Here is a 72089-nt window from a genome sequence, read left to right as displayed (position 1 = left end):
CATCTCTGTTTAGAGAGAGCAATAAAGCACATGGTTGAATTTAAGTGTGAATTGAAGTCAACTGGATTTAAACACCTGCCTATAATTAAGCATATCATTAAGTGCTTTCCTGAATTAGTACCAAAGCGATCAAATGGGGGAAGAAAACAATTTAACAAGACAAAGAAAGGTTGCTAGAATTAAATCATTGAACAGTCACGACATTCATAACATCCCTAACTATAAAAGACTCTGCTTGCTGTATCCAGACAGTATGTTTAGAAATCAAACATTGAAATCAGTACAGAATGTGGTGATTCTTATTCAAACCAAGATCCAGAATCTAGTTATTAGAGTGGGTTAACAAATTCAAAATAACACAATGAAAGAGTGTACTGGATTTTAAACCGTCAATTATTAAAATAAATAATACAGCTTGTCTACACTTGAAACACTTCACGGGCTCAGTTGCAGCACTTTGGGTGACCAGCACTATAAGGTGACCAGATATCAAGTGTGAAAAATTGGGACAGGGAATAGGGCAGTGGTGGGCAACAGAGTAATCTGATTGCAGATCGCGAAACATTTTGCTGATGTTGACCATCCACAGGCACAGCCCCCTGCAGCTCCCAGTGGCCATGGTTTGCTGTTCCCGGCCAATGGGAGCTGCGGGAAGCAGCAGCCAGCACGTCCCTGCGTCCTGCAATCAGATTACCCTGATGGGCTGCAGGTTGCCCACCACTGGGATAGGGGGCAATAGGAGCCTATATAAGAAAAAGCCCCAAATATCAGAACTGTCCCTATAAAATCAGGACATCTGGTCACCCTAAAACACTACCTATGCCAATGGGAGGGGTTCTCCTATCAGCATAGGTAATCTACCTCCCCAAGAAGTGGTAGCTATGTCAACAGAAGAATTCTACATGGGAGGTTAGGTCATTTTAACTAGTTTCACATAGCTGGGTTGACCTAATTTTTATTGTAGTGTAGTGTACTGTAGACCAGGTCTAAGTATACATGTTTAAAAATATATATGTTTAGAAAAATATTGAAACACTGATCCCAGGATTTCTATTTCTCTGTGTTTGGCCAGCAACTCAGTCCATGCAACCTGGATTAGAAGCCACTGAGTTGTACTACTAAAAGCAAACTCGTAGGTATTTGATGTGTTGCTATATACATAGAATTACAGGCAAAATTGTTTAAACACAGGTTCCTAAAATCAGGCTCCTCAGCCCATATTTAGTTATATTTAAGTTGCCTTTATTTAAATACTTGAGCATGGATTTTGGATCCTAACTTTCAGTCCTTACATTTGAAGATTTTGGTCATAGTGTAGTCTGAATCACATACTGTATGGATTATGTGGACAGGGATGCAGAGGGTCCTCCACAAGGATGCCAAGAGGCATTCTGATTGATTGAGCTCAAATTCCTCCAGGGGTCTTTTGAAGAGTGCAGGCTGAAGCAGCAGCTCTTCCATTCCTTTGCAGGCTGTACTTGCTCTTACACTAGGCCAGCTTTGCTGGGCAGTGCAAAGGGCCACGGGGCTTACCCCCAACATCACATCTTGTCCATTACCATCAGACTCAGATTCTTTGTCTTCTCAACTGGGAGTGTGACTAGCACTTGTACACTGGGTCAAAGGAAAATGAGTGAGGCTTCTTGTGTTCTGTCCCTACCGTAGACAGTGCACGGCCAGCAAAAATCCAGCTTTCAAAATCTTCATCCAGATAATGAACTATGGTGAGGTTTTAACATAGGTCATATAAATCAAACTAGATTTTTTTTTGGTTAGGATTTGAAAAATCCATCCTCCCTGCTCAGTCCTCTATACATGTAGAGATATGAGTGATTATAACAGGACCAATCATTTTCCCTTGGCTGCCCTCCCTCTCTCTAGATTAAAATAAATAAAATATTGTAGTGGGAAAATGGGTGGGTTACAATTACACAGCGTCTTTTCTATTCTACCTTTGCTTTTCTATTCTTCTACAGGGGCATGAAGAACATGTAATTCATCTGTTTAGACACTCCAGGTATGAACTTAAAGGTTTTTAGTTTGCACTGATGTTCATGCCTGCAGTGTCCACATTGGGGAGTTACAGCTTGGCACTTTAATGCACCCTGCTATTCACGCTCCCATAGTCCGAAGTGTGGGGCAATGTTGACAGGCCCTGAGTTATTTTAGGTCTAGTTTAGAGCTAAGTAATGGGCATAGAATTTCATTTCAGATCAAATTTCACACACAATCCCTCTTTTCATCAGTCTGAATTTTGGAAATAACCAAATTTCAAATATACTTGATCTCCCTTTACTGGACACAAATGAAGGTTACTGTAAGACTAGTTAAGATTTTGTGTCCCTTCTTCAAAATCTGAAATTACCAAGTTTCATCCAAATGTGACTTGTCATCCACAATTCTGCTCACATTTAGCCAGTTTCAGGTGTAGCTCTGTAACACAGTGCACACTCAATGCCACAGCACCTCCTACTGGTTACCTCTGGGAATTAGCTCTTCCAGCTCCAGAGCACTTCCTGATGGCTGGTGTCTCCCTACCGGTGCCTGCTTCCCGGTCAATCTCCACCACTGTACTTCAGGCCCTGTGTCCCTCCCAGCCCACTTCTCTGGGGGTATTGCCCTGTAGCAGTGCCCCCACACTAAGGGATCCTCCCCTCTCTGGGGAACCCCAACCCCTAAGCCCACCTCACCTCAGTGACCCACTGCAAGTTTTCATCTAGCCCCTTTACTCAAGGGCTAACTGCAGTCTCCAATGATCAAGAGAGAGAGATAGCTCGGTGTTTTGAGCATTGGCCTGCTAAACCCAGGGTTGTGAGTTCAATCCTTGAAGGGGCCACTTAGGGATCTGGGGCAAAATCAGTACTTGGTCCTGCTAGTGAAGGTAAGGGGCTGGACTCAATGATCTTTCCCTTCCTGTTCCATGAGATAGGCATATCTTCACTCATCATTGGCCAGGGGGTTAGACCTGCTGCCTCCCCACGGTCCTAATACCTCTTCTGGCCCTGACAGCAAGGCCTCTGCCTGGGGGTTTGCCAGGTTGGAATTGCCCCAGCTCCTCATGCCCTTCCCCAGCACAGTGCTGTCCAAGGTAGTCTTTACTCTTTCAGGTAGCCAGGTCCATCCCTCTCCAAGACTGGAGAAAGACTGACTGCCTTCTAGCCCTGCAACCCTTTTATAGGGACCAGCCTGGCCCTGATTGGCTGCCTCCCAGCCTTTTCTGATTGGCTCTCAGCCCCAGCCCTTTTCAAGGGCTGGCTTTTAACCCTTTCAGGCAGGAGCAGGGTGACCGCCATGCTACAAGCTTCTTGCCTGCTAAACATATCTAAACATAATTTTTAAAAATACTGATACACAATATATCATCTGATTAGGGGGCGGAGCTTGGCTGATTAGGGGGCCTATGAAAGCGGCCACCCAGCCAGGCAGCGGCACAGGAGCCGATGAACAGAGCTGCTAACAGGGGAGTTTGAATGGGAGTTTACAGGGGGAGGTGGAAGGGGAGGCAGGAGGGTGCGGTGTCTCGTGTGCTGTGTTTCCCCAGGTGCAGTGGGCAGAGACTACAGCGGCCGTGAGCCAGGCAGCGGGGGACACAATGCAGATGATTGCATGTGCCAGCTGTGGTATGTAAATGGTCCCAGCGGGGGTGCCTGAACAGAGGTATGTCTGTATGAAGTGCCGCCTAATAGAGCTGCTGGAAGAAAAGATCCGAGGGTTGGAGATGCAGGTAGATACCCTGGTAGAGTTTAGAAGGGGGTTCAAGTAGCTAATGGAGCAAAGGCAAGGAGGGGCTGAAGGGGAATGCTCAGGGGTATAGGTGGAAGCAGGGGCTAAGGTCTGTGAGGGGGGAATGTTGGGGGGAGAACAAGAGCAGTGGAAGCATGTGACCGTGAGAAGCAGGCCAAGGAAAAGGAGGACCAGTGAAGGGGAAATAGAACTCTGGAACAGGTTCAACTGTTTGGATAATGAGGAGGGGGGAGGCAGCAGGAGGTAACTGAAGGTGAGAGGGTGAGGAAGAAGAGAAGAGCAGCTAGTCCAATAGAGAGAAGGGAGGAGTTGATGGAGACAGCACCAATTCTGGGCCCCGGGAGGATACAGGATGGCACAAGGGGGACTATAAGGGAAAATAGGAATGGACAGGGGTTGCGACTACAGGGAACAGGGGATAGATTAGTAGATCACAGTGTCACCAGGCAAAGGCAGGTTTATGTGATTGGGGACTCCTTACTGAGGAGGTTAGACAGGCCTGTGACCAGGGCAGACCCAGAAAACAGAAGGGTGTGCTGTCTACCAGGCGCTAAGATACAGGATGTGGACCTGCGGTTGAAAAGGATCCTAAAAGGAGCAGGTAAGAACCCCTTGATCATCCTTCACGTAGGAACGAATGACACGGCTAGGTTCTCACTAGAGAGAATCAAGGGAGATTATGCCAGGCTGGGGAAGACGCTTAAGGAAATCGAGGCTCAGATTATCTTCAGTGGGATTCTGCCTGTTCCTAGAGAAGGGCAGCAAAGGGCTGACAGAATTGTGATGATAAATAGTTGGCTAAGGGAGTGGTGCTATAAGGAGGGCTTTGGAATGTATGGCCACTGGGAGGCTTTCAGGGACAGACAACTGTTCTCACGGGATGGACTTCACCTGAGTAGGGAAGGAAATAGACTTCTGGGAGGAGGCTGGCTCATCTCATCAAAAGAGCTTTAAACTAGGAATTTGGGGGAGATGGTTGGGAGATGTCCAGTTAATCTCCACGCCAGATTCCAACATTGAAAAGGAGGGTGATGAGATAAGAACAGATATAGCTAGGGGGAAGGGATTGGGCATAAGAAGGAGGGGGGAGATGGACAGTACGGGGTCCATACCAAATTGCATAACTAATGGGAGAGAGGCTAAACAGCATACATTAAGATGTTTATACACCAATGCGAGAAGCCTAGGTAACAAAATGGAGGAATTGGAGCTCCTGGTCCAAGAAATGAAACCCGATATCGTAGGAATAACCGAAACATGGTGGAATGGTAGTCATGACTGGAGTACAGGTATGGAAGGGTATGTGCTGTTTAGGAACGACGAGAACAAAGGTAAAGGTGGGGGAGTAGCATTGTATGTCAATAATGAGGTAAACTGTAAAGAAATAATAACTGATGGAATGGATAAGACGGAGTCTGTCTGGGCAATACTCTGGGTAAAAGAACTACTAGAGCCTTCCCTGGGATAGTGCTTGGGGTGTGCTATAGACCGCCGGGATCTAGCCTGGATACGGACAGAGAACTATTTAATGTTTTTAGGGAAGTAAATACTAATAGGAACTGTGTAATCATGGGAGACTTTAACTTCCCGGATATAGATTGGGGAACAAATGCTAGTAGCAATAATAGGGCTCATGATAGCTGATGAATTCCTTCATCAAGTAGTAGCTGAACCAACGAGGGGAGATGCCATTTTAGATTTGGTTTTGGTGAGTAGTGAGGACCTCGTTGAGGAAATGGTTGTAGGGGACAACCTTGGCTCGAGTGATCATGAGCTAATTCGGTTTAAACTATATGGAAGGATTAACAGAATTAAATCGGAGACTAGGGTTTACAATTTCAAAAAAGCTAACTTTAATAAATTAAGGCAACTAGTTAGGGAAGTGGATTGGGCTAACATATTTATGGATCTAAAGGCGGATGGCGCCTGGGATTATTTCAAGTTGAAGTTGCAGGAGCTGTCGGAGGCCTGTATCCCGAGAAAGGGAAAACGGTTAGTAGGCAGGAGATTTAGACCGAGCTGGATGAGCGAGCGTCTCAAAGGGGTGATTAAGAAAAAACAGAAAGCATACAAAGAGGGAGGGATCAGCAAGGAAACCTACCTTATTGAGGTCAGAGCATGTAGAGATGGAGTGAGAAAGGCCAAAAGCCGTGTAGAGTTGGACCTTGCAAGGGGAATTAAAACCAATAGTAAGAGGTTTTATAGCCATATAAATAGGAAGAAAACAAAGAAAGAAGTGGGACCGCTGAAGACTGTAGATGGAGTGGAGATTAAGGATAATCTAGGCATGGCACAATATCTAAACGAATATTTTGCATCGGTCTTTAATGAGGCTAATGAAGGGCTTAGGAATAGAGGCAGCGTGACAGAGGGGAATAAAGGAGGGGGCACTGACATTACCGTATCCGAGGTAGAAACCAAACTTGAACAGCTTAACGGGACTAAGTCGGGCGGACCGGATGATCTTCATCTGAGAATATTGAAGGAACTGGCATGAGAAATTGCAAGCCCATTAGCGATAATTTTTAATGAATCCGTAAACTCGAGAGTGGTACCGTTGGACTGGAGAATAGCTAATGTGGTTCCTATTTTCAAGAAGGTGAAAAAAAGTGACCCGGGTAACTACAGGCCTGTTAGTTTAACATCTGTAGTATGCAAGGTCTTGGAAAAATTTTTGAAGGAGAAAGTAGTTAAGGACCTTGAGGTCAATGGCAATTGGGACAAATTACAACACGGTTTTACGAAAGGCAGATCATGCCAAACCAACCTGATCTCCTTCTTTGAGAAAGTAACAGACTTTTTAGATAAAGGAAATGCGGTGGATCTAATATACCTTGATTTCAGTAAAGCGTTTGATACGGTACCACACGAGGAATTATTGGTTAAATTGGAAAAGATGGGGATCAATATGAAAATCCAGAGGTGGATAAAGAACTGGTTAACGGGGAGACTGCAGCGGGTCATACTGAAAGGTGAACTGTCAGGTTGGAGGGAGGTCACCAGTGGAGTTCCTCAAGGTTCGGTTTTGGGTCCCATTTTATTTAATCTATTTATTACTGACCTCGGAACCAAATGTAGGAGTGGGCTGATAAAGTTTGCAGATGACACAAAGTTGGGAGGTATTGCTAATTCGGAGAAGGATAGGGATATCCTTCAGGGAGACTTGGATGACCTTGTAAATTGGAGTAATAGTAATAGGATGAAATTTAATAGTGAAAAGTGTAAGGTGATGCATTTAGGGATAACTAACAAGAATTTTAGTTATAAGCTGGGGACGCATCGGTTGGAAGTAACAGAGGAGGAGAAGGACCTCGGAGTCCTGGTTGACCGCAGGATGACTATGAGTCGGCAATGTGACGTGGCCGTGAAAAAAGCTAATGCGGTCTTGGGATGCATTAGGCGAGGTATATCTAGTAGGGATAAGGAGGTGCTGCTTCCGTTATACAAGGCACTGGTGAGACCTCATTTGGAGTACTGTGTGCAGGTCTGGTCTCCCATGTTTAAAAAGGATGAAGTCAAACTGGAACGGGTACAGAGAAGGGCCACTAGGTTGATCCGAGGAATGGAAAACCTGTCGTGTGAAAGGAGACTCGAGGAGCTCGGTTTGTTTACCCTAACCAAAAGAAAGCTGAGGGGGGATACGATTGCTCTCTTTACATATATCAGAGGGATAAATACCAGGGAGGGAGAGGAATTATTTCAGCTCAGTACTAATGTGGACACGAGAACGAATGGATATAAATTGGCCGTGGGGAAGTTTAGGCTTGAAATTAGACGAAGGTTTCTAACCATCAGAGGGGTGAAATTTTGGAACAGCCTGCCGAGGGAAACAGTGGGGGCGAAAGACCTCTCTGGATTTAAGATTAAGCTAGATAAGTTTATGGAGAGAATGGTTTGATGGGATAACGTGATTTTAGTCAATTAGTCAATAACGTGCCATCGCTGGTAAATAGTATCAATGGTCAATGAGGGTCTGGCTGGAGAATCTTGCCTGCAGGCTCGGGGTTCTACTGATTGCCATATTTGGGGTCAGGAAGGAATTTTCCTCCAGGGTAGATTGGCAGAGGCCCTGGAGGTTTTTCGCCTTCCTCCGCAGCATGGGGCAGGGGTCGCTAGCTGGAGGATTCTCTGCGACTTGAAGTCTTTAAATCACGATCTGGGGACTTCAACAGCTGAGTCAAGGGAAAGTGGGTGGGTCAGTTTTTGTGGCCTACATCATGCGGGAGGTCAGACTAGATGATCATAATGGTCCCTTCTGACCTTAAAGTCTATGAGTCTATGAGTCTAAAATCCTATTAAATTCTTGCATCTGCTTTTTTATTATTTGTGGAATGGGATATTCTGAGGTTTAAATCTATCAATTGTCTCTCATTTAGTAAATTTCTGTCTTCCAAATGCCAGTGAATATTAAGAGTTATCACAGCTGTAGCAGAGCAAGTCTAATGACGTGGTGAACTATGAGTCATTATGCAGGAAAGTTCCTTTGGGAGAAATAAGAGTGCCTAGACCCTGACAGTTTCCAACCATTGAAGGGCCATCACTTGACACAAGAAGCATCAAATGAGTCACAGAATAAATGCTAAGGTATCCAGTGCAGGCTGGTGTGGAAGATGGATCAAGGTCCTATTTTTCATGAAGAATAGAAGGACTACGTAAAGCACACAGCAAACTAGTTAGTTTCCTTTGTAGTGGAAAAGGTGGACAGGCCATGTTCTGATTCTTAGGGTATGTCTACACTACAAGATTAGGTCAAATTTATAAAAGTCGTTTTTTTAGAAATCTTTTTTATACAATCGATTGTGTGTCTCCCCGCATAAAATGCTCTAAGTGCATTAAGTCGGCAGACCGCATCCACAGTACCGAGGCTAGCGTCGACTTCTAGAGTGTTTCTCTGTGGGTAGCTATCCCACAGTTCCCGCAGTCTCTGCCGCTCATTGGAATTCTGGGTTGAGATCCCAATGCCTGATCAGGCAAAAACGGTGTCGTGGGGGATTCTGGGTACATGTCGTCAGGCCCCCCCCCCCCCCCCGTGAGAGCAACGTCAGACAATCGTTTTGCGCCTTTTTTCCTGGGTTACCTGTGCAGATGACATACCGCGGCAAGCATGGAGCCCGCTCAGCTCAGCTCACCATCGCCATATGTCATTTGGGTGCCGGCAAACGTGGTACTGCATTGCTACACAGCAGCAGCTCCTTGCCTTTTGGCAGTAGATGGTGTATTACAATTGGTAGCCATCGTATCCTACTTCTCAGTGAGTTCGGTCAGAGGCGCCTGGGCAGACATGTTTTGTCTCCTGGAGACTCAGTCCTGCCGGCAGTCCTATTGCACCATCTTAACGATGATGGCTAGCAATCGTAATGCAGCATCTTCTGCCAAGCACCCAGAAGGTGCCAATGGCTATCAGTCATGCTGCACCGTCTGCTGCCTGATACCAGACACCTCTGTGTTCTTGGGGAACCAGGGTGCAGTATCCAGCCTGACTCATAAAAGACACCCCCCCACACACACACACAGCCTCTGCTTAAACCAAAACCCATCAGAGGAAGAAACCTTGCAGAGAGCAGTGAAGAGTGTTGGGAGACACACCTAGACCCCTCCTGACAAGGGTGACAAGATGAAGACATCTCCATTAGCATACAGAATGGAGAGCACAGACAACTCCCCTAGCCTCATCTGCATGAAAGATGGGACAGGAAGACATCTCAATTTACATAAAGAATGGAGAACAGAGAACCACACTGAATTCTGGGACCAGAAAAAGCAGGGAAGCAGTGCACCATGGGAATCTCTGCTCCAGATGCTAATGAACCTATGTCTGCACACACCCAGCTCAGCAATTATCAGACCAATTCTAGTAATGAATCCTTAATTGATATCCAAATACTGAAGCAGCCTAGTTGCATTGTGAGCTCCCTGGAAGAAAACACCACCCATAGCCAAGAGTGATCAGCTCCTATTGTCTAGTCTAAAGAAAACCCTTGAGTCATCAGTTTACCTATAAACAAATTTAGTGTTCTCCCTTGAACCATTGTATTTTCTCTACAAAAATCCCTACTCACCCCCTAGTCAGGGTTCTGATGCTTAGATCCAAACTAGGCATCAGTTCCACTGGAACTCCATCATCTCCTCACTGATCGTGTGGGGGACTCTGCCTGCCTCTTGCCCTCAGGACCCTCAGCTACCACCATCATCTGGGAACCCCGGCCAGTTCATGCTTCAGGTAGCGGTGAGACCCCCTTCTCTCTCTCTCTCTGTTTTCCTGTCTACCTTAGGTATTAGCCTTTAATCATGTATGTTATGTTGGTTTAGTCCTTCTTGTGTAGTTATCACTATTATTCAATAAATAACTTCTATGGTTACGTTGGTTGTTTCTCTCTCTCTCTCTTGCTGAACTTTACTCGGTTGTGTTTTTAGCTTCCCCCATTCACTCTACAGCAACGCTTCTTTTACCTAAGCTAAAGATCCCTGCAGCGCCCAAAATACTGTGGGGTTTGCTCATCAAGTAGGTTACTGCCAGTGCAATTATGTTGGGGGAGTGGGGATAGGGACGTGCTGAATCTGGGACACATAAGGGTAACAGCTTGAAAGTGTTGCTTGACCCAGTCCATGGAGCTCAGGGGCATATAAGGAGAGACAGCTTGAAAGTGCTGCTTCATCCAGCCCAGTGAGTCCAGAGACATATGAGGGGTCAGCTTGACAGTGCTGATTGACCCAGTCCGCTCAGACTTGCTCTGTTAATGTATGCGTGGGTGTGTGGGTGTTTATCTGGTTCTGGGGTGGGAGTAACCCAGCCTTAGGGACCTTAGGTCCTACAGGATAGCTCCATTGGGAGGGGACTTGCAGAAGGGAGAAGTAGAGCTCCATATGTAAACACAAGTGACACAAGCAGTACATTGACAGGATTACAGAACCCCCTTCCCCAGAGGAGTAACCCGAATAAATGAGCATACCCCAAAATAATGGGCACATCTGGTAACATTCCAGCCTAAGATGTAAAAGATTGATGGACAAGATTTGTTCTGTATTCATTTGCTTCCCCCTCCCTCCGTGAAATAAACGGCCTGCTAAACCCAGGGTTTTGAGTTCAATCTTTGGGGGGGCCATTCTGTGTGACAGTTGTTTGTGTTTCTTCCTGATGCACAGCCACCTTTGTTGATTTGAATTCCCTGTAAACCATGTCGTCACTCGCCCCTCCCTTCCTCCGTCAGACAATAGTTTCGCGCCTTTTTTCAGCCCAGACGCCATAGCACTGGGATCATGGAGCCCGCTCAGATCACCGCGGCAATTATGAGCACTATGAACACCACGCACATTGTCCTGGAGTATATGCAGAGCCAGAACATGCCAAAGCAAAACCAGGCGAGGAGGCGATTGCAGTGCAGCGACGAGACTGATGAAGAAATTGACATGGACATAGACCTCTCACAAAGAACAGGCCCCAGCAATGTGCAAATCATGGTGTTAATGGGGCAGGTTCATGCCGTGGAACACCGATTCTGGGCCCGGGAAACAAGCACAGACTGGTGGCTGCGAAACTTTCGCATGCGTAAGGGCACTTTCATGGAACCTTGTGAGTTGCTTTCCCCTGCCCTGAAGTGCCAGAATACCAGGATGAGAGCAGCCCTCACAGTTGAGAAGTGAGTGGCGATAGCCCTGTGGAAGCTTGCAATGCCAGACAGCTACCGGTCAGTCGGGAATCAATTTGGAGTGGGCAAATCGACTGTGGGGGCTGCTGTGATCCAAGTAGCCAACGCAATCAAAGCCCTGCTAGTATCAAGGGTAGTGACTCTGGGAAACATGCAGGTCATAGTGGATGGCTTTGCTGCCATGGGATTCCCTAATTGTGGTAGGGCGATAGACGGAACCCATATCCCTACCTTGCCACCAGAGCACCAAGCCAGTGAGTACATGAACCGAAAAGGGTATTTTTCAATGCTGCTGCAAGCCCTGGTGGATCACAAGGGACATTTCACTAACATCAACGTGCGATGTCCGGGAAAGGTACATGATGCTCGCATCTTCAGGAACTCTGGTCTGTTTCAAAAGCTGAAGGAAGGGACTTTCTTCCCGGAACAGAAAATAACTGTTGGGGATGTTGAAATTCCTATAGTTATCCTTGGGGACCCAGCCTATACCTTAATGCCATGGCTCATGAAGCCATAAACAGGCAACCTGGACAATAATCAGGACCTGTTCAACTATAGGCTGAGCAAGTGCAGAATGGTGGTAGAATGTGCATTTGGATGTTTAAAAGCGCGCTGGTGCAGTTTACTGACTCGGATAGACCTCAGTGAAACCAATATCCCCATTATTATTGCTGCTTGCTGTGCGCTCCACAATATCTGTGAGAATAAGGGGGAGACATTTATGGTGGGGTGGGAGGTTGAGGCAAATCACCTGGCCGCTGATTATGCGCAGCCAGACACCAGGGCGGTTAGAAGAGTACAGCAGGGCGCGGTGCGCATCAGAGAAGCTTTGAAAACCAGTTTTGTGACTGGCCAGGCTACGATGTGAAACTTCTGTTTGTTTCTCCTTGATGAAACCCCCCGCCCTGGGTTCACTCTACTTCCCTGTAAGCTAACCATCCTCCCCTCCCCCCTTCGAGCACCGCTTGCAGAGGCAATAAAGTCATTGTTACTTCACATTCATGGATTCTTTATTATTTCATCACACAAATAGGATAACTGCCAAGGTAGCCCAGGAGGGGTGGGGGAGAAGGTAAGTGCTGGGTGGGGTGGGGGAGGAGGGAAGGACAAGGACACACTGCACTTTAACACTTATTGAAGGCCAGCCTTCTGATGCTTGGGCAATCATCTGGGGTGGAGTAGCTGGGTGGCCGGAGGCCCCCCCACCGTGTCCTTGGGTGTCTGGGTGAAGAGGCTGTGGAACTTGGGGAGGAGGGCTGTTGGTTACACAGGGGCTGTAGCGGTGGTCTCTGCTCCTGCTGCCTTTCCTGCGGCTCAACCATACGCTGGAGCATATCAGTTTGATGCTCCAGCAGCTGGAGCATCGACTCTTGCCTTCTGTCAGCAAGCTCATGCCACCTATCCTCTTCAGCCCGCCACTTGCTCTCTTCAGCCCACAATTCAGCCCGCCACCTCTCCTCTCATTCATATTGTGCTTTTCAGCACTCTGACATTGTCTGCTTCCACGCATTTTGCTGTGCTCTGTAAGCGTGGGAGGACATCCGGAGCTCCGAGAACATATCATCCCGAGACTGCCATTTTCTCCTTCTAATCTTCACTAGCCTCTGCGAAGGAGAAACATTTGCAGCTGGTGGAGGAAAAAGGAGAGGTGGTTAAAAAGACACGTTTTAGAGAACAATGGGTACACTCTTTCACATTAAATTTTGCTGTTCACATTACACAGCACATGTGCTTTCATTACAAGGTCGCATTTTTCCTCTTATATTGAGGGCCTGGTGTTTTGGAGTGAGAGATCACTCACGCAGTGCCAGGCAACAGAATTCGGCTTGCAGGCAGCCATGGTAAGCCACAGTCTTTTGGCTTTTTTAACCTTCATAACATGTGGGAATGGTTTCAAAGAGCAGCGCCCTCATTTCCCATACAAAACACCCATGGTATTGCCATTTAAAATGGGTTTGCAGTGTAAAAGGAGGGGCTGCACAAACCCAACTAACCCCTCTCCCCTCCCACACCCAATTCTCTGGGATGATCACCTCCCCCCCCCCCCCCCAACGCGTGGCTAACAGCGGGGAATATTTCTGTTCAGCCGAGCAGGAACGGGCACCTCTGAATGTCCCCTTAATAAATGAATGTCACCCCATTTCAACCAGGTGATCGTGAATGCTATCACTCTCCTGAGGATAACAAAGACAGATAAGGAATGGATGTTGTCTGCATGCCAGCAAACACCAGGACCATACGCTGCCATGCTTTGTTATGCAATGATTCCAGACTACATGCTACTGGTCTGGCGTGGTAAAGTGTCCTACCATGGGGGACGGGATAAGGCAGCCCTCCCCAGAAACCTTTTGCAAAGGCTTTGGGAGTACATGAAGGAGAGCTTTCTGGAGATGTCCCTAGAGGATTTCCACTCCATCCCCATAGACATTAACAGACTTTTCCAGTAGCTGTACTGGATGTGATTGCCAGGGCAAATTAATCATTGATCATTAAATACGCTTGCTTTTAAACCATGTGTAATATTTACAAAGGTAAACTCGCCAGAGGTCCCTTGTGTGCCCTCAGGGTCTGGGAGCATGCCTTGGGTCAGTTCGGGGCTTACTGATTACAAGTCCAGGGTGATAAACATATCCTGGTTGTTGGGGAAACCGGTTTCTCCGCTTCTTTGCTGTGAGCTATCTTCATTGTCTTTATCATCATCATCTTCCTTGTCCACGAAACACGCTTCCATGTTGCGTGATTCTCCATTGATGGAGTCGAAGCACAGGGTTGGGGTAGTGGTGGCTGCACTCCCTAGCATGGCATGCAGCTCTGTGTAGAAGCAGCATGTCAGCGGCTCTGCCCGGACCTTCCGTTTGCCTCTCTGGCTTTGTGATAGGCTTGTCTTAGCTCCTTAATTTTCACGAGGCACTGCTGTGCGTCCCTGTTATGGTCTCTGTCCTTCATGCCCTTTGAGACTTTTTCTAATGTTCTGGCATTTTGTTTACTGTTACGGAGTTCACTAGCACTGATTTGTCTCCCCATATGGTGAGCATATCCTGTACCTCCCGTTCGGTCCATGCTGGAGCTCTTTTGCGATCCTGGGACTCCATCATGGTTACCTGTGCTGATGAGCTCCGCATGGTAACCTGTGCTCTCCACGCTGGGCAAACAGGAAATGAAATTCAAAAGTTCACGGGGCTTTTCCTGTCTACCTGGTCAGTGCATCTGAGTGCTGTCCAGAACAGTCACAATGAAGCACTCTGGGATAGCTCACGGAGGCCAATACCATCGAATTCCATCCACACTATCCCAAATCCAACCCGGAAAGGCCGATTTCAGCGCTAATCCCCTTGTCGGAGGTGGAGTAAAGAAATCGGTTTAAAGGGCCCTTTAAGTTGAAAAAAAGGGCTTCGTCGTGTGGACATGTCCAGGCTTAATTCAATTTAACGCTGCTAAATTCGACCTAAACTCGTAGTGTAGACCAGGCCTTAGTCTGTTACTTTAACCACGATATCAGACCATGAGATCAACTTTTTCCCACTGGGGATCTAAATGCTGGAAACCCCATACCACACAATCCTTGCAGCTAGATGGACAATTAGAAATTACTGGATGCAAACTGTTGAAAAGAAGATGATTAATACCCAAAAAGGGAAGTGTCAAACCACACTTAAATCATGAGGAAATTTCTACAAGTGCTTTGTAACTTTTCAAAACTAAAATGATACTATTTCTACAAACAAGTAAACTATGAATAGTATCTAACAATCAAATCAACCATCATATTACCTGTTTTTAGGCCTCTCACTCAAACTCAAACACTTAAGTACACTTTTTGAGGCACATTAACAAAAGAGACCTTCTTCCTTGTAGGTTGTCGCTTTTAACTGTTAAACATGGGTGTTGATTTAGGTAACAGCAACAGCGTCTTCAGCAAATGTGTTCTTTTATTCCTATGCTGTGAAATCAAGTAAACAGTTGCAAAGTTACCTTATATCTATTTGTGATTCTTTAAATGAATGATTCCCATTTAAGTCCCAGTGACATATCTTATTGTAGTGTTACAAATTGCATTAAAATCATGGAGAAACAGATAAATGAAGTCAGTCTTAGCACAACAGACTAATTTTCCATACTAATTTAGCTTCCCACTTGGGGAAGCAAGCAGTGATTTCTGACATATTTCAGTATATTGTTGACTGTATTGTACTCAAAGTATTGTAATTTTTATTTGTTATGCATTCATTTAGGTACCGTAATGTGTCAAACATATTTTTCCATTAGCATATGTTTACTATATTTGTCTTCTTTTGAAATTCAAAACTCACAACTATAGTGGAAAGGAGAAAAAAAGCCTAAATAAGCACTGCTAATTATATGAAAGGGATTTTTAATTTAACCACACAGACAGATCTTTCAGTAAAGAGGGAAATGACTCATTCTAGATTGCAGAGGTGTCCAGACTGGGATACTGCCAGAGTTGAATTTGGGGTTGAGATATTAATCTGAACCTGGCAGCCATCTGAATGTTAATTTGCACATGGCATCCTAGCCAAAATAGAACAATTATTTCAAGGACTTTTCCAGCTAAGGCTCTGCTATTTCTGTCCCCCACCTGACCTGGCCACACTCATGACGCTTCAGCTGGCTTCTCTGCTTCTTCATGGAGATTGACAAATCAAAGTCATCAGCCTCCTAATTCAGAATGGGACTACCAAGGGATTGTAATCATCTAAACACACAGCATCAGGGAGTAGCACAATCCTTTCCACTGCTAGTACTACTACTTAGAAGGACAAATCCTATAATGGCTTCATGGTAAGTCCCAAGGAAAAGAGAGAGTAAAGGTCTATAAGACTCCCTCCCAGAGAAGAACAGCAGTGAGTGGGAGTCCTCCACAGGACGAGTTCTGCATTCTGGATCCAAACACTGCCCATATTGTATTCAACCACTTAAAGTTGACCCCTAATTTTATAATCTTCTTGGGCACCTGCAGCATCCTATAAGTAAAATCTCAGTTCTCAGCAATGCAATATTTCTTGACAGTTACCATTAGTTTGTTCTTAATTGACAATTTTAAGGATTTTTTTTAATTTAACAGATGGCAGGGATGGTATATAATTCTTTTGTTCTCGTTCCTGATCTCCTATCATATGTGTCATTGGAATCTCAATGCTTTTAGTGATACCTCAGGCAGAAACATCAGAATGAATTACATAATCAATACCACTCTAGATATGCATTCACCCGTAGACAAGAATATAAGGGATTTACTTTGTGTGCAGGCTTAAGTTGTTTATTGACTTGATAGTTTTAAGGCTTAGTAGGAGGTCAATGGCTTAGGGGCTAATTCATTAAAAATACTTACATCAGAGGGAGAACACATTTTCTTCTAAGGATCCTAAAGTTTGCGGGAGTTGAAAGCAAAAAAAAAAAAAAATGGTGAATGTGTACCGGCTTTGGTTTGCTTATATAAGTATATTCTGGTATACTATGTGAACAGGAGCTAGGCAAAAAACATGTATATTTCTCAAGTGCATATGGTGTAAAATTCAGCAATACATTTAGAAATTATTAAAAGTTATGAAACAATGTAACTAAAGCAAAGGGGTGAAAGTTAAAGCTGAACTGAGTCAGTCTGAGTCCACAATAATTATTTCTGATCTAAAATAGTCACAGTAAAAGTGAGATCAGAAACAGGGCTGAAGTGTTCTTAAGTCATGTTAGCATGTTGGAGGTCTGAAATAAATTCATAATGTTATATACTGTGTAACAATCTGCCTCATTACTTGAGCAAAAGAGGTAGGCTCAGGGCTGAGTGGAAAGCCTAGTTGGGATGGAGTTGTTGTTTGTCTTTTTTCCACTGTTTTCACAGTGTTAAATACAGTGTTACAGAACTTGGGGAGAAATATATATGGCTTATTTCTTTTTTGAAGAAAAGCAAAAATTATAAGAAAAGAGTGCCAGAGAGTGCACTGCAGATGAAAACTAAGTCGTGTCAGACTAATATTCTTAGAATTACTATAAATAGATATTTATACTATTTATTATGTTAAACCTGGGAGCAGCATTGGGTCAGATCATGAGACCCAGCCTGACCCCTCCCCATTGGATTTGGAGAAAAACACTACCCCTTTCTTTGATACTCAGTTATGCCACTCCCAGCTGGACTGCATCTATGTTTCCCCATTTAACATCTTGCAGGTCCACTTCTCCAGCATCAGGACAACTGTATTTTCAGTCCACCTTCTAGTGGCTGAGGTGGCTTTATAAATGACTGATCAGACAGGGTTGACCCACTGGTATTTTAACAACAGTCTGCTGGAGGACATGGGCTTTATGGCATCTTTCTGAGAATCTTGGCTGGCCTAATGGGGGGCAGAGGCATGCCTTTCCCTTGGCACAGAGGTAGTGGGATGTGGGGAAAGTATGTACATCTAGTTCTTCTGCCATGCTTATCTCCCAGGGGGGCAGTTGACAGCGGGACATGGTGATGGAGCAGTGGAGTGGGAGAGGTGCCTGGCTGATTGCCCCAGGAATCCATCTCTCTGCAATGTAAGGAGAAGTGGGATGAGCTCAATGCTGTTGATGACCATTGGGCCAGGGATGTTTTTGTTAGATCCCACATTCAGTTCTTTCTGGAGATGAATCACAGTTCCCACTTCTATGCCCTGGTGAAAAAGAGGGGTGCCAAAAAGCACAAAACCTGGCTCCTGGTGGAGGACAGCATATCCCTTCTAGTTCCAGTGTAGATGTAGGAAAGGATGAGGGCTTTTATGGTAGCCTCTTCTCCCCAGACCTAGCCATCCCACAAGACCTTGCAAGCACCAGCATTGTACTCCCAAGGGATAGCATGGGTGACTGAGACCAGTTAGAGAACCCTCTCACTCTGGCCAAGTTTTGAGAAGCTCTCCATCTGATGCCCACAAACAAATCTCCAGGCATCGATGTACTGACCAGTTCTACCACACATTCTGGGAAATCCCTGGCCTGGACCTTGCTGCCTGCTGGGCAGAATGCTTGGAAAGTGGGGGCTCCCATTGTTCTGAAGGTAGGCACTGCTGACCCTGCTGCCCAAAAAGGGGGATCCCCATGACTTATGGAATTGGTGCCCAGTTTAGCACCTCAGCATGGACTACAGAATCATAGCAAAAGCCATCTTGCAGCAGCTGAGGTCCATTCTGTCGGACATGATCCACCCGAACCATACATACACCATCCTGTGCTGGATGATCTTTGGCAATCTCTATCTGATCTGGGACCTACTCCTTCAATCATGTAGGGATAGTCTATCACTTGTCCGCCTTTCCCTGGACCAGGAGAAGATGTTTGACAGGATGGATTACAGGTCTATCTTGGACATTCCATGGGCATTCAGCTTCACATCCCATTTTGTCAGGTTTCTCCATGTGTTGTATGCCTCTGCATAGTGTCTGGACAAGTTTAACTGGGCTTGACTGAACTTGTGATCTTCAGCCAACCGGATTTAGAAACACCAAGGAAGTGCCTTACATAGTGGAGACTTTTCCCACTGTGAGTAACACTTCTTGCTGCTGTAGGGAGGATAGCCCCTTGAACAAGTCAGCATCCTCATCACCTCACCACACTCAAGTACCACATTATGGAGCCCACTAGTGTGGGATGAATTGGCAGGGGTCGGCAACATGTCTGTACACAGACACAAGTGTCCACAGTAAAATTTTTCAGGTCCGTGGGGGTGCTCAAAAGTGGCTCCCCACAAGTGGCTCCCTGTCCCTGTTGTTTCTGGCAGAGGCACAGCCAGGCAGCTCTGCATGCTGTCTCCATTCCTCCTCCCTGAGCACGGACTCCACGGCTCCCAGGCAATTGGCAGGGAACCATGGTCAATGGGAGCTGCTGGGCTGGAGCCTGCAGACAGGGCAGTGCGCAGAGCCTCCTGGTCACGCCTCCGCGTAGGAGCTGGAGGGGGGACATGCCGCTGCTTCTGGGAGCTGCTTGAGGTAAATGCTGCATGGAGCTTGCACACACTTCCCCTGCTCTGCCCCACCCATCCCTAACCCCCCTTCCACCCTCCGAACCCCTTGGTCCCAGCCTGGAGCCCCCTCCTGCATCCCAAATCCCTTTAAACCCCCTTACACACACCCCAGCTGTGGCTCCACAAAGTAATGAGACTTCCTTATCAACCTAGTCCTGGCATAGGCCAATACAGACATCCATCACACTAGGAGGAGGAAGTTGGATTGGGGTTGTTCTGCAATTTGGGGGACTATTTCAAGTTCCTTGTTAAGTCAAGACTCCAAACAGAATTCTTCTGGGTAGGCTCCACTGAGTCCTTAGATGCCTTTGAGAAGCAGTGGGCATTGTTGGGGGTTCTCTGATCATTGTTCCCTTCTGGTTCCCTGATATTTAACAATTGAGCCTTACTCCCTGTCCTGTTTTGTTTTTATTGCCCCACAACTTCAGTTGTGGTTTGGGTTCAGTGGTTCCTCCCCATCAATTGAGGGGGCAAACCTTTAGTTCTGGGCAGGTCTAGTCCCTGCCCTCTCAGTATCTGCCATAGTACGCCTTTGTATTATTAGTATTTTAGGCCCCCTTTAGGCTCCACTGAGACACGGGCGTTTGCATACATAGAGTCTTCGCATGATAATGGGGATTAGGCCTGGGTCCTGCAATGCTTCACATGAAGACCGACTTTTGCACAAGTCAGTGGGGCTCCCTGTGAAAAGCTGCATCCACTTCTTCTTCTTCAACGCTTAGCCAGACAGTCGGCCATAGTGATCATTTGCCATTTGGTCCGTTCCTGCGCAACCACAAAGGCTTGACAGCTTGAGAGTCCAACATTGGAACAGACTTGATGAACCCATGTAATGGGGGTCTGCCTCTGGGTCACCTCCACTCTTGGTTGGTGGAGTTTTACCATGTATGTTACAAGCCGCAGAGTAAAGCGGAAGAATGACTTCTCGTGTCTTGCTCACAACACACCTGTTAATGCATCCCAGAATCATGTTTGCTTTTTTTGCAACAGCTTCACACTGTTGACTCATATTTAGCTTGTGGTCCACTATAACCCCTAGATCCCTTTCTGCCGTACTCCTTCCTAGACAGTCTTTTCCCATTCTGTATGTGTGAAATTGATTTTTCCTTCCTAAGTGGAGCACTTTGCATTTGTCTTTGTTAAACTTCATCCTGTTTAACTCAGACCATTTCTCCAATTTGTCCAGATCATTTTGAATTATGACCCTGTCCTCCAAAGTAGTTGCAATCCCTCCCAGTTTGGTATCATCCGCAAACTTAATAAGCGTACTTTCTATGCCAATATCTAAGTCGTTGATGAAGATATTGAACAGAGCCGGTCCCAAAACAGACCCCTGCGGAACCCCACTCGTTACGCCTTTCCAGCAGGATTGGGAACCATTAATAACAACTCTCTGAGTACGGTTATCCAGCCAGTTATGCACCCACCTTATAGTAGCCCCATCTAAGTTGTATTTGCCTAGTTTATCGATAAGAATATCATGCGAGACCGTATCAAATGCCTTACTAAAGTCTAGGTATACCACATCCACCGCTTCACCCTTATCCACAAGGCTCGTTATTCTATCAAAGAAAGCTATCAGATTGGTTTGACATGATTTGTTCTTCACAAATCCACGCTGGCTGTTCCCTATCACCTTACCACCTTCCAAGTGTTTGCAGATGATTTCCTTAATTACTTGCTCCATTATCTTCCCTGGCACAGAAGTTAAACTAACTGGTCTGTAGTTTCCTGGGTTGTTTTTATTTCCCTTTTTATAGATGGACACTATATTTGCCCTTTTCCAGTCTTCTGGAATCTCTCCCGTCTCCCATGACTTTCCAAAGATAATAGCTAGAGGCTCAGATATCTCCTCTATTAGCTCCTTGAGTATTCTAGGATGTATTTCATCAGGCCCGGGTGACTTGCAGGAATCTAACTTTTCTAAGTGATTTTTAACTTGTTCTTTTTTTATTTTATCCGCTAAACCTACCCCCTTCCCATTAGCATTCACTATGTTAGGCATTCCTTCAGACTTCTCGGTGAAGACCGAAACAAAGAAGTCATTAAGCATCTCTGCCATTTCCAAGTTTCCTGTTACTGTTTCTCCCTCTTCACTAAGCAGTGGGCCTACCCTGTCTTTGGTCTTCCTCTTGCTTCTAATGTATTGATAAAAAGTCTTCTTGTTTCCTTTTATTCCCGTAGCTAGTTTGAGCTCATTTTGTGCCTTTGCCTTTCTAATCTTGCCCCTGCATTCCTGTGTTGTTTGCCTATATTCTTCCTTTGTAATCTGTCCTAGTTTCCATTTTTTATATGACTCCTTTTTATTTTTTAGATCGTGCAAGATCTCGTGGTTAAGCCAAGGTGGTCTTTTGCCACATTTTCTATCTTTCCTAACCAGCGGAATAGCTTGCTTTTGGGCCCTTAATAGTGTCCCTTTGAAAAACTGCCAACTCTCCTCAGTTGTTTTTCCCCTCAGTCTTGATTCCCATGGGACCTTACCTATCAGCTCTCTGAGCTTCCCAAAATCTGCCTTCCTGAAATCCATTGTCTCTATTTTGCTGTTCTCCCTTCTACCCTTCCTTAGAATTGCAAACTCTATGATTTCATGATCACTTTCACCCAGGCTGCCTTCTACTTTCACATTCTCAACGAGTTCCTCCCTATTTGTTAAAATCAAGTCTAGAACAGCTTCCCCCCTAGTAGCTTTTTCAACCTTCTGAAATAAAAAGTTGTCTCCAATGCAGTCCAAGAATTTGTTGGATAGTCTGTGCCCCGCTGTGTTATTTTCCCAACATATATCCAGATAGTTGAAGTCCCCCATCACCACCAAATCTTGGGCTTTGGATGATTTTGTTAGTTGCTTGAAAAAAGCCTCATCCACCTCTTCCACCTGGTTAGGTGGCCTGTAGTAGACTCCTAGCATGACATCTCCCTTGTTTTTTGCCCCTTTAAGCCTAACCCAGAGACTCTCAACACTTCTGTCTCCTATGTCCATCTCTACCTCAGTCCAAGTGTGTACATTTTTAATATATAAGGCAACACCTCCTCCCTTTTTCCCCTGTCTATCCTTCCTGAGCAAGCTGTACCCATCCACACCAACATTCCAATCATATGTATTATCCCACCAAGTTTCAGTGATGCCAACAATGTCATAGTTGTATTTATTTATTAGCACTTCCAGTTCTTCCTGCTTATTCCCCATACTTCTCGCATTTGTATATAGGCATCTAAGATACTGGTTTGATCTTTCCTCCCAGTTTTGTCCTGACTCTCCTTTCTCTCTGCCAATATAGCCCACACTCCCTCTTGTTTCCGACCCATCTCCCCGGTCTCCATGTTCCCCACTTACCTGTGGGCTTTGCTCACCTGTCCCCGTCGAACCTAGTTTAAAGCCCTCCTCACTAGGTTAGTCAGTCTGTGTCCGAATAGGGTCTTTCCTCTCCTCGAAAGGTGAACGCCATCTCTGCCTAGCAGTCCTTCCTCAAATAGCATCCCGTGGTCTAGGAAGCCAAAGCCCTCCTGGCGACACCATCTTCGCAGCCAGGCATTCACCTCCATGATGCATCTGTCTCTGCCTGGGCCCCTACCTTTGACAGGAAGAATTGAAGAGAATACCACCTGCGCTCCAAACTCCTTCACCCGTACTCCCAGAGCCCTGTAGTCACTCTTGATCCGCTCAGTGTCACACCGCGCAGTATCATTTGTGCCCACATGGATGAGTAGCATGGGGTAGTAGTCAGAGGGCTGGATAATCCTCGACAATGCCTCCGTAACGTCTCGGATACGGGCCCCCGGCAGGCAGCATACCTCCCGAGATGAAATGTCAGGGCGACAGATGGGCGCCTCCGTCCCCCTCAGCAGAGAGTCTCTGACCACCACTACCCTACGTTTCCTATTCGCAGTGGTGGCAGCAGACTTTCCAGCCTTAGGGGTACGAGGCTTCTCCTCCTTTACTGTAGGGAGTGATTCCTTCTTTCCTGTATCAAGAAGAGCATAACGGTTACCTATAACCACGGCAGGAGGGTTCGGAGCAAGGGTGGAGCACTGCCTGCTGCCAGAAGTAACCAGCTGCCAGTGTCCACCCTGAGCCATCTCCTCCTCCACCAGTGGTGTATCAGCAGTCCTGTGTACTGGGACAGCTACCTCAGCTGTCTCCACATGGACACTGTCAAGGAATTGCTCGTGGATACGGATGCTCCTCAACCTAGCCACCTCCTCCTGTAGCTCTCCCACCTGCTGCCTGAGAGATTCCACCAGCAGGCACCTCTCACATTGGATGGTCCCCCCAGCCTGGATATCAGTAAGTGGAAATTGCAAGTTACAGTCTTTGCAAAACCACACCAGGATCTGGGTAGAGGCATCCATGCTTAGGCACTCTGTCTGGCTACAGGCACAGGTGGAGGAGACAGTAGCAGTGCTGGCACAGGTGTTGCGGGTCTTCCTAACCATCGTAAGCCTCCCTCTGTCAAACTCCCGTCTGCAGCCCCCTGTCAGCCCAAAAGGGTGCTGTATTGCTCCTCCTTCACCTGGAGAACTCCCTTGTGAAACTCCCTGTTAGCAGCCCCTGTTCGCAAAGCTCCCTGGTCGCTTGTGCGCTGCTTTATAAAGCCCTGGCCTGTATGAATGCCCCGCCCAGTTCTGGGCGCCGCATTTTAAAAAAGATGTGGAGAAATTGGAAAGGGTCCAAAGAAGAGCAACAAGAATGATTAAAGGTCTTGAGAACATGACCTATGAAGGAAGGCTGAAAGAACTGGGCTTGTTTAGTTTGGAGAAGAGAAGACTGAGAGGGGACATGATAGCAGTTTTCAGGTATCTAAAAGGGTGTCATAAGGAGGAGGGAGAGAACTTGTTCACCTTAGCCTCTAAGGATAGAACCAGAAACAATGGGTTTAAACTGCAGCAAGGGAGGTCTAGGTTGGACATTAGGAAAAAGTTCCTAACTGTCAGGGTGGTTAAACACTGGAACAAATTGCCTAGGGAGGTTGTGGAATCTCCGTCTCTGGAGATATTTAAGAGTAGGTTAGATAAATGTCTATCAGGGATGGTCTAGACAGTATTAGGTCCTGCCATGCGGGCAGGGGACTGGACTCGATGACCTCTCGAGGTCCCTTCCAGTCCTATAATCTATGAATCTATGAATAAGCCACCCGGAGAATGGCATTCACTGGAACATCTCCTGGCATCCTTGCAACATGTCCGAAAAGCATAAGGCGCCACCTGCGGACAATGGCCCCAGTAGTCTGTAGACCCAAATGACCATAAACATCTGCATTACAGATGAAGTCATTCCATTTTATGTCTAATATATGACATTGATATTTTGTATGGAAAGAGTCTGTGTGGCTTAATGTCTGTGTTTTGCTGCAATATGAGAAGGATACAGCTTGAATAAATCATAGAATCATAGAAGATTAGGGTTGGAAGAGACCTCAGGAGGTCATCTACTCCAACCCCCTGCTCAAACCAGGATCAACCACAACTAAATCATCCCAGCCAGGACTTTGTCAAGCTTGGCCTTAAAAATCATAAACTTGGTTGTCATACTAAGATGATGTTGATTCCATATGCATTGTAAATGGCCCATGGCACATGCTGTGATGCCAAACTGATGGAGAACCTCTGTGTGAGAACTGGAGTAGCTGGTAAGTATAGAACCCAGATAGCAAAAGCTGGAAATTGATTTGATGGTTTCGTTGTTCAAAGAGATTGGAGACGCAGGTGGACTTGGTCCCAGATTTTGCAGTTTTGTCTTCATGAAACATGGAGACCAATCTTAGCTGACTCCTCCTCCATGCTTAGCTGACTCCTCCACTTCATGCTGGAGTGCCTCATGAAACCTACCAGGGCTCTGTACTAAAAGAACAACATCATCAGCATAGTCAAGTCCCCTCCCACACAAATACCTCATTGTGGTGGAGGGGGTGTAACATCTGAAGTAGGGGATTGCTCATTGGAGATATGCCATCAGCGATGAAGGCTTGTCGGAAATATCGCCTTGGGCATTATACGAGGTGGACAGATTCAACGAGAACCCTGAAAATGATGGCTAACACAGGCAGCAAAGATGCAAGGCAGCAGCTGCACGTAGCTACCAGAGGCGAAGGAAGTAACTGAGAAAGACTCAATGGCTCGGGTCGCACAGCGTGAAGCCAGTACTGGTAGACCAGGAAAAGGGTCGCATCACTGCACCTCCATCTCATCCCAGTGGGACAAGGTATTTCACAGGATAATTGTTTGCTCTTGTTTTTTTGACCATGAATAACCTAGCATCCACTCAACCACAACAAATTGCATGACTGAAACGTAAGTTGTCACCTATTCAGGACTGCTTCTTCCTATGGGTTTGGATAGCAGGTAGCATACTGTGGGCACTACCAGAATATAAGTAAGTAATCATTGTTACACTAGCAGCTGTGGTGAAGAGGTACTTTAGGGGGAAAAAAAACTCAACACTACCACTTTCACAGAACAGAGTATGAACTCATGAATTTCGGTACCCTCAGAAACAGAATCACCAGACTCTTGTTTAGGTTAGGAAGGTTTAAGAAAGACACCACATTGTTTATTGAGGATGGAGTATACCCTTCAGGCACAAGCCAGCCTACTGTCTCTTTCTCAGCATTTCACCCACTGAGGTTGTCATATTCAAATGACACCTCCTTCCTTTTTTCCTCAGGCTAGGTTTTTATGATCAGAAGCCTGAAGCTATCCAATAAAGTGACAGAACTAAAGTCACTCATTAAGGGAAACTATTCCCTGGTGGTGCCTTCCATCTCAGCCCATGTGCAGTGGTCATCAATCTTTCCTCCAAAACTTAAACTCCTACCTAAATAGAAATTTATTTCCCTCCAAGGCCTAGTAGCAATTCCACTTCCATGGAACTTTCATGATGGTGTGGAAACTTTGTTATAAAGGGGAAAAAAGCAAAATTTTCATAATGAGAATTTTTTCTGTCCAGGAATTAGAGCAGGAGGAGGTAAAAAAGGAAAGGTTGGAGAGGCTAAATTGATAATTGGCCAGGGCAGTGTCCCTCCTTTAGGCAGGTACTTAAACTGTAAAGTACATGGATAATAACTCAACATCTCAGAGTAAAAATATGTAGTCAGGAGAACAGGGAAGAAGAAAGCCATCTCTTTTTTTTTAAAACTAAAATAAGACACAACACAGTAACTTTGATTTGTAACTTGGCCACAATCAATTTCACACAATATCCTATAAGTACTGCTGTGTTATTAATTAATTTCAATAACCTTTCCAGAGCAATGGGACAGTAAAGACTGTGTGCATTGAGTTCAGATTCTTAAATCCCTTGTGGCATTCTGTTCTAAAAATAAACTTCCCAAATGTCAGTTGCAGATACCAAAGCTGGTTTTTGAGTTAGAAAAGTACAAAAATCTGAAACCAGAAAACTTCATCCTTTTACAAAATAAGTCATTCAACTGATGTATGAATTTATTTGTTTTAAGGCTTCTTCCCCAGAGTAAGAACTTATGGCTGATAGGATTTTTGTGATTGAGATAAAGCAAACCTAGAAAATAGGGGTTAAGAATGGTCATGTTGATGCTGCCACCAGGTGTTCAGCAAACAAAGATGCCAAACTATTTTTTTGTTTAGGTCATGGTTGTGACTTATCATTGATTTCAATGAGACTCTTCACTTTGGTAAAGTAACAGAATTTGGACCGTGTCACTGTAACAGGACCTTTCTTGTCTGTTCATTTTTTTTTATCTCTAGAAGATTTTACATGCACAAATATAAAATAAAATTGAAAAAAAAAAACCACCTAATTTATTTAATTAATTATATCTGTTTGTATGCCACAGCTTAAATGTGAAGTTTTAAAGTCAAAAACATCCTATTACCTTTTAAGGCTGCAATCCTGCCACATACATATGCTTAACACTATTCATGTGAGTAGTCTCACTGAGTCAAGAAAGAAAAAGGTGGGGGGAAAAATCGCTCATCATTGCCTAAGAGATACCCAAAACCTCACGTCATTACTTTTTATTAATGTATTATATAAAATATCGAGTACGTGTAATGTGTTAGAGTTACACATAGTGGGAAAATCTGAGGGGAGGGCAGTGGGAAAATCGGAGGGGAGGGCAGTACATAGAAAATTCAACTTCTCATTTTTATTTTATTTTTCTCTAAAAGTTTTAGCTGAAAATTTTGAATTTCTGTTTGTAATTGCCACTAAGTGTCTCTTGGAGTTGTAATTCAGGGCTTCATGCTTTATTTCATCTCTATGGGCCAGACTTCCTGTCAGACTCTCTCTCTCTCATCTTGCTGAGTCGTCATAGGACTTCCTGGCTGCAGATCATTGTGAGAGACATAGTCTAGCTGTGGAACCTAGACCAGAGAGGAAAGTGGTGGCATGAGACACCCAAATGACAGCTCCCATGAGGCACTATGATAGCATTTCCTAATACAAATATTCAGTTTGGGGGTGTTTGTTTTTTCATCAAGTTGAAATGTTCCAGGAAAGTGGACACTTTTAATAAAAAAATCATTTTAGTCAAGCAAGTTTTCTGTTGAAAAACAGTTTCAATAGGAAATTTTTGGGCAGCCCTCATCAGAGTTAACATTCCCAGAGCAATCATAACATTTAAATTTTCCTGACTTGTGAGTGCTCAATCTCAGAACATTAATGTTGCATTAATGCTAGCTTTTGCATTTCACTATAGATTATATGCACTGTATGGCATGATCTGCATGCATTAACAAACTGCTGTGATTTGAGATTGTAGGGCTAAGTACTGCTATTCGACTAAAATAATGAATAGATATGCAAAATCATAGGATTGCCCTCAGAAGGCTACCACAACTGTTCTTCAAAATAATCTTTCAAGGGTTTTTTAATTAACTTTTTGAATTAATAGATTTGTGTTTGAGTTTATGCATCATTTCCCATTTTGCTTATTTTGAGCTCCTGTCTCCAACTGATTAGCAGGAAATCCAAGTGAGGTGTTCAATATTACATGAGTTTACTAAAAACACACAGTTAGTGATTTACATGTTCATTTCCAAACCAATGATGTTCAAGACTAAACAAACAATAATGCACAGTACAAGTATTTATGTACCGTAAATAGCTCTACTGAGGAATGTTAAAAATAGAACTGGTTGGAAAATGGAATTCCAACAGTTCAAAGTTTGTTTTTGTTCCAAAGAGGAGTAAAACACCAAATTTTGACATTTTCTTTGAAATAAAATTTCCAAAAAAGTTTGGTTTGGAATCATGGAAACATTTTGATAGTGTCAAACACAATCAAGATTTTACTATAATATAAAAGTCTAAATGGAACATTTTTACCTTACAAATGAAACATTTTGACATTATCAAAACCAAATGAGAAAGTTAAAGGCATAGAATCATAGCAATGTGGGACTGGAAGGGATCTCAATAAGTCATCTACTCTAGTCCCCAGCAGTGAGGCAGGACCAAGTATTATCTAGACCAGTGGTTCTCAAGCCCAGTGGGCTGCCTGTGGCCCAATTAGCATACAGCTGGGATGCAGCTGTGTGCTAAAGGGCGTCGGGGTCCAGGGCCATGGCTGCTGCCTAGCTCCGCACATCAGAGTCTTGGGTCAGGCCACCCGGACCCCACAACACGGTCTGGAGTCGAGGTCGGGGCTACTGCCCGGCCCCGCACAGCAGAGCCCTGGGGCAGGGTCTAGCAGCAGGGTTGGGGCTGCCGCCCAGCCTCACACACCTGAGTCCGGGTCATGGTTGGGGCTGCCACCCGGCCCCACACAGTAGGGTCTAGGGTCAGGGTCGGGGCTGTGACCTGGCTCCACACAGCAGTGTCCAGGGTGGGGGCTTCCACCCAGCCCCCTACGACAAGGTCCAGGGTCAGGGCTGTTGCTTGGCACAGCAAAACAAGGCCCAGCTTAGGGTTCAGGGCTCCCGCTCAGCCCCACACAAAAGGGTCCAGGGTCAGGGTTGGGGCTGTCACCTGTCCCCACGCAGCGTGGGTCATGATTGGGGTTGGTGGCAGGGTCAGGTTGGGGGTGCTACCTGGCCCTGTACAACAGGGGCCACCCAGCCCCGCCACTGGGGCACCGCTACAGGATCCACTGTGTCTCTGGGCTGAGGGTGCTGGGCATAGCAGTGCATGGGGGATGGGTATGGTGCTGTGGTTCTCAACCTGCAGCCCAGGTAACACATTGTGCACCGCATATGCAGCCCACAATGATTAATAGGTTGAGAATTACTGATCTAGACCAGTGGTTCTCAAAGCCGGTCCGCCGCTTGTCCAGGGAAAGCCCCTGGCAGGCCGGGCTGGTTTGTTTACCTGCCGCGTCCACAGGTTCGGCCAATCGTGGCTCCCACTGGCCATGGTTTGCCGCTCCAGGCAAATGAAGGGTGGCCAGCACATCCCTCGGCCTGCGCCACTTCCTGCAGCTCCCATTGGCCTGGAGCGGCAAACCACGGCCAGTGGAAGCCACGATCGGCCGAACCTGCAGATACGGCAGGTAAACAAACTGGCCCAGCCCGCCAGGGGCTTTCTCTTAACAAGCGGCGGACCGGCTTTGAGAACCACTGATCTAGACCATCTCTTACAGGTGTTTGTCTAACCTGTTCTAAAAATTCTCCACAAAATCTGACAAAGATTCCACAGCCTCCTTACGTAATTTGTTCCAGTGCTTCATTACTCTTACAGTGGAAGACTGGAAGACCTATTTCTTATGTCTTGCTTAAAACACTCCTCCTAATATATCCAAGAATGATCTTTGCTTTTTTTGCGACAGTGTTACACTGTTGACTCATATTTAGCTTGTGATCCACTATAACCCCCAGATCATTTTTCTGCAGTATTCCTTCCTATATAATAATTGCCACTTTGCATTTGTGCAGTTGATTATTCCTTTTTAAGTGTAGTACTTAGCATTTGTCCTTACTGAATTTTAACCTTTTTTAATTTCAGACCATTTCTCCATTCTCCAGTCAAGATCATTTTGAATTTTAAGCCTGTCCTCCAAAGCACTTGCCACCCCTCTCAGCTGGTTGTCATCTGCAAACCTTAAGTGTACACTCAATGCCATAATCCAAATAATTTAAGATATTGAACAGAATCAGACCTAGGACAGATCCCTGCAGGAACCCTCAATATTCCCTTCCAACTTGACTGTGAACCATTGATAACTTCTTTGAGTATATTTTCCCAACCAATTGTGTACCCACCTTTTGGTATAGGGGTGGCTACACCATGTCTCACGAGCCACATGCGACTCTTTTACAATTAAAGTGTGGCTCACGGAGCCCTCCACACGCTCTGCCCATTCTCCACCTACCAGATTGTGCAGGGGGAGCGTAGGGCTTCTACTCCATGGCGGGGAGGTGAGGCTAGGTGCTTCTGCCTTGTGGGGAGGGGAATCTTGGGGCTTCAGTTGAAGTCCCAAGCACCATCATGCTCCCACAGGGCTGAAGCCCTGAGCCCTGGCAAGCGTGTCTGTCTCTCAAACTTCTAAAGATTATTATATGCGGCTCAGAGAGTCAGTAAGTTTGGCCACCCTTGTTATAGTAGGTTTGTCTATGCTATAAATCTCTAGTTTGTTTACGAAAGGGTCATGTGAGACAGTGTCAAAAGCCTTACTAAAGTCGAGGCATATCACATCTACTGCTTCCAACCTATCCTGTGTTACCCTGTCAAAGAAGGATATTAGGTAGGTTTGACGTGATTTATTCTTGATAGCTTCATGTTGATTGTTATTTATCGCATTATTTTTAGGTGCTTACAAATTGATTGATTGATTATTTGCTCCATTATCTTCCTGATTAAGCTGACTGCTCTATAATTCCCTGGGTTTTCCTTATTTCCCTTTTTATAGATTGGCAAATATAGTACCTTTTTCCAGTCCTCTGGGATCTGTCCTGTCCTTCAGATGTTCTCAAAGATAATTGCTGAATCTCTTCAGCCAGTCCCTTCAGTATTCTAGTATGTATTTCACCAGGCCCCGCTGACTTGAAGACATTTAATTTGTCTAAATAATTCTTAACTTGTTCTTTTCCTATTTTAGAATCAGACCCTACCCCATTTGCACTGATGATCACTATGTTAGTCACCAATCACTGCTAATAATTTTAGTGCAAACTGAAACAACAACAAAATTAGGCATTTAACACTTTGGCCATTGCTGTGTTATTTTTTTTTTCCATACTCACTGAGTAATGGGCCTACCCTGTCTTCCTTTTGCTTCTAGTATATTTGTAAAATTTTTCTTGTCACCCTTTCTGTCCATAGCTAGTTTAATTGTAATTTGTGCCTTGGCCTTTGTAATTTTATCCCTACATGCTTGTATTGGTTTTTATATTCATCCTTCATACTGTGACCTAATTTCCACTTTTTGTATGACTCTCCTGTTAGTTTCAGATTGTTGAAGATCTTGTGGTTAATCCAAGGGTGGTCTCTTACATTATTTACTATCTTTCATATACATTGGGAAAGTCTTTGCTTGTGCCCTTAGTAATGTTTCTTTAAAAAAACCTGCCAACTCTCCTGAACTCTTTGTCCCTTAGACTTGTTTCCCACAGGATCTTAACTACCAATTCTCTTAGTCTTTACCAATTCTTCTTGAAGTCTTTATTCTGCTATTTTCTCTTCAACCATGCATTAGAATCATGAACTCTTATCATTTCATGATCACTTTCACCCAAGCTGCCTTCCACTTTCAAATTCTCAATCAGTTCCTTCCTGGTTGTCAGAATCAACTCTAGAACAGCCTCTCCCCTAGTCACTTTTTCAACTTTCTGTAGTAGAGAGTTGTCGCCAATACCTTCCAAAAACTCAGATAATATGTGTCCTGCTGTATTATTTTCCCAACAAATTTCTGTGTAGTTGAAGTCCCCCATCACCACCACGTCCTGTGTTTTGGATGATTTTGTTAGTAGTTTAAAAAAAAATCTCATCCACATCTTCTTCCTGGTTAAGTGGTCTATAGTAGACACCTACTATGACAGTATCCTTGTTTTTACCACTTTTATTCTTAAACAGAGACTTTCAACAGGTCTGCCTCCCACTTCTATGTCAACCTCAGTGCAAATATACACAGCTGTGATACACAAGGCAACAGATCCCCGCTTTTTTTCTCTGCCTGTCCTTCCTGAACAAGCAGTGCACTTCTATACAAATGTTGTGTGTCTGAGTTAATTACGACTCAAGATTGTTGAACAACATGCTCAGTTGGCATTATCTAATAAAAGATTATCAATCAGATTAATACAGAACTACACAGAATACAGAAAGAATAGACACATTACCATCTGTGATGTGATGATAAAGAGGTGGCTCTCTCCTTCAGTGTATCTGAAGGAACGTAGAAGATTCATTCACCAGCTAAGTTCTCAGACCAGTGTCATCATATAGAGTTCACAAGAAAGAAAACCTCTTTGTCAAAAGAAACATATGTTCTTATGTTATTTCTATACATTCACAGTTTACCTGATTTATGTGTGAAGGCATCATTATTTACAGCTGAGAGTACTAATAGTTCAAGATAATATATTTCAGTGGGTCTTTCTTGCCCATAATTATTCTTTCCTGTTGATTCCCCAACAGAAGGAATCTGCTGTAACAATCATCTCTTATCAGTTTCCCAGATTTATATATGTGTGTGTGTGTGTATGTGCGTGTGTGTTAAGGGGATGGTTTTTCAGACTATCTGGAGTTCTATGGACATAGAGGTGCACACAATTGTTGTATACTGTCTAACTCAAATAACTCCTTAATAGGGTTACTTATTGGTGAAGGACCAATCTTCTTGGCCTTAAAATTCAACATACTGTTTGTTAATACCCTAAAGTTTCTAAATAATAGTTAATATATAAATGAATAAAATATACAGAAAGTAAAAGACTAAAAGGGTTAATAATTACTAACAGGTACTAACACCAATATTCCAGTCATGTGAATTATCCCACCAAGTTTCTGTTATGCCAATAAGTTCTTCCTGTTTATTCCCCATACTTCTTACATTAATATACAGCCATATAAGATATGAGATTCCCCCTCTATATTCCCTCTTGTCTCTCCTTTGCCCCTGCGTGATTACTAATGTTGCCCCCAGATTTTGACCCTTCACCTAGGTTTCAATGTTTTGGACTTACCTGTGGCTTTTGTCACCTGCCCATGTCAAACATAGTTTAAAAACCCACCTCACTAGGTTAGCCTGTCTGTATCTGAAGGTATTCTTTCCCTTCCTTGATAGGTGGACCCCATCTGTGACCAGCAAAGCTTTTTCTCAAAAGAGCAACCCATGATCAAGGAAGTCGAAGCCCTCCCGGTGATACCATCCATGAAGCCATGCATTCAGCTTCAGGATGTGTCTGTCTCTGTGTGGGCCCCTGCCCTTGACCAAAAGGATTTATGGGAGCTCCACCTGTCCCCCCAACTCTTTCAACCTCACTCCCAGATCCCTGCTCAGGGTTATACCTTGCAATATCATTACAGCTCACATGTGTAAGCAGCATAGAGTAGTAGTCAGAGGGTCGGATTATGCTCTTCAATCCTTATGTAATATCTCAGATATGAACATCTGGTGGGCATCACACCTCCCAGGATGTCAAGTCAGACTGGCAGATGGATGCCTCCATCCCCTTAGAAGTGACTCACTGACTATCACCACCCTTTGTTTCCTCTTGGCAGTGATGGCTGCGATCCTCCTAGCCCTGGGGATACATGGCATCTCCTCCTCCACCTTTGGGAGAGATTCCTCATCCTTCATTGCCATGGTTCATTTTGACTCCCTATAACTATTCTTAACATTAACTTTCTCATAAAACAGAAATAAAAATGGTCTGCAGTTCTCTCAAGAATATGAGTTTGTGAGGAGTGAGGCACCACTTCTTTTGGAGGTAGAATTGAAGTCCACAGAAAGTTTGCATACAATGCTTCAAATGCATTTATAATCATGAACTTTATGCTTTTGTGGGGGTTTTCCCCCTCACCAGTCTATCAGACATAAAATGTCCAGCATTAGTTAAAAAATTAATCTTCATCTAGTCAAGTCCTCATGTATTTCTGATATAAAATGCAGCACTTCTGACTGTAAAATTAGCATCTTGTTGTACAACAGAACTATTCTGTATTCTGAATCATAATTGTTTCCTTGTGTGCTCTTTTCCTTCCCCACCTCATTTCTTTTCCTTCCTATTTCTCTTCCTCTCTGCCTTCTGTTTTATGATAGTCTGTCTCAGCAGGCCAAGACTGCATATTTTGCAACACTGCTGAGAGCCTGTGACTAGAAAGGCAACTAAAAGCAGTGCTCTAAACATCCTAATGCTAGTACAAGTTTGCCAAGTCTTGGAGTGCTGATAAGACCCTCTGTGGGATCTTTGTTATTCCAGCAATGAGGTTGCAAGTGAAAGTCAACACCAGAGAAGCTGTAGTTTCTATCTTTGCTATTTTCTCTCTCTTTTTGTGTATTTGTCTTTGTTGGAAATGGGATCAGACTTGAACAGCAATAATAACAGCTCCAGCCCATCTCAACTAACTTATCTTTTCTTCACAAAGGGCAGTTTGTATCATCTAAAAACTGTCATTCAAGGGGTTTAGCCTTCTAAAACCTCTCTCTAGTAAGAGGAAAGGGAATAAGGGAGGCTGTTTATAAAAGCTTTATTTAATACTTTATTTCAAATGCTGTTACTGTTTTTCCTTCTTCTCTATATATTTAATAAAAATGTTGTAAAGGATTTTAATGGTGTGTTTGCCATGGTACTAAGCAGGCTAAGGTTGCTGTATAACAAATCCAAAACCTTGGTTAAAACTGTTTAATGTTGAACAGCGACTGGGTTATTTTAGCATCTTTGAGACCATATATTCCATCTAAATTGGTACAACTGATCATCAGAGCATATGCCATGGTATCCAAGGAATGAATGTAGATTGGATGCAGTAACAAAACAAGAATCTTTGTTCAGATACATCTTGTCTCCAACAGATCAAGGGAAATGTATGATTCATTCTTTACATTTATGAACCCAAAACCTCTTTGGCAGAGGGCTAACCCTATAACATGGAGTTTTAATTTCCCTGTGTAGGAATACCCTGCCTATGGGAGCAAGGGCCCTAGAATTTGTAAGATTCATTTTTACAAAAATATCACCTTTTTACTTGAACTGATCACATTTGACCCAGAAGTCATTGGGAGACAAGAAAAAAATCACATGATATGTAAGTCACCTTTCAAAGTAGAATCAGACTTTAAGCTGCTATGTCATCATTAGATTGTCTTGACACATCAGTTTTCAATATGACGCAGCCTAAAATGACAAAAATATAGCATACTGTAATGCTACATCTTTTGTTAATTGTTTTACCTAAACTAGAGGGTGGCTCAGAACACAGTTGCAACATGTAGTGAACACTGTGGGCTGCAAACAATAGTATCTGAACTATTTTTCTTTGCAGTAGTCGGATACCTCACGGTCTAGGATAGAAATAGAGAAAAGAAAGTATTGTTGGTTTCTGTGTTTTTTTTTTTTTTAATTTAATTTTCTTCCTAGTTCAGGAGGTTAGCCAGCAGTGTAATTAGTGGATTAATTTTTGTTTTCTTTCTGGAAGGAGTCACCTTTGAGGATGAGTTTAATCAAAGAGGAAAGCTGTATACTTAACATTACAACCTTTGTTGCATGCTGGTGGAGTGCCAAGGGAACTATTGTGGTCTTGTCTCAACAGCCTATAATAATCAATAAGAAAACAAGAAAAAAAAGCATCAACTAATGTGTGTAGCTGAAATAGAGCAAGTGCCTTGAATCAAAATCTAGAAATTGTTAGATAAAACAGTACAAAGATTTTTTGTTTTTCTTATTTTATACATGAATGACAGTGTAATATTTGTGATTATCAGGCTTTTTGGAATAATCAGAAAAAAATGCCCATCTTTTCAAGTCAACCCACTAAATTTACCTTGCTTGAAGGTTGTAACAGAACATCACAGTACCTCTTGAAGTACTTATCATAAAGTGTTTTCCCCACAGTCATAGAGGCAGATTTTAATTAACCTTTACAATAACCTAGCCTTGTAGTTAATTAAACCAGTACAAGCCATACTAGCTCATTTTTGAGTTTTAAAATTAAAATGATGAAAATAGTGAAGATATTTGGACACTTTTTGGAGCTCTGGATGCCCTATAAATTAATACTGTATAGATTGTGTTTAAAATATATGTTTTTGAATGAAAAGGTAGCAGAGTTTTTCAAGAACCTTTTCACTGTATTTAAACAGTTACTTCTGAGTTCATTTTCTGGACATTTCACCATTTCCATAAGCAGATAACCCATAAGGTATATGGTCATTTTCTTTATTTACCCATAGTTGTTTTCCTAGCCTGTGAATAATTTTGCACAACAGCTAATTTGTAGATGCCTTGAAAAAAAAATAACTGGAGCCACAAACCCTGCAGTAGGTACCTAGGAATCACTCAGTTGGCAGATATATCAATCCCTCTTTTCTTGCAAATGGACTAAGAGTACAGATGAAAGGTGCTTCATACTCAGCACAATATCTCCAGAATCACAAATTAGCAGCTATGAACAAACCAAGAAAGAAGGTAGGGTGGGACAAAAATCAATAGTCCCAAGTGAATTCTTAAAACAAAACATCTCCTGGAACTAGGGGCCATGGACCAATGGCAGCCTCACATACTCAGCCTGGGCCATTCTCAGTCAACTGAAAGCAGTGAGCTTTCTGACACTTCTCCCAGCTCCACAATGATTAGAGCAATACAGCCATGGGTTACCCCCCTCTCTCAATGCCATTAAGGACATTGGGGTGTTTATTGCCCTCAAAATCTGATTAAGCTCCCATCCCAGTGAACAGGATGGGCTGTGTATTGATTTGTCTGCTATTGGCTCTGCTCCTTGATTAGGTGCCTCCCAAAGCATACTGAAGTTAACAATTATTCAATGGGCTTTACATCAGGTCCTGAATGAGCTGACTCTCAAATTATTTTCACCTGAAACAAGTTTAGTGTTGCAATTAACCAAATATTGCTTATGAACAAAGCCTCAGTCACAATACTGTTCAGAAAATGCAAATAAAGCATGCAAGAACTACTGCAGAAAAAAAACTGTGAAGATTGTGGAAATGTTTGTGAATATTTTCTGTACTCTTTGCTTTACAGTACAATGCAGATTATCAGCATGGCACCGGCAGAAGGGTCCCTGCCTGGTACAGAGTTGCCCTGAATAGATGCATCATGTTACTTTATGCTTTCCACATAAGTGTCCAGCACTGGTTGCTTTCAAAGGCAGGATAGCAGATAAGCTAAATGGTTGGTTTGTTCTTGTTTAGCAATTCTGATGTTATTAGGAATTACAGTACTGGAAATTCAAATAGAACTAAAACAGTGTAACATTTGCCAGAGATTTGAATTTCATTGAACAAGACCCTAAATGTTTGGTAGATTGATCATGTAGAGTTACTCTTCATTGGGAGTCTATACATGTGTTAAACACTGCTATGAGAAAGTAGTAGAAAGATACTCAAATTGTCTGAACATTGAAGAGTCAAGAAATCGAAGGCAGGGGAGATTTAAAGCATAATGGAAAGGGCAATAAACATAACCTCCAATAGCAGTGAGATGATAAAAAAGGAGGCCAAGAAACCTAATAGGAAATAATCCAGACAATAATCCAATACAGTTTTTGAACAGCAGTCACAAAAAACGTAGGCAGGTTTGCTGGAAATCAGAGGAAGTGAGAAACAAGTCATAGCTTGAGTCTCCAGACGCACCAATACAAAATAAGTGGATGAACACACACATATAAGCAGGAATAAGGGGTTCCTCCTGCTGACTAATACAGCCAGCCTGTGCTAACTGAGGAGTTGTATTGTTCCTTTTAAGGAAGCAGCAGTATATGTTCCATGTGTTTTCCCACTATTTCTTGCCCTGAGGTATCCTGCCTTTTGCTGGTAGGATGGTTCTTGGAACATTTTGAATGGACTCCCCCATAGCTTCTACTAGTAAGGCAGGACGTATTATAGCTAAATGAATAAGCTAAACATATATCTACACTTAAAAAATGCTACAGAGGCACAACTGCACAGCTGTAGTGGCACTGCTGTAGCACTTCAATGTTGAGACAACCTACACAGATGGAGGGATTCTCCCTGTTGGCACAGGCAAGCCACTTCTCGGAGAAGTGGGAGTTAGATCGACAGAAGAATTCTTCCATTGATCTAGTGCAGTCTAAACTGGGGGTTATGTTGGCTTATCGACACCACTCACACCCCTGAGCCACATAGTTAAGATAACTTAATTTTCTAGTGTAGACCAAGTTTAATCTTGACCTTATTCCTGATAGATCATACAGAACCTGAGGGATGTCTACACAGCCGGTGGGAGATGCTGCCCAGTGCCGATAGACAGACACACACTAGCTCTGCTTAAGCTAGCATGTTTAAAAAATAGCTGTGAGGCCATGGTGGCATGAGTGGCAGTTTGGACTAACTGCCAGCGTGCATACCCCAGGGATTGGGCAGGATTGTACTTGGGCAACTAGCCCCAGGCACCATCTGTGTCACTGCAACAATACTACTATTTTTAGCACACTAACTTGAGCAGAGCTAATGTCTGTCTGTCTACCCCGGTTGGGAAGAGCCTTCCAACCGCTGCATAGACATACCCTGAATAAGTGTAAAAACTCACGCACCCCCACCCCATTCCTTGCTTTGGGGGTCAGGGGAATGGGCCTAATAAATACAGGTCCACAGTTGGCTTAAAGTTGAAGGAGACTCCCCCACTCATTATAGGCTGGAGTGGAGCTAATTAGCTTTACCCACCAATATAACTCAGCTGTAACAACTCTGAATATTAAACAGGATTATACCACCTGAGCCCCAATTGACAAACATTATGCCAGTGTTTAGAGGTTGTCACCCTCATACAGGAGATAGAGCTGGGTGATTCTCTGCCTTGCCCTGACACTTTAATTGGAAAATGCCGTCTTTTCAAAAAATGAACATTTAAAGATTATTTTATATTGAAATGATTTGTTTTTAATTTCTTTGTATGTGTGTTTGAAGACAGACATTTTCAAGAATGTTATTGTTTTCATTTTAAAATTCTCCTTACATCCCACCCTGTGATGAAGCAGACCAATCTAAAGGAAAATAAGGGAAAATAAACTCTGATTTCACCTTTTTCCGTTTTCTGTGAGGACCCAAACATTAGATATGTTGTTTCTTACTTTCTAAAAGGGCTCATTCTCTTCTGAGTTATGAGACAAACTACAATGAAGCTCACTCCATCACAAACCAGAGGCAGGGGGAGAAAAAGGGTCATAGCTCAAATAGAAGAGCACATAGATTAAAATCTACTGTGCTTGGTCAGTTCTAAGAGCTGTTCACTGAATCTTAAGTGCATATCTACACAGAGCGGGTGCAAGGATGTGCAAGGAAACTTCCACCTTGCGCCCCCCCCCACCCTAAGGCGCCCCCCCCGTGGCAGCTCCCCACCATCCCTCCACCCTGAGGCACCCCCCACCCCCGGCAGCTCCCCCCGGCCCAGGGAGCCGTGTGGCAGTTCCCTGCCCCTGCTCACCTCTGCTCCGCCTCCTCCCCCAGCACACCATCGCCGCTCCACTTCTCCCGCCTCCCAGGCTTGCAGCGCCAATCAGCTGTTTGGCGCCACAAGCCTAGGAGGGAGAGAAGCAGAGCGGGGCAGTGTGCTCCAGGGAAGGATGTGGAGCAGAGGTGACCTGGGGCGGGGAGTTCCCCTGCATGCCGCCCTCCCCCCCTTACTTGCTGCAGGTGGCCCTCCCCACGCCCCCCTACCCCAGTTCCTTCCGCCTAAATGCCGACGATGACCGGGGTGGCCGAAGATCTGGCCGTTGCGGTCGCCGCTGAAGGACCCGAAATGCCGCTCCGCAAATGCTAGCGCCCTAGGCGATCGCCTAGGTCACCTAATGGGTTGCACCGGCCCTGCATCTACACTGCAAAGAAAACCCTGCAGTGCAGAGTCTCAGTGCCTGTGTCAATTGACTTAGGCTCATGGGGCTCGGGCCATGGGGCTAAAAATAGCAGTGCAGACATTCCAGCCTGGACTGGAGCCTGGGCTCTGAAACCCATAGAGAAATGAGGGTCTTCGAGACCAGGCTTCCATCCAAGCAGCAACATCTACTCTTCTAAAGCCCCATGACCTGAGCCCCATGCATCCAAGTCAGTTTACCCAGGCTGAGACATACCTTGATACGTTAATCAATGCTTTATTTTAAATAAAAGAGTTTAGTGATTCCCTCAGACCGTCCACTATGCAGAGCTGTGTCTCTGAATTATGCATTTGGCACTTAAGTGATGCTTTTCCTACAAAGAGTATTTTGGCAAGACTAACTGACAGTCTTGTCTTCAAAATATTAGTAAAAGTGTTTTAGCCTTAAAATATCTATATGTATAGAATAAATCATTTAAACTGAAAAGTTAACTACTGCTTTATACATGTTCTTTACAAGATTAGAAAGCAAATTAAGAGAGGAATTTTACACAAATGTTATTATACACAGAATATGTTAAGATAAATGCATACTGATCCAGAATTTGATTAGATAGCTGTTTAATATATAATGTAATTATCACAGTTCAAGTCAACTGCACCCGTATTCCCCCTCCAGGGTCCAGCAAGGGCAACCACTTTTAGGGTTCTTGCTCCCAGCCATCAACTCTTTTGGTGAGACAAACTCACCTCTCTCATCTGCCTGGGATTTTTTTCCAGGCTGCACAGTGCCCTGCCGATACTGTTATTCCCAGCAAACTAGACTACCTAGATAGCCAGTGTCTGCACATTGCTCTCTCTTCAGAGGCTATAAACAGTGTAATTGCCCACAGTTCTAAGTTACCACATATTTCTGTTTATGAAAGCACATTCATTCTTAAGGTGAAAGCATTACAGAGAAAACATTAAATAATAAAAGAACCTACACAAATGCTAAAACGCTTACCAGAGATCACACCACCCACCCAACTCAAGCAAGAGCTCTGGCAGGAGTCAGCCCTTCATCCCCTATAAAGGGGCTTTACTGTAGTTACAAGTTCATAACAGCCTCAGCTCAGAACACACACTTGTCTTCCTTTATACAGCTTGGGCGTTTGGTCATCAGATTCCAGGAACAGGTAATCAGTAGACAATCCTTTCCTTAGAGCATAGTTTCAAAAGGCTGGGCTTCTGCATAACTGGAAGTGGGAATTTGAATTCACCTCCCCTTAGAGATTCCCCATGCAAACAATGTGAACGTCCATTCTTGTCTGGCCCATTGTTCAGTATAGTCCTGTCAAGTTCGCAGCACTTCTCAGGCTCACAATAATGTGTAGCCTTTGCATTTAATACAATGGACTCCAGAGATACTTAAACTTAATTCAGTAAGGTTTTTCAAGATTATTACCATCTCTGTCACAATAATGCCTAACTGTAATATGTCTCAAAGGGCCATAACCTGCAGTCCATACACAAGACTTATATTTTATTCATTTAAATGAGAATTTTATCTAAATGGTGGAAGAATCAGGCCCTACTTGCAGCGCTCAAGGGTGTGTTTTTTCACACCTCTGAACAAGAAATTTGCAGTGCTGTAAAGTGGCAGTGTAGACAAGGCCTAGGTGTCCCTATGTCAATCTCACCTGCAGGGCCTGACCTGGGATACATGCTCTGAGCACACCGAAATCTACATAACATAGCCAGAGGGTAGGGTTTCCAAGTGTCTAATCACACAAACCCAAACACCCTTGCACCCGCCCTTGCCCCGCTGCATCTCCAAGGCCTCCCCGCTCACTCCACCCCCCTCCCTTCCATCGCTCGCTCTCCCACACCCTCACTCACTTTCACCGGGCTGGGGTAGGGGGTTGGTGTGCGGGAGGTGGTGCAGGCACTGGGCTGGGGCCAAGGGGTTCGGAGTGTGGGAGGAGGCTCTGGGCTGAGCCTGGGGCAGTGGATTGGGGTGCAGGAGGGGTGGAGTTGTGGGCTCTGGCTGGGCAGCACTAACCTCAGGCGGCTCCCAGGTGTCAGTGCAGTGGAGCTAAGGCAACTCCCAACCTGCCCTGGTCCCGTGCTGCTCTCGGTAGTGGCTGGCATGTCCATGAAACCCCTGATAGGGGGCAGGGGGCTCCGCACACTGTGGAGTTAGAGCTTGGGGCGCGGGCAGTGTGCAGAGACCCCTGTCCTTCTGCAGGGTCTGCAGAGACATGCTGGCCACTTCCAGGAATGGCATGGACCCAGGGCAGACACGGAGCCTGCCTTAGCCCCGCTGCACCACCAGACCTTTAGCAGCCTAAAATCTACCAGTTTGGCTTCAGTAGCCTCCTTGAGATAGAGTCTGATTCCAGGAGACTAAAGGCGAAACCAGGAGGGTTGGCATCCCTACCAGAGGGACAGTGGTGGTGCCGCCTCTCCTCAACACACACCATTAGTTGTTGGCCCAGAGGGGCAGTGCGAATGCCTTCACAGCGCAATAATTAGGCCACTCAGTTGGGAGACCCCAGTCCTATTCCCCCTGCTCCACTGAATATTTAAGAATGCATACACAGTGGAAAAGCTTTGACAGGAGAGACAGAGTCCTACACCAGAATACCCCATAGTCAAGCAGTTTGGTCTCCCCACTCCAAGGAGAGTGCGGTACAGTCAAATCCCTTCTTCACATTAGGTCGATGGAGGTATTGAACACTGATCTCACACCATGTATGAGTGTACTAAGTACTGGGCTAAAAGTTACAAAGGAGGGAGCCTCCTAATTTTTTCTTCAATAAGGACTGACCTGGTTTAGGTTTCTAACTCCAGGAGAGGGTTCATGGCTGTGAATCCCAAAGGGTGCAGGATCCTCTCTTCAGTCTGGATTTAGGTCCTAAATCCCTCTGAGGGGCAGGTTTTAGGCCACACATCTCTCTTCAGCATTTCTTATGCTATCTTAGATGGCTCCTGTGTGCTGGCTTCTGTGAATCCCATTCATAGGTTCCTAGCTCTCCCCATGCATTGTATAGGGAAACTGGGCTCCTAACTCGGGGTGTGCTTTTCACTTGGCAGTAGTGTACCTCAAAGTTAGGTGTTGCAATGCTGTGTGTTTTAGGGCCTAAGCCCCCCTTCTGAATTCTATCCAGAGTCTGTTTCTCTTTTGTAAATTCTCAGTGATAGGCACTTTTAGAACAACTTAGACAGACATGCCTTAAATGCACACATGCAAACACTCTGTGTACTAAGCCTCCACACTCCAACTCATTTCTTCCTTATGATAACAATGTTTTTGCCTTATGGTTCAAGGGTCTGGGTCAGGTTTTTGTTTTGTTTGCTTTTTCTTTTCCTCCTGCTGGCTTCATGAAGCCATATATAAACTGTTCAGTGCCCACAACTGGGGTCAGATTTTCACAAGAGCTCAGCTCTCATTTAGACACCTAAGTGAACAGCAAGATTTTAAAAAGTGCTCAGCACTTAGCATATCCCCTTGAGTGTAATCCAGACTGCTGTCTATTGAGCATTTGGAAAACCTGTCCACAGCCTCTGACTTTTTCAGATTGTTGTGCAGCACAAAGGAAAATTTTTTTGCATAGTGAATGCTTCTGAATTTTGTCTTCTTGATTACGACAAGGCTTCAACGACAGATAGGAGGGCCTTCATTGGCTTGATGGTATTAACTGAACTGCAATAAGGTAAGTCTTTCAAAGACAATGGCCTCAATTACCTGAAATTTTAAGAAAAGTCTATGTGTGATCCTGCTGGGATTTTAATTCCTTATGAGGGATGATTGCTCTGCATCTCACGTATCAAACACTGTAAGTCTTATCAGTTGAGACATAATCATTCTTGGTGCAAGAAATGAGAAAATGGCCTTCAAATAGAAAGTCAAATATTTAAAAGCAAAAGTAATGGAGCAAAATTATCTCAAAATTATCACCTGCCAGCAAAATTATCTCAAAGCCAAGAAATATGAAACCAAAAATGATAAAAGCACTAAGATCAAACTAATATAAGCAAAACAGGATATTAATAAGTGCTAGGGCTGTCAGTTAATCACAGTTAACTCATGCAACTATATCAAAAAATTAATCAAGATTTAAAAAAATTAATTGCAATTAACTGCAGTTGTAACTGCTATTGTTAAGCAATAGAATACCAATTGAAATTTATTAAATATTTGGGATGTTTTTGTACATTTTCATATATATTTGATTCTGTGTTGTAATTGAAATTAAAGTGTATATTATTTTTTATTACAAATATTTGCACTGAAAAATGATAAACAAAAGAAATAGTATTTTTCAATTCATCTCATCCAGGTATTGTAGTGTAACACTGCTCTACAGCCAAAATGCTTCTGAAATAAATGTAGTCAAACTTTACTAATTCTGGGTCACTGAGAACGAAAATGATGCTTAAAATTGTTGATTGGCTCTAGTTTTCAAGATATGCTATTGGGTCAGTATATACGACCCTTGACTTGGGAATGGCGGAGGATAAGTGAGTTATAAAGGGAAGGAATCTCAATTTAAACCAGAAATGACTAAAAGACATCTTTGACTGGATCTATGAATAAATCTATGACTGGGTTTGGACGGTACTTGCTTTTTAGGCAAAACAATGAATGATGCAATCTGAAGCTGGTATTGCGTCATACATGATATGAATTGCATCATGGTATTCGTACAAGTCATGGATGATGCAATCATAACGAAGCTTACATCACTCTGCTGAACAAATTGCCCTATATCAGCTCTAGAAATCATACAGTGTCGTGCTCTCTTATTTGTCAGTGTTTGATTTTGCAAAGAGACACATTTCTGTTTAGCCAAAGTGAGCAGAGATGCCTCGTACTTGTGTGAACAGTGCAGATAACTTCTGCTATGATTGTGGTGAAGTGACTTTTGCATCACAAAAGCGCAGTATAACCACTATGGTTAAGAAAGCCTATCACCTTTATTTTGGCTGCAAAATTGGAGATCAGGACAAGAGGTGGGCCCCACACATATGCTGCAACACTTGTTCAACAAATCTTCGCCAGTGGTTGAACAGGAAAAGGAAATCTATGCCTTTTGCAGTGCCAATGATTTGGAGAGAGCCAACACATCATACCAGCAATTGTTACTTCTGCATGGTGCCTCCAGTTGGGAAAGGTGTGTCAAAGACGAAAAAGTGGACTGTGCATTATCCAAACATTCCATCAGCTATATGCCCAGTACCCCACGGAGAAGGACTGCCGGTTCCTGATGCACCAGAATCATTCTCACTTGAGTCAGACGAGGAAGAGGAAGAGGATGAAACTTCTGGTCCTGAACCATCAATGTCACAGGACCCACATTTTCTCCCATCCTCCTCCTCTGAACCACACCTCATAACACAAGGTGAACTGAATGACCTTGTCAGGGATTTGGAACTACTAAAGAGTAAGGCAGAGCTGTTGGGCTCCAGACTACAGCAGTGGAATCTCCTGGCAGGTGATGTTAGGGTTTCCATGTTCTGTGACCGTCAAAAGGATCTTGTTCCATTCTTCTTCATGGAAGGTGATCTTGTAGCCTGCAACAACATCGATGGTGTGATGGCAGCCCTCAACATCGTTCACGATCCAGTGGAGACTGTTCATTGATTCATCGAAGATGAGTTTTAAAGCTGTTTTACTGCATAATGGCAATGTTTTGCCATCAATTCCAGTTGGTCATGCAGTCCATATGAAGGAAACCTATGACAACATGAAACAACTTTTGAGGTGAATGAGCTTTGTGGCGATTTGAAGGTTGTTACTCTCTTGCTTGGTCTGCAGACTGGATACACAAAGTATTGCTGTTTTCTCTGTGAATGGGATAGTCGTGCAAGAGATTCCCACTACATCAAGAAAGATTGGCCACTCCGACAGTCATTGGAGCCTGGGAGGAAAAGTGTTCAGCATCCACCACTTGTTGAATCAAGGAAGATTTTGTTACCACCCTTACACATCAAGCTGGGTCTGATGAAGAACTTTGTCAAGGCCATTGACAAAACACAAGCAGCTTTCAAGTACACCCATGTTAAATTTCCAAGGTTAAGTGAAGCTAAGATAAAGGAAGGTGTCTTTGTTGGTCCTCAGATTTGTGAACTTCTTCGAGATGATGCATTTAACCATGCACTGCGTAGCAAGGAAAAGATGGCATGGAAAGCCTTCCAGTTAGTGGCAATAAATTTTCTCGGAAACAACAAGGCAGACAACTACAGGTTGTTGGTGGAAAACGTCCTCAAGGCATACAAAAGCCTTGGTTGCAACATGCCACTAAAGATAAATTTTTTGCACTCTCATCAAGATTTTTTTCCACCGAACTGCGGAGCAGTGAGCGATGAGCACGGCGAGCGATTTCACCAGGACATTGCAACAATGGAGAAATGCTATCAGGGCAAATGGAGCCCATCAATGCTTGCAGACTATTGCTGGACAGTGACAAGAGATGCTCCATTTAATGAATATAAGAGACAAGCCAAGAAGCGCCGAGTAGACACTGAATAGGACTAAACTATGTACATAATAGTTTTTTGCCTTTTGTTTCATAATAAATTTTATTTATATAACCCTTTTGCTGATTTTTAAAGTATTACATAAACAGGACAGGTGAAATATTATCATGTAAAGCAACCATAAACACATGAAAAGACCTAGGTTTACAATTTATGATTAAAACTCTACTATCTACACAATATACATAGACATAAAATGTAAAAACTTAAATATCTTAGAAACAGTAGCAAATCATTTGTTTTGTCATATTTGAATTCAGCACATCAAAATACATAATAAATAGCACATTTTATCTCTGAAGCAGACGACTTCTCAAAAATTGTAGACCAGTGTAATCTCTTTGTCGTGAAAGTGCAACTTACAAATGTGGATTTTTTTTTTGTTACATAACTGCACTCAAAAACAAACAAACAATGTAAAACTTCAGAGCCTACAAGTCCACTCGGTCTTGCTTCTTGTTCAACCAATCGCTAAGACAAACAAGTGTATTTACATTTACAGGAGATAATGCTGCCCTCTTCTTATTTACAATGTCACCAGAAAGTGAGAACAGACATTTGCATGGCGCTTTTGTAGCCAGCATTGCAAGGTATTTACGTGCCAGATATGCTAAACATTCATATGTCCCTTTATGCTTCGGCCATCATTCCAGAAGACATGCTCCCATGCTGATGACGCTCGTAAAAAGAAAAAAAAATGTGTTAATTAAATTTGTGACTGAACTTCTTGGGGGAGAATTGTCCCCTGATCTGTTTTACCTGCATATATTTCATGTTATAGCAGTCTCGGATCATGACCCAACACATCTTGTTCATTTTAAGAATATTTTCACTGCCAATTTCACAAAATGCAAAGAAGGTACCAAAGTGAGATTTCTAAAGATAGCTAAAGCACTCGACCCAAGGTTTAAGAATCTGAAGTGCCTTCCAAAATCTGAGAGGGACGAGGTGTGGAGCATGCTTTCAGAAGTCTTAAAAGAGCAACACTCCAATGCGGAAACTAAAAAAAGAAAATCAGCCTTGCGCTGGTGACATCTGATGCAGATAATGAAAATGAACATGTGTCGGTTCTCATTGCTTTGGATTCTTACTGAGCTGAACCTGTCTTCAGCATGGACGCATGTTCCCTGGAATGGTGGTTGAAGCATGAAGGGACATATGGATCTTTAGGGCATCTGCCATGTAAATATCTTGCGATTCCGGCTACAACAGTGCCATGAGAATGCCTGTTCTCACTGTCAGGTGACATTGTAAACAATAACCGGGCAGTATTGTCTCCTGCAAATGTAAACAAACATGTTTGTCCGAGTGATTGGCTGAACAAGAAGTAGGACTGAGTGGACTTGCAGTGTCTAAAATTTTACATTGTTTTATTTTTGAATGCAGGTTTTTTGTACATAATTCTACATTTGTAAGTTCAACTTTCATGATAAAGAGATTGCACTACAGTACTTGTATTAGGTGAATTGAAAAATACTATTTCTTTTTTTTTACAATGCAAATACTTGTAATCAAAAATAAAATGACTGTATACTTTGTATTCTGTGTTGTAACTGAAATCAATATATTTCAAACTGTAGAAAACATCCAAAAATATTTAAATAAAATGGTATTCTATTATTGTTTAGCAGTACAATTAATCATGAATAATTTTTTTAATGGCTTGACAGCCCTAATAAGTACATTGATGATATTACATTGTATCCTTCCAAAATATCAGGGCTTTCTCTCAAAACACCTATCTTCAATTGTTTGCATATTATGGATTTATGGCACAGTACAACAAAGAAGAGAAATTATGTAGATCTAACAAAAATCTTTATTTGGATTGTGTACTTCCTCAGCATGAAACTTTGCCGACTGCTTGCTAATGAACAATTATGTCTCAGATATTAGCAAATAAGGATGCTCCTTCCCACTTCTCTTTTTATTGTCTTTCATTCATACAACTACCCTGCAATTGTAATAATTGCTCAGTTATTGGTAAACATGTATAATGATAGACAAGGCAGCTAACATCAAGTATACATTTCCATATCAGTGCTTGCATGGTTAAATCCAGCCTGAAAGATAAATAACAAGGATTGTTGTTTAAAGTGTAAAGACATCACTTCAGATAATAAATGTATTAATTTCCTGGAATGAAAAATAAAACACAATATTACAACCCTATAACATTTTTAAATATTAATCATATATGAATTTCTTGATAAAAGATTAATTTTGGGCAAAATTATGGGCTGAATTTTCCCTGGTCTCAAAGTGGAATATAAATTGGCACTTGCATATTAATCCAATAGACCTATACATGCACAGATCAGGCAGTTAGAAATGAGTCACACACAAACAGGTTCTGATAGTTGCTGCCAGGTGTGCATATGGTCATGCATGCACAAAATTAGAATAATTTCTGGAGGGAAAAAGCTAGTCATAACTGACAATTTCAATTTTTTTATAAGAGCCAAAACATGACCATTAAAGAAAATAATCCCTAAAATTTGGTTTATCTCCATATCATACACCAGTAGCAGGTTTTGTTGCAGATTATGTTTGCTTTTTGCATATCTGTGGAGAATCACCCTTTCCGGAGGTTAGGAGAAAGCCTGAACACTTAAATGAGGATCAGCTGGCAATTGTCCACCCCTTGAATGTATAAATAAAGCCAAAATATACAGAGATGGAATGCAATGCTGACAGTAGCACCTGGTCCTTAATAACACCTGTTCTTGGTTACTTTTGCTCTAAATATATTCTGGTCTCTGGAAAACAGGCTTCCCTAATGATTTATGTCACAGTCTGGTCTCTACAAGAATGAAAGGGCTGCTTCTGAAATGAGGTAGTAAGCAAGTTTCATGATTTACTGTCACCTTTTATATCATAGCTTCTGACTTTTCTTTCTCTTCTCTTCCTTTTAGTTCATGTAAACTTCTCCTCCTCGGCCATTAAAGGCTTCTTTGTTATCAAATTATAATTAGCTTTGGTATGTGCTTATAACTTTATCATGGCATAATTTTCTACTGTCAGTTCACCTGCACTCTTTTATGTCAAATTTGGTGAAACCATGGGAGCAGCAGAGACCAAGTTTAAACCAAGTCCAATGAAAACAAAATAAATGTAAGCTAAATTTAAACCCAGTTAGATGAGAAATTTTCAGTCCAGCAATGGCAGTTTTGGGATTTTTAAAAAATATGTATTTATGTTTGCAAGAAAGCAGGAATTTGAACTGCACCAAAGAGAGTAACTGTATCCGAGATGCAGACTGGAACCTGAGGATAACTGGGTGCACAATGTGAGCAAAGACTCAGGACTGGAGGGAAGAAGCCGTTATATGCACTTGATGAGGTAATCTATGTGTAACATGGGAATATCTCTGAAATATGCTACAGGAGCCATTTGAGGATATGCAGAACAATAGGCAAGATCTTGCAAGGAACTGAGCATCTTTATCTTCCCCTTCCTGGAAGCATGCAGCGCCGTGCAGGATCCAGCCATCCATTTTCAAAAAAGTACCTTAACCTTGAATTAAGTGACCTGGGACTGGTATAGTATTTAAAACATTTATTTTAAAGTAGCATGGGTCAAGTTTCATGGAACCCTCAGTAGTACTCCATAGTATTAAGTTTACATTTAGATTTACACTCACAGCAGAAACAAAATCACTCTATTTTATACTTTAAAGATTGAATTTGCACTCCAAATTTAACACAATTGCTCTTCAAGGGACAATTCTGTTTCCTATAATTGTTTGTTAAAATATTTACTAACTTTCACAGAGGAAATATTTTTAAATGGTTTCTCTTTCCTCTTTGTTTTGCTTAGCTAAAGAAAAACAATCAGCACACACTCCAAGCATCACCCATAAATACATTCATTTTAGATCTCAGACATAAGGTGCTTTTCAAATTTTACACTTACACACACTCACATGCTCCTTACTTGCCATACCCAATGTGAACTACATGGAGAAACAGAAAGAAATGTCCAGAACTACCAGCTATTTCCATTCTTCAATACTGCCCTCCTGACTATCTACCTGGCCCCAGTCTCCTTTTCGTGAAAGCTTCTTATCCTGTACACCTCATTGCCTTCCTTCATCATCTATGCTTTCCCCCAGCTTCCCTGAAATGTGACACTTTTCAGCAGTAGTAGTGCCATTCTGGTGTGCCTGCTAAGGTCCACAGGAGGCTCACCAGATGCAGAAGCTGCCTCACTAGCCAAGTTGCATTCCTCAGGCATTTCACCTAAAACTCTCTTCTTAACCCTGCTTCCTCTCACCATATCTTAGCATGTATTAGCAAGAGGAGGGCAGGGAGCAAGAAGATGAAGATGAAAGGGAGAGTTGCATCCCAAACTGACTGAGAAATGGTGCAAGCAGCTCCATTAAGAGGCAAATTCTTCATCTGGCAAACTTCTTGTATTTCTCCAGAAGAGAGCCCATTCTATTGTGGACTATTGGAATGGGATTCCATTCTGGAGGCTTGAAACATCAAAGAAAAGATAAAGAACATGGAGAGGGTGGGAGGTATACATTTGGGCTGAGCATTAGGGATAGTTAGTAGTACCACACCTGCCCAATCCTCTTGCCTATCCCAACTCCCTGCCTGTCTATCTAGGTAAATATATGAACCCACCTACATATTATCTGAGCATCTTACTTTCTCCTCTGATCTCCTTTGTTATGTTTCACCATAGATAAAGCCATAAATACTCATAAGAATATAAAAATGGCCATGCTGGGTCCAACCAAAAGTCCATCTAGCCCAGTATCCTGTCTTCTGACAGTGGTCAATACCAGGTGCCCCAGAGGAAATGAACAGAACAGGTAATCATCAAGTGATCCATCCCCTGTCACCCATTCCCAGCTTCTGGCAACCAGAGGCTAGGGACACCATCCCTGCTGAAAGGTTGCAGTGTAACACTACTTTATTCCTTACAATTTAGAATTCAAAATAATCACACACAAGGACCCCAAAACAGAGAGAGCCAAAGCAAGCAGCTCCCTAAAACAGTAAGGCACAACTCAGCACAGCTCACCTCTAGGCTTTTTGTCTGATAACCTACTGCGGCTAAGCCCTGATCACACACATCCCTACAGAGCCCCTGCTTGCAAGCAGGAGCAGGAAAACACCAGAAATTTAACATAATAGCTTGTAATTTGGTATGTAGTTTCCATTTAGGGTTGCCACCTCTGAGATGCAGAAAAAAACAGCCACTGTCTACCACCAGCTTGACCCTCCTCTGCCCCCTTCAGATAGGCGGCTATGCAGGTGGAGGGCTGGGGATTGTCCAAGGCCTCTTTGCTTCTTACCTTTCCCAGTCTGGCCATTCCCCAGGCCCATATCTGGTCAGAGAGGAAGGTGGCACCAGGCCCTTGTCAAAGCCTCAAGAAGGCAGAACAACCACTGCACCCTCCTTTTTCTCCTACCAAGACTGCAACTAGAGGGTCTGGCTGACTCCAAGGCTTGCCGTGAAAGAAGGGAAGGCAGTCAAATTCTCTGAGTGAGGCCCAGCTTTTAAAGAGACAGCCCCCTGGGAAGTCTCTGCTGAACATTTCCTCCCCCTTCACCTTCATGGTGGGTAAGGAGGGGGAGAGCAAAAAAAAAAATCACAGCACATTAAATCTGATTCAATGTTGGTTAAAAAACTGGTCAGGTGGCAATCCTATTTTCAGTGCACACACTTCTTCACTCTAAAGCCATTTTGCACTCAAATGTCAGTTTAGATTTGTTTTAAATTGCAATATTGAGTTATTTTACATTTTTGTTAACCTAAGAAAAATGTACACTCAGCCATACAATCTGATCACAGGTAAATTAAGATACATTCCTGATAGAGCTACATGGAGTGGTAAAAACTGCACGTGTTTTTTAAAAAAAAAGTATGAGGTCACGTTGCATGTTAGAGAGTGAGGAACTGCATGCATGTGTTTCATCATATGTCAGAACTGAAAGGAAAAACGGTTTGAAGTAGACCTGGGGGAGTCTGAGTGTGTCTGACTTCTCAGATGCTTGATTAATAAAACACGAGCTGAGATCTGTGAAGATGATTTAGCCAGTGAGTTCCATAATGTTAGTGATTGTTTTATTAGGACATAATTTGAACCACTTTAATATTTAGCCAACAAAGATGGCTTTGTTTTTTAATGTTCTGGTGGGAACTATCACGGTGCGAGCCATGTCTACACTGCAGTCCTAGGTGCGACTGCAGTACTGGTAGACATACCTGAGATATTATTTGATCTATCTAGCTCAAATAATAATAGCAATGAAGCCAGAGCAACTCAGGAGGTAGCACAGGCTGTACAAGCTCACCAGGACCCTGGATATGCATACAAACAGCCAGCCCATGCTGCCATGGCTTCACTGTTGCTGTTATTTGAGCCAGAGAGATCACAGCTAGCTCAGGAATGTCTACATGTGTGGAGTCACACCTCTGATTTCAATTTAGGTGTACCTTCAGGTAGTAGCCAAGCAGGAATATTGAAATAAACAAAATACAATATTATAGTTTAATATTATAGATGCATATGGGCACCTAACTGTTTGTGCATAAGTTTGAATACTGTCATGGTGCTCACTTCCAAAATTATAAGCCACTACCTCTTAAAATCAGTTTGTTCACTGACAAGGATTTCTGGTCCCTGTTGGCTTTATTTTTGGCAAGTCAGCTCCAGAGGATGAACACACTTTAGCCAATACATTACACAGTCTGATGTTTATTAAGATTTTATGGCTCTTCAGAGCAGAAAATCTATTTTTAGCTTGAATCTCAATAATAATAAATATTAATAGTAATGATGAGTAAAGTGATGTTAGTCTCCATGCCTCTTTTACAGAAGGTACTGTGACCTTTCTTCTAATATATCAAAAGGTCTAGTTATTTTACCCCTGAGTCTTGTTTCATTAGTTTTTAATCTCAGATTTTATTGATCGTCTGAATTTTCTTATTAAATATCACTTTTTCCTCTCAGAGATATGGCAGATAATGGCCTCTGTTACTCCAGTTAAATGCTGACAAGCTAATCAATGCTTTTATTATGCCTCAACTTGATTTCTGGGCAGAAGATCTCAACTAGTTGACAGGTTTAATAGAATACCCCCTGCCATCTCTTGGCTTTCAAAATGTTGCACCATTACTTCTCAGCTTTTCTCTAGCATCTCAGCATCAGGCTATATTACCAAAGGACCACTAGTATAACTTCCTTCTGTCTGTGATGAGTGACTTTCTGATTTTTTTTTTTAAGAGCAGAATAAACTCCTCTCCCTGTCCGATACAAAAATGCATTTTTGAACAATTATATTTAACTTATGTTTATAGCAACGGGTTTGGAGTGGGATCCCCAAAAAAACTTCAATAAATTTATTCCCACATCCTATCTTTTTCTGACTGGTGATTGTTGAAGATGTAAGGAAGACTGTCTTTGCTGGTTGGGAGTTCAAAATATTTTTGTTCGAACAGAACAAATATTTAGAAAACAGAATTCTGGCATGTTACAGTACATCAAGACTTCCTAATGGGAAGAAGTTAATACAAATTACTTGAGTACTGTTCCCACTCTCCTATGAAATGCTCAGAGTAATAAACACCTCTGAGTGTAACAATGAACCAAATTCATTGTAGCACAGAAAATCAAAAAGGCGGCTTTTAGGGAACTGCCCTTAAGGCCAAGCAAAATGAAGGGACAACCTTAGCTTTGGAGCTTTTAAGGTTGGTAGGTAAACTCCTGGTTAGGGAGGATACTGCTTCTTAAAATATTACTGTGCAGATTTAATGTCATTTGTTTGTTTCTGGCTTATCTGAGTAGGATGCTGATTCTGGCTGACTGGCTCAGTTTGCCCCCACTGTTCCTTTATGACATTGCAAGTCGGTACGCCTGGAAAGGTGGAAAGGGAAAGAGACCGTTGAAAGACTTGATTTCACCCATTCGAGCCATAAGATATGGGCTCTTTTGTGGTGAGTTGGAGTATCCCAGCCAGTAATGCAATGCTCAGCAAAAGGTAACAGCAAATGCTGTTGCCTCTCATCTTCTTTCTAACAGCAAGACACCGACAGACAAGATTACACACCAGGAGGTCCAGCGGGAACTCTGCAGAAACCTTCAACAATGCTGGGAGGAATCCCCACTCTCTTCCCCATATTCTGTCGAGGAGATCGATGTTGAGCTGTTGGAAACCAAAAGCCAGAAAGCTTCAGGGGTGGATGACATTCCTCCAGAGTTTCTCAAGAATCTGGGGAGATCAGGATAGGAACATCTGGCAGCGCTTTTTACTGCTGTGCATAGAAACAGAGAAGTGCCAGCAAGCTGGTGACAGGCAACAATGGTTGCCATACTGAAGCCTGGGAAACCCCCAGAGGGCACAGCCAGCTACCACCCCATTTCTCTCCTCTCAACCACCAGCAAGATCATGGAATGGGCACTGCTCCACCATCTGTCTGATATTATTGAAGACCCTCTCCAAGTGGAGCAAACAGGATTTTGCCCAAAGAGGAACTGCGGTGATCAAGTAGTTTCACTTACCAGCCACATTAAGGCAGGATTCCAATGCAAGTTGAAGACAGGAATCACCCTTGTTGATCTGTCCTTGGCATGCAATACAGTCTGGTGACAGGGCTTCCTCCTCAAGGTCTCCCACATCATTCACTGCCAGCGAACGATACGCCTCTTGGCTGCAGTAACTGGGGACCCCCACTTTAAGGTACACCAGGAATCAGTAGAGCAAGAACATTTAACTCGGGCATCCCTCAGGGCTCTGCCCTGACCCCAGTACTGTTTAATCTATACACTGTGGATATACCAGCAATGGGGTCAAGGAACTTCATGGAGCTCTTTGACAACTCAAAAAAAAATCTCGTTGTTGATCCTGTTGAGAACCCACCAGGTTTTGATTTATGTAGGAAAGACTGGTGGAGATTGATTTGCATCAGGACATCTCATGGGAGATGTGGACAAACCCTCTTTAAATGGAAAATAAGGCAAACACCTGTGTGCGACTGTGGTCACCAGGCACAAATGATAGAGCACATCATATCTGAATGTCCCCTTTGTTCTTTTACCGGGAGCCTGAAGGACATTCAGCAGCTCACTGCTGTGGCAATGTGCTGGCTATCAAACTTAGATATAAATGTGTAGTTGTTGCTACTTACCCAAGCCATATGAAAGAAGAAGATTGCAAGTCACCTTGTGCTGCCAGGTTTCAACAGTGAACCTTATTGCCAGCAGAGACCACAGCCTCACTTAGCATTTGTTTGTGTTTCACACCAAACTAAAGAGACATTTTATGGTTCATGCTCATGAAATGCCTTAATATGTTTATGCAAATATTGCTCTATAAAAGGAGACTACTGGTACAGTGTTTTTTGAACCAAGCCTCAATGTACTTAGTGTAGGTAGTTGCACAGAGCATTATAAAAGTAGCCCTTTTAAATCACTCCTAAGGCAAAACCAATTGCATTGTCACATCATTGGTCTAGCACAATGGTCTGCAGAATGCTGGCAGGTCATTTGGCCTGGGGGGGAAGAGTTGCTGGTAGAACCAGCTGTTATCTGAAGGAGGAGCTTAGATGCCTCCATGAAGAGCTAGACAGCTGCCAGAAGAAGAGGAGCCAAGTAGCAGCTCAGGAAAGAAAAGAAGCCAAGTATGCACGTGGGGCATGTCTATGTGTGTCTAGCACTAGGCATGTGGGGAGGCAATGCAGGGAAGAGTGTCTTTGGCAGCCTGCGTCCATGATGTGTGTGAGGAGTGGGACACAAAACAGTGCATTTTACAGGCCTGTTGCCACAAGGTGTGTGGGAGCCTGGAACAGAGAAAGACGGATTGCTTATGTCATGCTGTGATGAGTGGGATAGGAGGAACAAAGTAGAGAGTAATGGGTTCCCCACAAGCCTGATACTGTGCAGAAGATGGGAGGAGGAAAATGGAGCCAGAACGGATACAGAAAGAACAGTGGAGAAGGGAAGAGGAATACATGTCAGAGGGTAGACAAATAAAAGGAGAGACTACTGTATTAATATTTTGAAACACAAATATGAATGTAATAATAAACATACAGGCCTCGGTGGGTTCAAGGAGGCTGTAAGCCACCTTTCCCTGAGTCTTATGCTGTACTGCTCAGCTGAACCAGAGGACCTGGCCCTCTCTTTTCACTTTTTCTTTTTAATTAAGTGGTTGAGCTAGTAATACAATATCTTAGATAGCTTTCTATAATGAGTTTTCTATGTAAACTACTTTGTTTTATGTTTCTTCCAGTGTATTTTGAACTCTGTATATACTGTGAAATAAATGCTAAACTATAATGTAATAGTTGGCAGCATGATATTTTAATAGTATTCTCTCAAGGGCATGTTACTATGCTGTTCTGTCCCTTATGGATGGCTCTGTTTTGTCCTCATTAGCTAGGACAAACAGAAGTGTGTTTGGATCACAGCTCCAGTGCATAGAGGACTATTTTGTATAAGCACAAGAGAAATTCCAGTGGCATGTGTTAGGCATCCATTGAAAGCTTCAAGCTGCATCATAAAGGCAAACATCAAAGACCTCATCCATTTTCTGCAAACGTCAATGGGAGTCTTACTATGGACTTCAGGGGAGCTAGATCAAGCTGGGATTGAAGTATTTGTGAGGAAAGCCTATGAGTCCCTTCAAAAAAATAATAGTTTTGTGGTTTTCATGATCAGTTCCATCAGGGCTTATGTATTGCCACTAGTTTGCTAAGTTCAAGGCCTTCTTGTAAAATTTAGCAGCAGTATTTGATTTTACTAATGGAAACTGTCTCCAGTTAATTGCAAAACCTTGCAAAATTGAACTGAAAAGGAATTATTCTTTGTTGTTTTCTGAAACTGATTGAATTCCAAAAATCATTGTATTTATCTTAAGTGGAAAACTTTTTTCTCTTGCTTTGGTTAATTATTAAGGCCCAATCCTTAATAATTACTTACACACATGGTTATGTTTATGCATGTGAGTCATTCCACAGACTTAAACAGGGCTCAAATTACTTCTAATCTCCAAGAGGAATTTTTACTACATTTTAGAGAACAATCGAAGGAGTCTAGTCTCCCTAAAGTATGCATGCATGTACTTGCCATTAAGTACAACAACCTGAAGGGGAGTTGCTCATAATGACATCCAAAGAAAAATATACCCCTTACGGGAACAAGGGGTAATTAAACAAAACATAAATTCATGTTACAGAAATGAATGATAGGTGAGGGGGCGTGTTTTTCATGGGAGTTTGAAATTATGTTGTTACATTTTTATTAAATGAGTCATAATTCCTTCATCCATCTATTTTCCTTGTTTCATTTGTGCTTGCTGCTATGTGCATAAATTGAGCTGCAGGCTGTCTTCATGTGTTGATCTAAGGCTGCCTAGAATATCAGTAATTGTTTTTAAATTTCCGGCAAGCATAGATCTGAGTTCAATTGCATCCAGAGACTTCTACAGCTACACCAGATCATTTTAGTTCCATAAATAATATCAATAAAAATGTGAACATAATCATGTAGTACTGGCTTGCTATATTTTTAAAAACACAAAACATTTGTAATTTTCTACTGCAGTAAAATCAGTTTATTAAATATTATGAGCTTTACTCCTAACATTAAATAGAGTACATAAAAAGCCTTATCCGATCTTCAGATGTACAAAATTACCAACCCATGGAATCATAGATGTTATAGATGAGAAAGCCAGATTAGGTCATCTAGTCAATTTGCTTGCTATATACAGGCTAGTTTTCTTTTCTTCAACATTTTCAGGTGTTTTAAGAACCATGAAATAAGAATGAATTTGGAATTTCAAGGATAACACTAGGCAATAGAACACTTCATTGCTTCAGTGGTCTAAGCTCCTTGCACACACCCAGGGCTCTTAGCTTCCCTCCATTCTCCCCTCCTATGCTCCTTCATTTCAGAGGCTCCCTGCAAATCCCCACCCACTGCTTCATTCGAGGGGCTCTGTGTCCCCATTCCTCTTCTCCATCACATGCCTGGCTCTGTATCCCCCATGTCCCACTCTCCCATACCATTGCCCCCCTTTCTCCCTCTCCACACTATTGGCTGCATGTACCCTCCATTTCCTTTATGCCCCCATTTCCCTCTGCCCACCATTCTATTGTTCTCCTACAACATTCTCTCTTCCTCCAGGGCTCTGTATGCCCACAGAGGTATAGGGATGCTATGCCAGGGCCTCTCTGTACACTCCCATTCTCAAGTCTGCCCCCTCATTATTTTGTCCCCCCATGCTTATTTTTGGGAGGTCTGCTGACCAGATGCAACAAACAGAGAAATGCCATCAAGTTGAGTATAAGGTCTCATTTCTCAGCCAATTAATACACTTTGTATAGGTTTCATTTATTAGCACATACTAATTATTATTTTCCTAGAGGAGAAGTCTTTAATCTTATTGTTCATGTTTACTTTCTACATGCGTCAAACTTTATACAGAGTCTCCAGTAAAATAAAACAAAACAAAGCCACAAGAAAACCTAGGGCAGAATCATGGCTTTGCCACATGTCCTGAGTAAGGGGCAGCATGTAGTTGTGCTGCATCTGAGACAGATCAAGGACCAGAGTATGACTCAGAATCATAATCTAGTTCTCAGTTACTCACTTGCTTCCATGATGCAGTAATCTGCACCTGCCCTATCCATGGAGCAGACAAATTTCCCTGCAGCACCAACTCAGCTGGATAAGGTTTTACCCATCCCCTGCCCAGGAGAGGCACTGGCAGCACCATACAGATTACGCTCCCTCCCTCACTGCTACCCATGATACAGGCAACCGATTCATGGAGGAAAGGATGTATCATGTGCAGCATTGTCATCTCTGAACATTCAAAAACCATGAGTTAAGTCCTCCAAAATCATGAGATTAGCTTAAAAATAATGAGATGACTTTCTTTACAAAATTCCTTCAGGTTCCTTTTATTTTGCCTTCTGAATTCCAATCATTTAGGATTCAATTGGAGCATGTTTCAAGCTTTTCTGTTCAATCATCACTGCTAGAAATTTACTCTTAGACAAATGAAAACTGAGATTCTCCTGTAATCACTTAATTCCAGGAGCTGGGGCTTAAAGGAAAACCCCAATTATTGCAAAATTTACACTAAAAATCCAATAGTTTGCGAAACGAGTTGTGCCCCCAAACCTCGTCTGTGTGAACCAGTTGTAAAATAGGTTACAATCTGTCCTTTAAATATTGGGTTTGAATTTTTCTGTTTATATTAATGCTTGTGAAAAGATTCTACAGCAGAACAGTATTTGTATTTGAAATGGGTGCTTGCTGGATGAATAAAATGTCAAAATATTACACAAATACATTAAGAGCAAGAGGAAGAGCTCAATGAGGGGAGGGAGAGATAATAACAGAAACATTTTGGAAATGGCAGTAGTGCTAAATTAATTTTTTGTTTCAGTTTTCATCAGAAAGGATAGCCGCAACCTGACATCTAACATAGTGAATACCAGTGAAAATGAGGTAGGATCTGAGCCTAAAATTAGGGAAAGAACAAGTTAAAAGTTATTTAGACAAGTTAGATGTCTTCAATTTGTCAGGGTCTGAGGGAAATACATCCTAAAATACTCTAGTAGCTGACTGAGGAGATATCTTTGCAACTATCTTTGAAAACTCTTGGAAGACAGTTGAGATTCCAGAGGACTGAAAGATGGCAGCTTCCCAGTCATTGGATGCTGCGAGCAGCCGTTCCTGCGGACGCTCAGGTAAACAAAGCATCTCGCGGCCCGCCAAGGGCTTACCCTGAACAAGCCATGAACTAAGTTTGGGAACTCCTGCCTTATAACATGGACTAGAGATATTATAAGTAGAATTAATACATGCAGCATCCTACAAGTGTTCCATAAAGTCTAAAGGCATTTTTATAACTAATATATTTGTTAATAATACTAACACACAGGTAAGGCAGATTGGTTTTCAGCTATGCATTTGTCAGTGTTGAGTGAGGCCTAGGAAGAGCTGGCACCTGGTCTGTCAGAATCACACCAATCTGATTTTAACTTCCACAGTGACACATGCAGATAGAAGTGATCTCCTAGAAAGCCACCTCCCAAACAATATGAGGGTTTTATCAATCAGAGTATATGTCTTGAAGTAAACAGGAAGACAATAGAATTTGAGACTTGGTATAATAGGTTTCCTTTGACTAATACCACCAAATAAGACAAATAACCACTTTTAAAACCAGCTATAATTTCTGAGTGGTCTACAAAACTAGCCACATGTAGAATGAATTGCATCAGTCCCATCTAGAGATTCCAACACTATAGATTACTTTGACAAGATTTAGATTTGTCAAAAACTTCTTTAATGCTCAAAAAGAGGTTCAGTTTAGAAGATGATTAAGGCTGTTTTGGTTTAATTTTATTTACAAATGTGCAAAGTAGCCAGTTGCCAAAAACAACAAAAACCCTAAGAGTAGCTGGATCTAGCTTTAAAGTGAATCCTGTTGGACCTAAATGATGTTGAGAAAGGTAAGATGTTTCTCATGTGTGGGTTATTTAGACTCTGTCCACAGCTATACATTCATTTTAGATAGGCACAGCTAGCAAACAGTAGCCAGGAGTGGGATGCCAGGAAGAGGGGTTAATCTCGAGTGGTAATCCCCTGATTACTGTCTTTCTCTACCTTACCTTCCCCTGGGGATTTATTTGTGGTATAATAGAGCTGATAAATTTTAAAGATTGTTAATTTTTGTATGCTTCCTAACAATTATTGTATGAAACAAACATTTCAGTGCAGAATGGTCATATCCCTCAGGCTGTTTTATTTGACCCTCACAGCAGCCTATAAATGAATCTTCTTTTTGGTTGCCATAACTGGGACCAGAATAGCAACATATAAACCCTAACAAAAAAATATTTCCCCTTAGTAAGCAAGATTATTTTTTAAACAAACTAGATAAATCTCAAGTAGTTTAGGTCTCATTTTATATGTGCCTAAAAATTGTTATAATCTTGGTAGAAAGTTTTTAATACAAATATATGGTTCTTAGCTTATTTTTGAAGAGAAAAAGGGAAAATACCTAATTGCCTAATCAAAAAAACCTGTCCCTGCACCCAGGGTTGTTCATGAACTGCTCTCCCCCTATTTCAATAGGGTCTCATGATCCCCCTTAAGAGACAGACACATAGAGTGTAACAGTGGGCACACAGCCTTGTTACACTCAGGAGATTGGGAAGGCATTCTGGGGTAGAATGCCTGGTAGTGCACCCTCTTGGGTGTGGTGGCTCTGTAAGACTCCTAACATGGGACGATCCTGAAAAAGGCAAAGCTGAGCCCAGAGAAATAACAAACAAGTAATAGTCAGCACCAGCACATGGCCTACACAAAAATATGATGTATCCTGCATGATTCTTGTGATAAATTTATATTGTAACAATATTAAATAAAGATTGGGACTGGTCCTATGATCCTTGTGCACTCCAAACTTCCATTGATTTCACTAGGAGATGTGTGCATGCAAACAATGAAGAGATGGGCCCTTGCCTACCACAAGCATTCAAAATTCATGAATCAAGCCCCCCACAATCATGAGATTAGCACAGGGGTCGGCAACCTCTGGCACGCAGCTCACCAGGGTAAGCCCTCTGGCGGGCCGGGCCGGTTTGTTTACCTGCCGTGTCCGCAGGTTCGGCCGATTGCAGTGCCCACTGGCCGCGGTTCACCACTCCAAGCCAATGGGGGCTGCAGGAAGTGGCATGGGCAAGGGATGTGCTGGCCGTGGCTTTCCGCCACCCCCATTGGCCTGGAGGGGCAAACCGCGGCCAATGGGCACCACAATCGGCTGAACCTGCGGACACAGCAGGTAAACAAACCGGCCCGGCCCGCCAGAGGGCTTACCCCTCTTAGGCCTGGTCTATACTACCCGCCTGAATCGGCGGGTAGAAATCGACCTCTCGGGGATCGATTTATCGCGTCCCGTCGGGACGCAACAATCGATCCCCGAATCGGCGCTCTTACTCCACCAGGGGAGGTGGTAGTAAGAGCCGCCGGCGGGAAGCCGCAGAAGTCGATTTTGCCGCCGTCCTCACAACAGGGTAAGTTGGCTGCGATACGCCGAATTCAGCTACGCTATTCACGTAGCTGAATTTGCGTATCTTAAATCGACTCCCCCCTGTAGTGTAGATGTACCCTTACAGGGGTTACCGACCCCTGGATTAGCATAAAACCTGTGAGCTTTTCTTTTTGTAGGATGGTTTCTTTTGTACCTGTGGGTTTTTGAAATGTTTAGGGATCACATTTTCAAGTTTTTCCCCATAAAAATGTAGATTAAAAATGTACTTTTTTATAAAAATGAAACCTGAGAGTGTCATGTAATCACATGGCTCCAGGAGCCAGGGCTTTAAAACAAACAACAACAACAACAACAAAAATTCATGCACACCACAAGCAGTATATAGTAAGATTCATGACAAAAGCAAAACCCCAACAAGATTTTAAAAAACTGTACTAATCCTAGAATTGTATTTGTACCATTATGCTGGTGCTCAAATGTGGAAATAAAACAAATTAAGTTCTAAAATATACATGAATAATTTCTCACTAATCACACTCCACTAAAATAAAGTTAAATGCATGCTTAGGTAATAGTATTCTTTACTAATGGTCTATTTTATTTGATTATATTCCTGCTACTGAAGAGACAGCCGATTGGTTTTAGATAAAGCTGTTCTGTCTTCATTAACTAGAAAGGAAAAAGAGAATTTCAGCCATATACCTTAGAGCATAGTAAAATTGTTTCCATATACCACATCAAGTTGGATCAACCTTTGGGTATCTGTGACTCAAAAACCACTTACTACCAACTGGCAAGGGGTACAGAGACTTTACGGAAATCTTGAGTCTGGTGTGTACATTCTAGTACAAAGAATGTTGTATGAGATGTTAAATGAAAGCTGGTGTCACGCTGATCAGCAATATCGTACTGAAATGTGTTTATAGATACTATGTATATATACATTGAAAATATGTTCTTAAAGTCCATAAGGACTGGTCACCAGCAGAGGTGAAAAACAAAGTTCTGATCAGACAAGAGATGTTTATCCATCTGTTTATATGTAAATTGAGTCATTGGTGATCCCTCAGAGTTCAAGGATGATTGTCTTACATGGAATGATATCCAGTTATCGCTGGTGGATCTGCAGGTGTCTAATGAAACCAATCCAGGATTCTCAAAAACTTGTCACAATTGGGGCAGGCATTTCCCAATGGAAGGGGAGTCGGGCTGCAACACAATTTTTCCTCCTTTCCTATTTCTCCATTTCCTGTTGTCTCTCAAAATACTGGACTCTTTTCCACTAGGTACTTTTCCATTTTGGTTGGTCAAGGGCTTGGGTTTCCCCATGAGTTTATGTCAATATTGCACTTCTTCATGTTGGCTTTGAAGGTGCATTTGAAGCACTTTTTTTGCCCACCCCTTATCTGTTGACCCTGGCTTAGTTGTGAGTACATAACCTGCGTTGTGTGTCAATTTTTATGGCAGTCAAAGAACATGATCAGCCCAAAGGAGTTGGTGATGTATAGCTTCAGTGATGGATGTTCTGGCTTGGTACAGAACACTGGTGTTGGTGTGTCGGTCATCCCATTTGTTTTGGAAGATCTTGTGGAGGCACCATTGATGGTATTCTTCAAGTACCTTGAGGTTTCTATGGTACATGACCCAGGTTTTGGCATGATACAAGAGAGCACTGGCTCATTATAGGTGGTGTTGAATTTCCTCATCAATGTCAGCTTTCTGCAACAGCTGACAAGATAAAGGAAGTGCTCAGCATTCTCCAGGGTCTCTTTATTGATCTGAATTATGGGAGCAGGATCCTGGTGATTTGGAGCCTGGTGGAGTACTTTAGTTTTCTTGATATTGAGTGTGAGGCCTCAGAGAAAGTATGGATTATTTTTTTCAGGATCTTCTTTCAAGTGGGTGCACAGGGCATAGTCATCTGCTTATTGGACTTCAATGACTGATTTGGTGCTTCCTGGTTGAGAATCCCAGTGTTCCCTCTCACGCAGCATGGACAGCCAATTTGAGCACTTTCCAGTGATCTTCAAGGCTCTCCATCTCAGTTTTGATATTCCTCAGTTTCTCATTGAGGCACTGCTGAAAAGATCATGTTTAGTTGGGTCCTTAAGACTCTCAATGTTAATCTTCCATCTGGCTGATATCTTCTGCATTTTTCATTTTGGTGTGAGTTTGATGGAAGTGATGCAGCAGATAAGCTGATGGTCCAGCCACTCACCCGTATCAGTCATCACTTAGGTGATGTAAATGTCTTCATGTATAATGACATAGTCAATGCTTAGATTGTGGGTATTCCCACAATGTGTTTAACTTTTTCTTTTGACAGAACATGGTGTTCATGATAATTAGGTCATGTTCCATGCATTTGGTCAGGAGAAGAATTCTGTTGGAATTGGTATTGCCATTCCAAATCTCTAATTCACATCCAAATCTTGCATTAAAATGGGATGGCGTAGAGAATTTAGTCAAGGTTGAAGTAAAATTCTTCTTTGGTTTCATCATCAGCATCAAGGTTTGGAACATATGCACTGATGAGTGTTGCATGCTGATTCTTGGCAATTGTAAGGTGGAGGGTGATGAGTCATTCATTGATGCTAACTGGTAATTCCAAGGGTTGGCTGACCATTTTGTTTTTGATAGTAGAACCAAAGCCATAGATTTGTCATTTATAATCACCAGCTAATTTCCAGAAAAAAAGTGTAACCATTACCTTGTTCTTTGAGCTGTCCTCCTGCACATTGGGTCTCAGTCAGTGCAGCAATATCAATGTCATATCTCCTGAGTTCTCTGGACATGATTGCTATTCCTCATTCTGACTGGTTACTTTTTGTGTTGTCCATCAGGGTTTGAACATTCTAGGTTCCAAATTTCATTGTTCAGTTTCGACCTTGGTAAGCTGATCCCCCAAATGGATAACTGTGTCACGAGGGGAGGCAAGGCAGACTATGTTTAGGGCACCTTTTCTAGCCCTCTCTGTATGTGGGGTGAGTAGAGTGTATCCTAAAATGGGCTGCTCAGTTGCAGCTGCTGTGTGTGTCACTCCTGCCTCTGTCCAAATGCAAAAATGACCATCTGATAGCTGCCGCCTGTGTGCCAGTCTGTGGCTAAGAGCTTTTGGTCATCCTTGTCCTGCTTCTGTCACCACTTGCTGATCACTAAAGGACTTGAACATGAATATGAAAGACACCTGTGCGTGAATTTTTTTAACGTGGAGATACAGTTGAACACCAGTGTCCACATGAGGCTTGACTGGATGAGGATCAAAATCCAATAGCAAGGAAACCAAGCCAATTGGAGACCTTCATCCTGTTGAAGCTTTCATCCATCTTCACAGCCATTAAGATAAATTGTTTCTTCAACCGCGTGCTCTGGCTTTGAAGACTTGGCAGCAGAGATTGTAATGCTGTTGATCTGGAACCTCTCCTTCAACCTTGCAGCCTTGGGTGACTCTGCCAGGAGTGTGAGACTCCCAACAGCATCGCTCTGAGGATCATGGGAACACTCAAGCTGCTTTACCACATCAAAATAGTAATCCAGGGGGTGGACATAAATTGAGTATTGTCTCATTCACAATGGGCTCCCTGGTATTGGTCTGAACTGAATGTAAATAGAGTCTTTCTGAAGTTCTGACAATCCTTTAAGCAAGAAGAGAAAAACAGCAGGGGAAGAGATTTTTATCTAGAGGTGCACTTCAAAAGGCTTACCTGACTCTATTTGGGGGGCAGAGAAGACACCTGGGTACAATTCACTGCAGAAACAAATAAATAAATAAATAATAAAAAGGGCAACACCAAGACCCCTTTTTCATGAAGCAATCAGGCTTTGTTGAAAATTCCAAAGGAAACTTTGGTTGAGCTAAACTTCTTTAGACAGGAGGTAACCTGTTAGTTAAGTTTGGTCTCAAGAAAGTGTGTTATGACTTTTTTTGTGACCACCTGTTTCCAATATTCTTTCTTACTATTACTTGAATCTCTTTTCTTTGATAAATCAGCCTTTGTGTTTGTTTGTTTTCATTGTAACTATATCTCAGTGCTGTGGAATTCAGCAAAATTATGGTGCAAAGTTGGATTTCGCAAGCTGGTGTGTACTGTTTTCTTGGAAACAGCAGGGCTGGTAATTTTGAGAGTATTCAGTGGATAAGTGGTTGGATACTGCAGGGAATGCTCCGTGTATTTGGGGGTCGTGTATCTGTCCCTACCTGAACAGAGAAAGCAAATCATGCAGGGGCCTGGAAGGTAGTTCTTGTATCACCAAAGGCTGGCAGATTCAGTGAGCTGATCCACAGCAGGCATATACAAGACAGCCTTGCACTAAGGCAGGGAGTGGCGAGTACAAGCCTAGGTAGCCCTCAGGAGCATGAGAGTATTCTGTGGATTTTCAGTCTTTGTTATATAGATGAGGCTTGAACCAATGCCACGTAAGTGTCTGGAAAGCACCAGTATATAAAAGGGAATTAATTTTTAATCAATGTGGAAAAAAAATTACATCTGAATAATTAAGCATAATAGAAAGTCTGCAGGATTGTTACTTCCACAAAGGGTGTCTATAGTAGGATATAAGTATGTGAACATGTAAGACAATTTGCATCATTATGAATGAGAAACTACGTTTTTCTTTAGGGGATAGATTAGTATTTTAGAATCATAGCTGTACATAATTCAAAAAAGGCTTACAGAGAAAGGCCAGTGGTTTAAGTTCAACATGTTCTTATAAAGCAGCATAAAAGAATCATCCATGGCTGAGGCAAAGAGATCAGATTAGTGTTTTAATTAACTTTAAAATAAATCAGAATGAATCTTTCCTGTCTGTAACATTTAAAAAACCCTACATCTTCCACTGAAGAATAAAAAGTATGTTCAAGCATAAATTGTATTTTTTCATACACAACTACTTTTGATATTTATCATTTTCTTTGTTCCAGATATCCTGCAAATCATGCTTTATTCCTAGATGCAAGAAATATGCTGATTAGGAGTTGCTTATACTGGCTGTTTAATAGTGAAGTTTATTTCCAGAAATAGTTGGTCCATAATAATTAGACTAGCCCTTTTCCAAACATGCCATACAAAGATACATAATATTCAGGTTAGCTTTTGGTAACCTCTGGTCATTTAAATCATATCTAACAAAGCAGCGTAGGTGACGTCTTCCTATGGTATAAATTGCTAGAGGTCCATTGACTCCAATAGTGCTACACTGATTTACAACAACTGAGGATCTGGCCCAATAGCTTGGCTTTGTTTAATTTTATTGGAGTTCCCCTATCCCCCCAAAAAAACCAACAACTAGTACCAGTAGCAAGTATTACAATAAGAAGATTGTCAAAGTAGTGTAAATATCAAAACATTGTAATTACATTGCTATACCTTCTTCAGTTAAAGGTAAAAGTTATAGTTTAAAAGAAAAATACTCCTGTCCTAGAAGAAGTTAACCCATTTGATTGTCTACTGCTACAAAAGGATTACATTATTCTATCATTGTTTTAGTGAGGTAAGTGGGAGTGAAAAAGTGTTCTCCGAAGACATATATCTCAGTGCACTACAATGCTTTGGCCTTTGTACCATCTCAGGAATGTCTATTGTTTTATAGTTCTTCAAGGAGACCCAGCAGGAGGCATTCCCATGCTAAGATAGTAAGACTGCCCCTGGAGTTTCAGTGATCAATTCCCTTTTTACCAAGTTGTAAAAGACACTACAGTCACAGTAGCCAGCTGGAATAACAGACAAAAATATGATGTGGTCGAGTCCTTGGTTCTGATAAGAGGTGGAAGGAAGATATATCTCCAGTGAAATAACAGTCACGCAATAATGGATTACTTTTTTTCTTAAAAGTTCCTGACTCATTAGATTCTTTCAGTGAAAGGGAACAAAAGGAGTCCCAGGAATGCTGTAACAATTGCTATTAAATTATGTGTATTACTATAAATGCCTAGAAGCTCCAGTCATGAACCAGGGCGCCATTGTACTAGGCATTGTGAAAACACAGAACCAAAAAGGTCATGTCCTGACCCAAAGAGCTTACAACCCAAGTATTAGACAAAATACAGCAGATGGAAATAGACAGGGAAGTATAAGGAAACAATAACAAGCACGCAGTATTGCTCAGCTGGCATTATGGGCAGTAGTCTCTGCAAATTATGTTCCTAACCACCATCAATATTTTTGTAGGTATCATGACAAAGGAGAGTTTTAAGAAGAGACTTGATGGATTATGACGTGGCTGTACACACGTTTATAGGAAACCCTTCCCAAATATGAGAGGCACCATGGGAAAAGTATGAAGGTGTTTGAACAAAAATGTAACAAGTGGGCAATGAAGGCTGTCACTGACCAATAAAAAGTGAGAGTCAACATCCCAATAGCACATAACAGATGACAGGCTGTGAAAGTGAGGATAAGTAGTTTATTTCAGCTGAAGAATGGAATTAGTAGAGAGATGCAGAGCGTGGGGTGACATGGTCAAAGTGACAAACTAGGAAAATGATACTAACAGCAGTATTTTGAATGATCGTATTATACTGGATCATATTATACTTTTTCTGCTAGACTGAACAGGCCATTACTGAATATTTGTTCCTCATCTGGATACTTATAGCTCACCACTTAAAACTTCTCTTTGTTAAGGTATGCTTTTTCTAATCGTTTAATCATTCTTATGGCTCTTCTCTGACCCTTTCTTATTTAGCAACATCCTTCTTGAATTGTGGGCACCAGAACTGGACACACTACTATCTAGGAGATATCCCACAATGCAGTGTCATTAGTGCTGATATGAACAATCACCAGTGGATCCTTGCCCATAGACTTCAGAAACCTATCCAGTCTTAGAGTGAAATTTTGCACCTTGGCTCTGGGAAGGAAGCACATTGAGCTGTTGTCCACTTGTCCCTTGCAGAAAGTTCTTTTGAATATTGAATCTCCAATAAGGATCATCTGTATTCATTGGACAGCTGGGAAATTCTTTGGTGGTAAGCTTCATTTTTATAGGTTGGGCTGAGTGGCCATCCACATGTGTGTCCTGTATATCTCTCCATTCCCTTGGAGCTGCTGGATCCTAACAAATATCTTTACTAATGTCCAGATTGAGGGCCCGCTATTGATTTGAAATTTCTAGATGATGAACTAGATGATCTCAAGGTCCCTTCCAGCCCTCCATTGGTATTATATTACACCCGCATATTAGTTGTATTTCTTAGTACAACCTCCTTCTACTTTCTCATGCAAAATAAATGTGAATTACAAAACTAATGCCAGACAATTCCAAATTACACAACTGCATCATTTACAATGGTCTCCGTCCTTTGTCCCTGATACTCCATAGAAATGACACACATATGCACAGGTTTCAGTTTGTTTTAGTCCAATATAATGGTAAGGAACCAAACTATTAGATTCTTCTATCAGTTTTAACAGTGTAAATCTAGACTAATTCAATTTATTTCAGTGGAGTTTATAGGGATGTACACCAATGTAACAGAAAGTAGAATCCAGTCCAATTGTTCTCTTTCAATCCTGCAGAGTTGAGCTCTGAAGCTTGTAAATCATTTTTGTCTCCATCATAAGTTCACAGTGCCTCATTTCCATGGTAACCTCCAATTCACCAGTGACCAGTTCTGTAGTTATATTTTCTTCTCTTGGCTTTTTCAACAAATGGTTGAGAACTGGCAAGTGTCTGCTAAAAGATAAAGGTCTCACCTCAGAGTTTAGTGGAAACAAATCTGCCCGTTATAACATCTAGCTTTCTGGGATGATGTCAAGAACCAAGTCTGTGTGAAGTTACAGGCAGAAAAACTGTATTGCTTGACTGATGTCCGGTTACATGCCTTTTGGGAGGTTACTGGCTAAAATATCTAACTTGGTTAGCTGATGTCAGAGTACAGGCATCTGTGAGGTTTGCTGGTTCAGTACCTCTACCTTGCTGAGCCAAAGTAAAACATCGGCTACCTGCAAATTGCCTTTTCCGTGTTTATTTTCCCTGAATAAATCAGAAGGATGAAACTCTGAGCAGCAAGGTAAGGTGACATCACTACTGGAAGAACCACCAGGGATCTTACAGATATAGTGTGACTAAAGCAACAGCTACACTGCAGATACTGACTGATAAACTGCTCTGACTATTCTGAGCTGAGTGAAGTGGCTGGTGAGAAAAGAAATTCAATACACATGAAAGAATAGAAATGGAAATTATACAGCTGAGAATTCAGTGTTTTAGCTACCCTAATACAAATATCTTCTCCTGCCCTGGGGAAGCAGAGAAAGCAGATGAACCTGGGATTTTGTAAAACAAATTCTACTTTCAATTATCTCCCTTTCTCTACTTTTACATAGATCTACTCCTACTCCCTATCCCATCTCACACACTAAATCACATATCTCCCCTTCCCTTCTCCTCATATATTCCCATCCTGTGTCACTTCCCTACCTCTTCAGACTCTCTTTCCCTTACCCATCATTTCACATCTCTTTCCTCTTTTCACTCTTACCCTACAATGTCCCTGGTTGACTGTGGCTGCAATGCCTACCCACACTTCTGGTTTATTTTTCCTTCTAACCCTACTGCCATAACAATTCAAGAACAGTATGGACTTTAATAACCATTTTTTTCTCATTGGTTTTCTGCCTGTTCTGTGGTAATGCTGTCATATACACTCCCCTGCCTATCCATAATCCCCATTGAACACCTATTATTTTCCATCATATCCTTCTGAATCCAGTGTTGTAAAATAATTCACTCTCCAAACAGCAACACAGGTTCATTCCCTACTTCCTACTAACTGCTTTATCAAAGGTGGGGTGGAAAAATGATTCCAGGGATGTAGGGTGTAAATATACGACTGGTTCCCTCTTGGCTTGGAGCTAAGAATTTGCCAATAGCCCCAAAAAAATCATATGGGTTTTTAATAGGTTAAAAAAAAAATCACATTTCCATGGATTTAAACAGCTAGCTTTCAGCTTTTCCACTCATTTATTTATAGGACTCTCAAGACTTTTCACAGTTTCCATTAGCGTAGTATACAGTGTTCAAGCATACCAAACGTAGTCTTTGGTTATTGGCTGTAAAATTAATGTACATGATGTAAAGTTACCAGAAACTGTATCCTGTACTATTTGCCTTTTTTAGTTAAATACAAAGTATGCACTGGGATATGAGAGTAATCCTAGTAGCATTAAAAGTAGTAAATAGATTTTAAGAGGCATTTCTATTAAAAACAAATAGTTTGGAGGTGATTGG

General features: G+C 42.6%; 2 long non-coding RNA genes across 2 annotated transcripts in view; both read right to left on the bottom strand.

The window, feature by feature from the left end:
* Nucleotides 1-12799: 12799 nt before the first annotated feature.
* LOC122174263 (uncharacterized) lies at nt 12800-52296 on the bottom strand. The gene is made up of 3 exons (XR_010601863.1): nt 52136-52296; nt 15162-15330; nt 12800-13017 (listed from the first exon to the last, which is right to left on the bottom strand). It is a non-coding gene; the product is annotated as an uncharacterized LOC122174263 (long non-coding RNA).
* Nucleotides 52297-67662: 15366 nt separating this feature from the next.
* The window catches only part of LOC135983975 (uncharacterized), a 9828-nt gene continuing 5401 nt past the window's right edge, over nt 67663-72089 (bottom strand). The window contains exon 3 of the long non-coding RNA XR_010601862.1: nt 67663-70532. This is a non-coding gene — a long non-coding RNA (uncharacterized LOC135983975). The remainder of the gene's footprint in view (nt 70533-72089) is intronic.

Source organism: Chrysemys picta, chromosome 1 (assembly GCF_011386835.1).
Source record: "Chrysemys picta bellii isolate R12L10 chromosome 1, ASM1138683v2, whole genome shotgun sequence".
NCBI lineage: Eukaryota > Metazoa > Chordata > Testudines > Emydidae > Chrysemys > Chrysemys picta.
This window is presented reverse-complemented; position numbering and strand designations above follow the sequence as displayed.